The sequence below is a fragment of the Ostrea edulis genome, chromosome 1, assembly GCF_947568905.1.
Source record: "Ostrea edulis chromosome 1, xbOstEdul1.1, whole genome shotgun sequence".
Taxonomy (NCBI): Eukaryota; Metazoa; Mollusca; class Bivalvia; order Ostreida; family Ostreidae; genus Ostrea; species Ostrea edulis.
The window spans coordinates 46,634,431-46,706,519 of NC_079164.1; the positions used below are offsets into that span (position 1 = coordinate 46,634,431).

General features: G+C 35.9%; 1 protein-coding gene across 1 annotated transcript; it reads left to right on the forward strand.

Moving 5' to 3' along the window:
• Nucleotides 1-28,395: 28,395 nt before the first annotated feature.
• Nucleotides 28,396-55,275, forward strand: LOC125648105 (feeding circuit activating peptides-like). The gene is made up of 2 exons (XM_048875061.2): nt 28,396-28,733; nt 53,694-55,275. Exons 1-2 carry the CDS (start codon nt 28,653-28,655, stop codon nt 54,894-54,896), a joined length of 1,284 nt encoding a protein of 427 aa, XP_048731018.2. The 5' UTR covers nt 28,396-28,652; the 3' UTR covers nt 54,897-55,275.
• The last annotated feature ends 16,814 nt before the right edge of the window (nt 55,276-72,089 follow it).

Sequence of the window (72,089 nt, forward strand, 5' to 3'; positions counted from 1 at the left end):
GCGCTTTAGAGTGGTTATTTATAGTCATATAGGGCGCTATATAAATAAATACTATTATTATATTATCATTATTATCATATGATCGTGTTGTATCATGGTATTCTTCGTCGGTAAATTATTCTTTTGAGTTATATAAAATCAATACGTACATGTAAAACACAATGTTATATATCACGTAATCAAAATATACTGATAAAAATAATTTTTTAAAAAAGAAATGCGTAGTAGTGATTTTTCGCTGAATCTTTTCAAGTAATATTTTCATACATGTTATGGTCTAGACTACATCACCTGATCACTCCTTGTTACATCTAATACTTATGTTTACTGGATATATATTCTATAGAATTTGAGGACTATAAAACGTGTTTTCATTTCATATTACATGTACAGTGGAGCCTCGTTAATCCGGACACTTTGGTTCCCAGCAAAATCGTCCGGATAAATGAAGCGTCCGGATAATTGAATCGCATATTTTCTATCTTTACATAAGTAACCAATATGTGCCTACTTTATTGATGCATAGTGAATTAAACACATTCTATCATTGGATTTGACCATTTGCATTAGTAAATAAATTATGATAATGTTAACATTTGCATGTATTTCAAAGCACTAAAATTTAATGTACGTGTTCAGTGTATTTGCCTGTGCTTACATTGTACATACATATGATCCCTACAAATAAATATACAAAACTGTGTACCGTATGCGCTAAAACAAATAATGAAGCACTTTATGCAACTATAAGTAAATAAATCATTAGTAACTAACATAATCATTTACATTTCAAACATTTCATCACTCTTTTCCTTCTTAAAGAGGCCGGTAATTTCCATCTGTCACAATTCACGGGTTCGGCGGTCTGTTAAAACAATCTTCATCGTCCAAAGTTGATATAAGAATTTCGTGATTATCATGTCAGTTGACAACATTCTTTAATCAAAATTCAATCTGCCAGAGTTTATATTTCTTATTCTATAATTATCCAAGACAATATTTGGAGAACAAAATCATTTAAGCTCGTAATATCAAGACCTACAACTGCTTTGATCTAGTCACATGCACCTATTATTTCCATGATGCGATAATAACGGAACAAAACTCGGGTGAAACTAACATTACTGGTACATACAGAATTTAGTTGTCAGTTTCCTTAAAATGGTAATTTTTTCACTTCTACCCAGAGTTTAAAAATTCAAAGCAATAAAGCTCTACAACATCGTAACAAGAATCAATCGTACATAGGTACATTCTACATGCGTTACATTCTAAACGTTAAAACCTTATACTACATATACATGTGCATGAACATACATGTATATTTCACGCCAATCAACAGTATAAAATCCAGAATCTAGAAGTATAATCTACACTCTTTAGATTTGAATAAGCCGATATCAATTTACGAATCAGCACAACTGATATGTGTAGCAATTAAAAAAAATTATCATTACGGCATGATGTTTAATTTATTAATACTATTAGGGTATTGATCAAGACTATAAAATAATATGCTACAGATTTATTTACAAAATTCAACACTACACGCAATAAAGATCTTATGTGCGAAAATTTTCAATACAATGTCTCGATCGGCACGTGCTATCTAACGGACTTATCATCACACACCACCGAATTGGAGGGAGGTCTTGACAGGGTACAGGTAATCGCTTCAATTAGACAGTTTGGCGTGTTTTCTTTATAATTTATGCCATGCTAAAATTGTCCGACACAGACCTTCCCTAAACAAAATTACCGTCCGGATTAATGGTACAATTTTCAATGCATTATAACGTTTTGTAGTAAAAAGTGACCGTCCGGATCCGGAACGCGAATTTCCGGATTAATGATGCAAAATAATGTATAAAAATTCCGTTCCCTAGAAAAATCGTCCGAAAGGTGAAGCGTCCGGATTAATGGCGTCCGGATTACCGAGGTTCCACTGTACCATACACACCCGTAGCCAGGGGGGGTTCGTACGACCCCCCCCCCCCCTGAAAACTACTAAGCACTATTAAAGTCGGCATTTTGTTTGAATTGTGACTATTAAAGTCGGGATTTTTTATGAAAATCATGAAGATTCATAGTAAAAAAGGCATGATTCCAAAATTCAAATTAAGTGCCAGGAAATTGCTAGATTGCAGGATTTTGCACCAAATACCCCAGACCCCCTGCCGTAGTGGCACCTCGCGGTGCGAGGTGATAGACTCGCGTTGCGAGTCTATGTAACACCCCCCCCCCCCTGAAAAATCCTGCCTACGGGCCTGCCATAACTCCTAAACTCGGTCTTTGTAGAGCAGGTAAATCCTGCGTGACGTCCGCAACACAGGATTGCTTCATCCGATTGCGTCATCTTCATCAACGATTTACAACAGCGTCATCTACAGCATCTGCCATTCCTGGGATTTGCAGGTTTGTGTTCGACTACGGAGACGTCACCATTGCCGGTAAAGGGCTGTAAAATTAGGCCTATGCTCGGCGCTTACGGTCTTTGAGCAGGGAGGGATCTCTATTGTGTCACACCTGCTGTGACACGGGACCTCGGTTTTTGCGATCTCATCCGAAGGACCGGCCCATTTAGTCGCCCCTTACGACAAGCAAGGGGTACTGAGGACCTATTCTAACCCGGATCCCCACGGGACTGGACTGTTTTTTTTAAATCAATAAATCAATTGATAAGTATTTCTCATGTCTTAAAGTTAAAATGAAATGGTACTATGTGTTTTTTAAATCAGTATATTACTTACTTACTTACTTATGCCTGTGGTACATAGGCCACTAACAACACTCCTCCATCTGGTTCTGTTTTATGCCAGTCTGGCCAGGTCTTGCCACCTATATCCCTGACTCCATTTCTGCATGGACATTTCGTCTCCAGGTGTTTCTTGGCCTTCCTACTTTCCTTTTTCCCTGAGGGTTCCACTGTAACGCTTGTCTGGTGATAGAGTTAGCTGGCTTTCGTAAAGTGTGGCCTATCCAGCTCCATTTCCGTTTTTTTAAGCTCCGACTCTATGGGCTGCTGTTTGGCCTTCTCCCATAGATCCACGTTGGTTATCTTTTCAGGCCATCTAATCTTCAGTATTTGTCTAAGGCATTTGTTGATAAAGACTTGTAGCTTGTTAATGAGGTGTTTGGTGGTTTTCCAAGTCTCGCAGCCGTCCAATAGGATCGTCTTGACAATGGAGTTGAATAACCTGATTTTGGTGTTCAAAGTAATATTGCCTGCTCTCCAGATAGTTATCATCATTCTGAAGGCTGTTCTTGCTTTTCATATTCGGCTTTTGATGTCTTGTTCCGAGCCTCCCTGACCGTCCATGATACTGCCAAGATATATTACAAAATCTAAATATCCCTACATAAAATGTGGATTCTTACTTCTGAAGAATCACAATCTTTACCATTCATTTTTTTTTTCATAAAAAAATTATTTTTTTTAAAAATGTGTAAATAAATTTTGACCAAGATAATCGTTTTGTTTTAAAAATGTTTCTTTAGTCTAATATACTCTATAATATAGCTCTAAAACTTCATTGTTATTTCGGATTTCAAACATTTCGGTTGAACATCACTGAAGAGACATAATTTGTCGAAATGCGCATCTGGTGCATCAAAATTGGTACCGTACAAGTTTTACATACTGAAGTTTCATCCAAATTTCATTGGTGTCAATTTCGTGTATTTTGGCAAAAGGAATGGCAGTTTCCTCGATACTAAATTCTGCTTCCTTCCTGTTTTAAAATTTCTCGGTTTGTAACAATGGGAATTTAACGTAAAATGATGATACCACCGTGGTATATGCCAATAGCAGATTACGAACAGATGTATTTCCGGATTATTTCAACTTAGTGTGCAGTAATTCTAAACTGTAATTGATAAACAGCATGTCTTCAAATGGATGTGGTTTTTTCCCCATTATCTACACAGGTTTCGTGCAACTCTATAAATTTTCTGATTCCCAATACTACAGTACCATTCTCAAATCAAAAATTATAAAACAGATTATCAAAAAGATGCGAATTTGAGGTCAATGGAACACGAGTATTCTCGGGGGATAGAGCGTTATTGAAATGCATAGAAAGTCCATTTGGAGGATCATTTGAGAAGTTTTCCAAGTGTTATTTTTGTGCAGTGTCATATCTACAACACCTGACTAACATAGCAAATAATTATAAATAAATGTTTAATATGAAATACAATATAACTGGAAGCTTATATAAATGGTTGAGTTCATAAAAATGCCAGCATGCGATATACTGTTCTACGAGGAATATGTTATCCATAACGTGACAGGGAAAAGATATGAATATTTTATAACATTTAAAATCAGCTTGAATTTATGTCGAAATATTTACATTTTTAATGTTTTTTACCTTTGATATCCCTATAGATTGTAATGATAGTCATTTCCTCATGAATGCGTTGCAGTTGTAAACAATGTGCGTATGGTTCTTGATAAATATAGTACGTCGTCTGTTTTGAAGACTGGAAATTCCGATAAAAATATCAATGAAAGTTGAAATAAATTTCATCTCTGAAAATACATGAGGGCATGAAGCGCGTCATAATTCATTCATAACGGCTACGTCGTTATGCAAAAATTATTATGTTTTCCATTGAAGTTAATCACCTCACATACCCGACAAACTAGACAGAAACTCTTAAAATAAACCCCTCTGACTCAGTTTATATAAGTGGCAAGCTACCCAAACCGGACTGTTTCGTGTTTTAGATACTAGGTCATGAAGATGTTCAATTACAGCTCACACCAAAAACGGGAGTCACGTGGGGATCCGTATTAGAATAGGTCCTCAGTACCCCTTAATTGTCGTAAGAGGCGACTAAATGGGACGACCCATCAGATGAGACCACAAAAACCGAGGCCCTGTGTCACAGCTGGTGTGGCACGATAAAGATCCCTTCCTGCTCAAAGGCCGTAAGCATCGAACATAGGCCTAAAGAAGGTGTTACACGTCTCATGTTAATTTCCCTAAAGGTGTTGCATGAAAGATCAATAAAATTAAGTTATTCAAATATATGATAAAACCAATTTGAACATTTTTGAAAATAAGTCTAAAAGACGTGTATTGACAAAAATTAGCCAAAATAAATCGAGTTTAAATCAAGCAACGTGCTCTTGTTTTCAGAATAATCTGCATTCTTTTAAATTGAAAATAAGTTCATAGCAATTACAAATAAATTCGTATTGAGTTTATGACCATAAATGGGTATGTAAGATAAAAGTTCTGTAATTAAGTTGTTTCACTTTAAAATGATGTTAATTTCATAATTATTTACCATACTGAAACTGGAACGGCGTTGTTCCTCGTTCATATTTGAAAATGACCACTGAAAGAACTAACTTAAATAAAGCGCGCATTCGGTATTTCGATAGACCGCGCTTCACTCGGAACTCTCTGATCAAGCTGGAAGGCTAGTTGTATTCGGCGCGCCTGCGCGTCACAATTTTTCTTTCGGGCTCAATATTTCACCAAAAGTCGCACGTGGTGAGGTCACAATAGGGGTAGTTTTAATATGTACACAGGCTTTTGAGGCGTGATGGATCATGCAACACCCCCTCCCCTTATTTTCTACACACCTTTTAAACTTATGAAATGTAAATCTACATTAAATATCATCTAAAAATGTAATGAATCACGTTTTCAGCGATTATGAGAAAAAATATCACTGATAACGAGGTTTTTACTAACACATAACAGAGATTCGATAATCTTTAATGTATATTTACAAAACAAGTATAAAAAGAAAATAAATGTGTTGATCCAAGATCAGAAAACAATAAGGGGGGGGTGTGTGTGTGCATAATCCATGTCCGAAGGCCTGTGGTTTAACAATGATCTAGTCTAAAAAAAAAAAAAAAAAAAAAAAAAAAAAACCCTGTGCGTCAATATTTAAATTAAATCCATTCGCATATATAGCAAATATACTGGCCAGTTTATCTGAAATTTTATCACTCCCAGCCAAGTATATCAAGTACCAGTTAGGGTCTTATATGCGTGGTTTCGGTTGAATATATAAATATAAACAATTTAGGGCAAACTATATATCGATAGCTAAAAGACACTAAGCCACGATATTATTCCTTTGATTGGGCTCGATATTTGCGTAAGCTATTTATGTATAAAAAAAAAAAAAAAAAAAAAAAAAACCCAAGCGATAACGCTAAAAAGTATTGTATTGTTTATTTCTAAAAGCAGTACTGCTTATAGGTTGCAAATACATGTAACATATATTACAATAATAGCACAAGTGAAAAAGACCTTAATAAGTTATGATGAAAAAATTTTAAGCACAAAATAGAGCATGTGTCTCAAATACAAAGGACATCTTTGTTGATATGTTGAGGATAAACCTCTTTATGTTGTGATCTCTGATTTCAGTTTACAAGCTTTATGCCTCCTCCTTACCAAAATACAAGAAAATTCCAATGTTTTTGAAAGTGTATGTATTGATCAAATACCTTTGATCAACAATTCAACATGTATAATAGAGACAAAATTAGCAGATCACGTGACTACAAATTCAACATGTATAATAGAGACAAAATATAGCAGATCACATGACTACAAAAAATGCCACTAACTAATACCAAGTGTACTTTGTTCAACAATGCAATGGCAGGCCTGTCTCATCATAAAAAATACACCTTCATATTTTACCGGTATTAAGAGAACAAAGGTAACACGTATGTGAATAGCCAATAAGAATATCAACAAAATAATGTGCAAAGGTGGGTCATCGCCCACAAGTTGAGAAGATCAAGGATCTTTGAAACGACCCCACTCCACCAAAGCCTATGCCTGCACATCATCCTTAGCAGCAAGCAATACATCATACAAGCTACATAATCAGTAGTTATATCCATGCTATCTACATACCAAATGTAGTGTATTACCGGCCCCAGCAGGTAATACTGAACCAAGCTACATATCAAGCAATTATATACAAACGTCTAGTGCATTACAAGCCCCAAAAGGTAATACTGAATCGTTAATATAAAAGACCAAGTATAAATGAGGTCACGTTTGATTCCCTTTTGCCTTACGTCAACAGAGAAGTAGGTCCATATCATATTCGTACAAAACTTTACTCTGTTCCATTGAGTGTTTTACACACGTTATTTGAAGAAGCTATGGCTAGTCTATACTTGGATTTTTCAACACTTGAATATAGACTGAACTCTATGATTATGGGTGTTGCCTACAACAGGCTCTTTAAACCAGCACGGGTCATGGATGATATTCCTTCCAAATCATGCCGCCAGTTCCTTAAGCTCAAATTTACAAACAAAGGAATAGATGCCGTCATATATCCCAGTCAATGGGTTGAATGAATATGAGTTACCGTACCTATACTGGATTCCTAAACTACATAAAAACCCTTACAAACAAAGATACATTGCTGGATCCAGTAAGTGCTCTACTAAGCCCCTATCTTTGCTCCTCACGAAAATATCAACAGCTGTGAAGGAGAAACTTCAAACTTACTGTGCGACTGCATATGCCAGAAGTGGTGTTAATCAAATGTGGATTCTAAAAAATTCTAAAGAACTTTTAGTAAACTTGAAATTGCAGAATTTTCCCCAAATCAATAACATTAAAACCTATGAGTTTTCAACACTATACACGACCATTCCTCACGATAAATTAACGACTAGTAGACTTTTTGACATCATAGACAGTTGCTTCTTCAACAAAAACGGAAAAAGGAAATATTCATATCTAGTGATCAGTCATTCAAAAACTTACTTTGTTAAACACCACTCTGATTCCACGCACAAGTTCTCTGAAGTTGAAATAAAAAATATGCTAGAGTTCCTCATTGACAATATTTTCGTGGTCTTTGGTGATAAGGTCTTCCAACAATCTATTTGAATTCCCATGGGCACGAATTGTGCTCCTTTGTTAATTGACCTGTTTCTATATTCATATGAAGCAGAATTTATTCAAAAACTTCTACGTGAGAAGAAAAAATCTCTCGATGTGGCCTTCAATTCGACATTTAAATATATTGATGACGTTTTGTCTATTAACAATAATGACTTTCATTCATATGTCGATTTAATATATCCCTGTGAGTTCGAAATAAAGAACACCACATAGTCGTCCACTTCTGCTTCATACTTAGATATTCTATTGAAAGTAGTAGGGATGATTTCAGCTTCTCCATTGTCAACTTTCCATATTTATGTTAGCAATATTCCATTATCACCTGCATATGGTGTTTATATATCTCAACTGATTCGATATGCAAGAGCTTGTTCTGCGTATAATTAGTTTTTAAATCGAGGTAAGCTACTGACAAACAAGTTGATGGTAATGGGGTTTCAACAGTCTTGATTGAAGTCAGCAATTCGCAAATTCTACGATCTAGTTCGTCAATACAACGTATCATTGGATCAGATGCTGTCTGACGTGTTACTGATTGGTAAGCCATTCTTGACACACTGATTTTGACTGCGGATAACTCCGTTTACCTGATCAAGATATAAGGCTCACGGCGGGTGTGACCGGTCAACAGGGGATGCTTACTCCTCCTAGGCACCTGATCCCACCTCTGGTGTGTCCAGGGGTCCGTGTTTGCCCAACTATATATTTTGTATTGCTTATAGGAGTCATGAGATTGATCACTGTTCGTTATCTTCACCTTGCACTGAAACAAGCTACATATCAAGCAATTATATACAAACGTCTAGTGTATTACAGGCCCCAGCAGGTAATACTAAAACAGGCTACATATCAGGCAATTATATACAAACGTATAGTGTATTACCGGCCCCAGCAGGTAATACTGAATACAAGCTAAATATCAGGCAATTATATAAAAACTGTCCGAAAACAAAATTCATGTGTATCACTAGCCCCAGCAGTTAATATGACAGGAGATTATCAAATGCGGCTACTGGCCCTAACCAGAAACATGGCTAGTCACAAACAATACTAAAACTTTTCTTTATATGGCTACCGGCCCCAGCAGGTAACCACAGATCTGGGCCAAGCAAGGGAAGTAACAAGTGACTAACATTTACTAGCATTAGGGATGATATATGTTTGAAAAGCATTTGATTGCCAGCGACCTGATTTGTGCATCTGCGAGACCCTTCTGGGCAACAAGAGTTGCAGCACCTATCCTAAAGCTATGCCTTTTGTATCTTGAACAATCCAAACCGCAGACCAGCAAGCACTTCTGCAGGATCTTATTAAATGCAGCCTTAGTGAAAGTTAAACCATGATTTAAAATGAACAAGGGACCCTCATTGTTTTTTCTGACCTGTAAATACTGTACAAGGGCCTCTACAGCAGACATTTGGCAGTCTCCATGCGAAAATGAAATGTATTTGGGTTGACCAAGAGAGTTATGTTTAAAATTTCTAAAGCAGACATTAACCTGATATAATTTTCCATCCTTACGGTTAAAACTGATATCTGAGAGTTGAATGACATCTGCTGTATGTCCCTCTGAACTAACTAACTCCCGAATTCGCCTTTATATAAAATGTTTCCAAAATTACACATAACACTTGTATTTGTATTGGAGTTCAGTTGTAATAATTTATACATTGACGGGTTTTCATAATAATATTTATCAATATATAATTTTCTTAGTTTCTCATATAAAGGACAAATAAATATAAAGTGATATCCGTCTTCAATATCTCTATTTGTACATAATTTACACGTTTTGTTACACTCAGGTATATCAAAATATCTCCCTAAAGTAAAGAAAATCAAGTTCATTTGAGTGTTTACTACTGCGGCAAATTCTACTGAAAAAATTGACCGCGATTAACGCGCGCGCACACCGAATACAACTAGCCAGCTCGAACGGTCGATATCGTTTCAGATATGTAATTCAACATCCGTAATTGGTAGAGCGAATTCTGAAAATCTGAGTAAAATTAATAGAGCGGAAGTAAATATGGTTATGAGTAATCTTATTGTATTTTTGAATTGAACACGTCTCACATTTCGACGGATAAGTGGCGAATTTATCAGTTTCATAGTGATTTACTCTCGTGGGGCACGGAAAGAAACTGGATAATTGCAAGCCTTGTTTCTTTTCAGCAGGAAAAGATTAATATAACGAACAGTGATCTATCTCATAACTCCTATAAGGAATACAAAATAAAGAGTTTGGCAAACATGGACCCCTGCATATACCAAAGGTAAAATATGGTGCCTAGGAGTAGTAAGCATCCCCTGCCGACCAGTCACATCCGTCGTCAGCCCCGTATCTTAATAAGATAAACGGAGTAATCCGTAGTCAGAATCAGCGTGCAAAGAACGGCCTAACAATTAATAGGAAACACATCAGACAGCATTTGTCCCAATAACAGGTTCTAATGGCAAAATCAATCGTTATAACGACCATAGAATTTGTGAAATGCGGCCTTTAAACTAAAATGTTGAAATACCTTTAACATCAATTAACTTGTTTGTCAGTAGCCTGCCTCGATTTTATACTGATCATACGCAGAACAAGCTCTTGCGTATCTCATCCGTTGAGAGATATAAACAGCATATGCAGGTGTTAATAGAATATTGCTACATAGATCTGGGAAGTTGACGATGGAGAAGCTTAAATCATCCTGTATGTCATAAAGTTGAATTGTTACTTTGCCGTTGTTATCTATTTTCAATAAAATATCTCAGTACGAAGCAGAACTTGAGGACTGTAGTGTTTTTTATTACGAGTTTTCTGAGATGTATCGAATTGACATACATGTACATGTATGAATGAAAATGATTATTGTCGTCGATACATGTATATCTAAATGTAGAAGGCCATCTGAAGAGATTTTATCTTCTCATGTAGAAGCTTTTAAATAAATTTTGCCTCAAAAGAACAAACAAGAGATGTTTGTAAAACATATATGCCCCCCGGTGCAAAATTAAAAAGGGTTATACACATGCATCATTTAATGAATAGTAGTATCACCAATTCTAAATATTGAGCAGACAATATCTTCTATGTCAGGAGTGGATTGACCATGTTACCGAAAAATCAACAGGGATCGTCTACTCCTTATGCTACACCAGATTGGTGTCAATCAAGCAAATACTTCTTAAAATATATGAGACCTTTGACCATGTGACCTCAAAATCAATAGGGGTCATCTTTACCTGAGGATGCACCAGTGTACCAAATTTGATGTCTGTCAAGCAAAGGGTTCTCAAGATATTGAGCGGACAGTATATTCCTATATCCAGTTTGACCCTTGAACTTTGACCATGTGACCTAAAAATCAATAGGGGCCTGAAGATGTAGCAGTGTACCAAGTGTGATGTCTGTCAAGCAAAGGGTTCTCAAGATATTGAGCGGACAGTATATTCCTATGTCAAGTTTGACCCTTGACCATGTAGCCTCAAAATCGATAGGGGTCATCGTCTTTTGAAGATGTACCAGTCTATTAACTTTGATGTCTGTCAAGCAAAGGGTTCTCAAGAGATTGAGCAGACAGTATATTCCCATGTCCAGTTTGACCGTTGACAATGTGACCTGAACATCAATAGGGGCCATCTTCCCCTGAAGATGTACCAGTGTATTAACTTTGATGTCTGTCAAGCAAAGCATTCTCTAGACATTGAGCGGACAGTATATTCCTATGTCCAGTTTGACTCTTGACATTTGAACACGTGACCTCAAAATCAATTGGGGCCATCTACTCCATGGGATGTACCAGTTACCTAAGTCTGATGTCTGAGTAAATTGACCCTTGACGTTTTGACCCGAAAAACAATAGGGATCCTCTTCTACTCATAACCAACCCACATATGAAATATCATTACGATCAAGTGAATGGTTCTCAAGATATTGAGCGGACAACATGTGGTTTACCAACCGACCGACCGACCGATGGAAAGCAATATACCCCTCTTCTTTGAAGGAGGGCTTAAAAAGGTTCAGCAAACAAAGGAGTACAATTCGTGCCAATAGGAATTGCAACAAAATGTTGGAAGACCTGATCACCAAAGACTACGAAGATATGTCAATTTTCAAACATTTATGACATTAATGTTTTTTCAGCATAGTAGTATATATTACGCAAAAAAGAAAACTAAAAATCCATATCATGGAGTGGATATAAACCGTCACGATCATATTTCGAAATTCCTCTATAGTCTTTATTTACATTATCCATGACCCGAGTGCTTATGATGTTAAACGTACCCGCGTAATATTCCTGATATTCCATTAATTAGTAGGTTTTTTGAAATATTCTTTTGATATTCTGTTGATCACTTTTATTTCTTGAATCTGTGTAATTTGTTAATTATCGTTTCTTTTATACATATAGCTAACCTAGTACATGAAACTGCGAAGTCTGATCAAAGTTAAGAGTTATGTAAATAACCGGCCTCTTACGTAAGTTCAGACATATTTGAGTCGGAGCGTAAACCGTCACCAGTTTCATGGAGGTTTACGAAGAATACAACTGTATGGTAAATGCTTGACGTACAACTTCATGATGAATGTGTGATTATTTGTTTGTTTTGCGTCCCATCGAGAAGTTTTCACTCATGCTGAGACGTCCCTTGCTGTAGGTGAAGTACCACAAAGTTAAACCCATGCTTAGCGCTCAGGGCCGTAGCAATGAGGGTTCTTTAACGTGCCAACGCCTGTCACGAAACGGAACCTCCGTTTTTAAGGTTATATTCGAAAGATCCTTGATTCTCACTTCAAATGTCGAGTGTTTGGCGAAGGAGCTATCACTTCCTAAAGCTCAAACTCACGACCTCCCGGTTACGAAGCGAATGATCTGCCACTGAGCTACCGCGACCGGTAAATGTACAACTGTATGATGAATCAGGGACGTACAACTAAATGGTGCATATTTGCAATAACACTGCACTTCTCTATGTATATTTACAATATGTGATTTAAAATGAAGGTTTTTTATACCACAGACAAGGGTATCGACATTTCACCATGGTAGTATGGATTATACACATCAGTAACTTACAAGAATGAAGTCATTTAAAGAATAAAGCGCTTCATGAAGTATGCTGGCATCGCAGTTCATATCTTCATAGATTGGCGATCATGAAATTTATTTTATTTTCGCATTCTTTCATTTCTGTGGAAATCCCCAGATGTTAAAATGACCTACTATATTTATCAAGATTCATACGCGCATTGTTCATAACGTGTTCATGAGGAAATAGATATCATTAAAATTTGTTGAAATATGAAAAGCAAACACATTGGTAAAGTAATTTACTAGTATTGTTATTTGTACAGGAAAGTGTCATTTTTCTACGAGCGTCATCTCTGGCAACAGTTTGCAGTTTTCCTATCATTTTCATCTTTTAAAAGTAATATTCAGCATGCTCACGTTCATGTACAATGTATATTGCACTTAGTAAATATAATTTATCGAAATATTTAAGGAATGAAGCTAATTTTGACCTATGTTATACGATATAATGTAACTTGGTGCAGTTCACAGGCACCTGAAGTATGGAAATTACTAAACCACCCCCCCCCCCCGTTTTGTTTTGATAAATTGTTTTTGGTGGCACTAATTTCTCTGAAATTTGTGAATTCCCAGTCTATCTCATCCCTCTTTCGATTCATGTAATCGTTTCACGCTTTTTGTAAGCTTTGAAGATTGGCCTTCTACCGGTATTTTATTAATTAGTGCCACCAAAAAACATTTATCCAAAAAAAGGGGGGGGGGTAGGGGTAGTAATATCCATACTTCAGGTGCCTGTGGTGCAGTTTACGCTTTATAATCCGCGAAGCAGATTATAAAAACTTAAACTTCACCAAGTTACATCACAGGCACCTGAAGCGTGGATAGCTTGTATAAATCTTATGTACACACCCCTTCTAAAAAGAAATTATTTTTATACAAAACCAATAATTTATCCAAAATATGTTATTTCCCCACTGATCACCCTCATAAGTCGTTCTGAATAGTCCGTTTCAACCTTCTCTAAGCTTTAGAGATGACCACTTGTGAGATACTAATATATGTAAAGGTGTTCCAACAAATCAAGGGGGCTACCTGCTTCGAGACCGATTCACGGGGTATAAACCAACTTTATCGAAGGAATTTCTGCAAATATATTGTCAGGTTAATGGTATTCTACTCATATGTCTTTCATCTAAATCCCATGCCATCCGTTTTATTTGTCGTATTCTGCCATTTATTTCATCGTACCCGAGCTTTTACGTCCATTGACAGCCTTAAAGAAGGTTGTGACATCACTTTGCATCTCGCGTTATCTGATTGGCTTGCACTTGTGTCATCTTTCTAAAACATACTTCGGATAAGCATTTCAGCTTTATTAATTTCGATTGATTATCATCTCCATATAATAAATTCTATAAAGTTATGTATCAAAACTAGCTTACCATGAAATAATCTGAGTTGATATTTCTATCAGTCATTTTCGTTTTTAAAACCATGCGCATTTGACAAATTTAAAATAGCTCTTTCGTATATTTTCGTTCATTGCTAAGAAAAATACCGAGGTGGTCGGAAGATTGTAGAGACAAGTAAAATTAAATTATATATAATTAACATTAGTCGAAAAATTCTTATGGTATTTTAAGACCACGTTTTCAATGAAATTCTTATAATAAAAATGTAGCTTCTTTACACCATGATACACGAGCTATTATTAGAATACCTATTCTTTTAAGATGCCTACTGTTGCACCCCACGCATATTCGAATTTGTTCGGACTTTAAAACTCTGTCCTAGTCAAGTGCATGATCCTGTTTCTTTATTAAGGTAATTGATAATTCAAGTCTTCAATATATGGGGCTTACTTAGAGGATTTAAAGTTGACATGCTTTTGAAATGCTGTTATACCAGCTTTGTTTCCTAACAGCTGCCTATCCCTAAACCTCTACACAATAATCAAGTTAGCTATCACGGATCTAAAAGAAAACACAAGTACGAAAGCCCACTGTATTGATGAGCAGTAATGTTATCAGGAGATAGCGTAAATCAATTTTACTGGAGATTGGACACAGCCAGATTCACTTTTTAGTAACACACGCAGAAGATTCCATAGGTCTGAGACCAGGGAAGAGCCGGCTTTGGTGACGGCTGAGGAGGAGGGTGAAATCCCTCGAGGACCGAGTGATTTACTGCTAGGTAGCAATTTTTATTTAGAAAATTGTCTTTCTATTTGAGTATTTCAACAGCAAATTTATGGACCACAAAACTAATTGGGAGTACCTCCTCATAGAAAAATATATGTCGTATACTTTAGATTCGAACGCTTCATAAGTATCTCATACCGACGGCCAATGCATTTACCCGGATGCCTCATTTACATCTCACACTGACGGTCAGTGCATTTATCCGGACGCCTCATTTGCATCTCACACTGACGGTCAATGTATTTATCCGGACGCCTTATTTGCATCTCACACTGACGGTCAATGCATTTATCCGGACGCCTTATTTGCATCTCACACCGACGGCCAATGCATTTTTCCGGACACCTCATTCATATTTAGTATCATGTACTGAGGGTCAATGTATTTATCCGGACGCCGCATTTGCATCTCACACTGAGGGTCAATGCATACTGACGGTCAATACATTCATTCGGACGCCTCTGTATATCGCACTGATGGTCAATCCGGTGTATAAGTTGTATAGTATGTCATATTTCATATTAGTATGTCGACAGGGGATGCTTACTCCTCCTAGGCACCTGATCCCACCGCTGGTGTGTCCAGGGGTCCGTGTTTACCCAACTATCTATTTTGTATTGCCTATAGGAGTTATGAGATTGATCGCCGTTATCTTCACCTTTCATTTACGGCTTTTTCTTCCTGCATCTCTTATATTTTGGGAAACTGCTGCAGTCCTATAAAAAACGACAATGTCACGCGTTAGAAAAAAGTTGAACTCACACGACATGCTTAATTAAGCTTATTCTTTCGAATTATTTTTCTATAAACCGTAGCTCTGTTCTATATTCAAAAGAGTTTTCAAATATATTTCCTCATATTTACATTTCAAATGTTTTTGCCTTTGATATCTTTACTAATTAAAATGATAGCCATTTCCTCATGAATGTGAACAACGTGCGTATGAATCTTGCTAAATGTAGACTAAGTACAACTATTATAATGGCTAGAAATTCCAAAAGAAATGAAAATGAAATGTAAATATAAAAAATAAATTTTATTTTGAAAAATACCTAAGGATATGAACTGCCACTCTTCATGCCAGCATACTGTTGATGAAGCGGTAACGCGTTGGGTGAAGTATGCTGGCGTAAAGCGTTCACATCCTCGTGTATTTTGAAAAATGGAATTTATTTCTTAATACGTTTCAACTCCACTGGGTTCCAAATACTTGTAATGAAGAAAATATAACCCAAGAATGTACACTAAATCATAAAAGAAAATTTATTTCTCCATGTAGAACGCGTATAATTTCTAAATAAAGATGTTTGGCTTTTCTTTAATTTGAACTTAGTACTTAAACGTCATAGATGATTTTTTTATGTAATTACTTTTTCTCTCTCTCAGTATTTATCATCTTTGTTTCATAGACTCCACAGGAAAAAGAGTTTTTAAAAAAATTAATAACGATAAAATCGATGTGCAAAGGAATCGTATCCCGATTATCGATTCCCCGATTAAACTGTGACGTAATGAGAGATCACAATCACGTGCGATTTATTCGCAACTGGAGGAGTACTTGAGTTTTTTTTAACAAGGATATGACTTTGAACCGATAATTAATGCAAATGCCAGCCACACTGATGAGTTTTCATTGGAAAATGAAGAAGATCTTATAATTCTACATTTCAATCCAAATTTATTCAAATAATACTGACTAGTTAATGATAAATATATGATTATTTTCAGAGTACATTCTCCAATGGTAGTAAGAGATATTACCTGCAATATTTCTAACCCCAGGCCCGCAGCATCGTTTTTTTCAAAAGGGGGGGGGGGTCAAGTTGGAGGTTGACTGACAAAGGTGGGCAGCCTCCCCTCCTGGTTCTACGAGACTAAACCCCACCCCGTCTCGGAATATTTTATAGCCAGATCAGAATTTCCCTTGCACACATCTCGAACACCGTAATTTGAATTTTTCTTTAGAATTTTTACATGTATCGTGTGCAGCTAGTTAGTACAACAGGTTAATATAATTATAATAAACATAAAAGGTTTCTTAACATTCTGTTTCAATAAAATTTGCGATATAAGGGCCTATACGAAGGAGAACTTACTATCACTTTACCTAACCCAGTAAGGAATCCGACGTGCAAATTTGTGTGCCCTCCAACTCTTGCATGACCATAAAAATTGGTATATTTCACTTAATATATAAACTTGTAATTTCACTATCGCTCCACTATTTTCTTTGGACATTCTTCTTCAAAATGAAAAGGGGAAGGAGGTCTGATAATGCAACTTCAACATACCGTATAGCGGGTTTTTTTCCGCAGGGTTATAAATTTGGCTTATTTTAGCGGCTAGGTAGCTTTCCGCAAAATGTCACTTGCCAAATATGTAACCACTTGCGACTTCAGTATTTGTAAGAGAGACAAATATTCCCTATCCGCCAAATTTATTCCACTAAATTTATTAGCATACCTTTCAGCCAGAAAATCGCCAAATTTTAGACCCGCGGAATAAACCCGCTATACGGTATAGCGTTAGATCTATTTATAAAAGTGTATTTACTTATATATTTAGACAAAAAGGTTTTGGTCAGAAGAGCTTCATATGATTATTTGATACAGGGTTAATCATCATAAACATCTGTACCAGCAGTCTGAATTTTGGAGGATTTTCCCGTCTTCGATGTGCATGCAGTTGGTCCGTAGTCAAAAATAGTTGAAACTGCAACCCATTATTTGCTGTCAAAGTATAGGGTGTATATGAAACTTACCCCCTCATCTCCCGTAAAATGATTGTCACAAAACTTCGAGTTCTATATGACTTTGAAATGATCTCGATCATCGATGTATATCTTTCTAAACGTTGGATCCTTTGGACATAAGTACATTGAAACACCCTTCTGACTTCGTATACTGCAGTTTAATGCAAGCACATTGAATCATTTGATGGCTAAAACCACAGTTATTAAGTATAAACCAATACACGTTTTCGTCAAGCTGGTCCCTCTTGACGTCATCAAGCAAGGGAGATAAATCATCTTAGTACTACATTGATACTTCATACCACGGCTACATTTGACGACCTGTAGCGTCTGTTACCTTAGGAATTTTTATTTCTGAATGACTGATTTTTATATATTAAGTATGAAAGAAGAACACATTTTCGTGCAAAATAATTTTGATTTTGAAAATCATACCCTTTGATCTTAAAATCTAATAACTAAAAGATGCTTGTATATCTTTTTACGATTCAATACCTTGATATTTCTCCAGAGAAGATTTCTGATTGCTTTGAATCTTTAAAACACTATTTCCTCCTGTTCTACTTCCGGGATTATGATTTGAAAAACGTATACAATGCTTGAATAGTAATTTCACATGGTCATTTTTCTATTCATTCCTACATATACGACAAGATGAATCTTTGAATTTCTATCTTGTGTCAATCATGGCTTCTTGCAAATTGTGAAAATATATTTTCCCCGAAGAGACTATCGATGCTTATCGTAATAAATTTCAGTTTAAAATCACGAACTAGAACCCATGTTTTTACGTTGTTGTCACCATGAAAGACGTTATTTCAATTTTATATAGACTTTGTCCGAGGATTCCATTGCATTGTTGTTTCTGTAAGTATAGTTATAATTATAGTTTTACAGAACGTTTGTGTTGTCGTTCGTATGAGTAATATATTACATGGAACCTTTGAAATGCCGTTCCTTTGAAGAAGATGATACACAACTTCAGTTGTCGTTCCTGTGAGGAATATTACTAACATAGAACTTCTGAGTTGTCGTTCCTGTGAGGAATATTACTACATGTAACATAAAACATCTGAGTTGTCGTTCCTGTAAGGAATATTACTAACATAAAACTTTTGAGGTGTCGTTCATATGAGGAATATTACATATACAATAGAACTTTTGAGGTGCTCTTTCTTTGACGAAGATTATATAGAACATTTGAGGTGTCGCTTCAATGAGTTGTTATGATTATGTATATTGAGGGTTTATAAATGACAAATTATTAATTATCAATCTATTTCCATATATTTGTTCTCTTAATTTTTGGTCTTGTTTGACATCTGTAATTGAAGTTTAATTATTTCATTTGATGTTTAGAAAGGGCATTTTTGCACATGTTAGCAATTTCTAATCCTTGACATCTCTTTCCTGTCTCAAGATATCAATGTCATTTAATTACTCATACTTGTTATCAACTTTATGGTTAGATCTTAGGATTGTGTTCTTTGAATTTGTTATGCTTAGCTCTACCTAATTTCAGTATTGTAAATTAATGTCATACGGCTTTTCCCTGTTCTTGCAACTTTATTATCCTTAAGTTAATTGGCTGGTCAGTACGAATGTGGGCGGAGTTGTCAAAGATTAGATGTGTGTGAGTTTGTATGTGAGTCAATCTTCGAAATTTCTTTGTTAAATTCAGTTTGTTTCTAAAATGTATTTGTGAATTAATATTTTTGGACTTATAATAAATTCTGAACTTTTTAAAACCGTTTTATCATTTGCAACAATATTACATGGTGGAGAATCTAAATTATTTTTCTTTGGATTATTAATTACTTCAACATGGATAATAACAGTGAATATTTTGGTTTTTGTTCACCCAATCAGACTGTTCTTGAAATGCCCAGTGAACCAAAATCGTTTAATTCACCTTCAGCAATATCCGCCAAAATAGAACTTACGAAATTCCACGGATACACTAGTGAAATGCACGAAAATTTCTAGAGGAATTTGAATCTTTCTGTACTTTACAAAATTTAATGGAGAACAGTAGGATTATAGCTGCTTTTCATCTTCATCTAAAAGGACCGGCACTTATATGGTTTAGTGCTTTGGATATTTCAGATAAACTCTCTTGGTCGGTTTTGAAAGAAGTTTTTCAGGCCCAGTACATCAGCAAGAATATTTTTGATCCAGCAATTATTGCGGAGTCTGCCATTTTTGACGCCTTGACCCTCCAGCCTGGAGCACCGATAGAAGGGTTCCACAGTCAAGTCTTAGAAAAAGGATCGAGGCTCGACAAGCCAGAAAGGGATCTGATATCTAAATTTATCAACGGACTTCCGCAACAACTTGCATTCTTCGTCCGAGCGGCCAATCCAAAAAGTCTTCAAGCCGCATTCCAGCAGGCCAAGCTAGGGGAGGCATATGGCTACCGACAGTCCATGGCCCCAATTTCCACCGCTGCCATTTCACCTAGGGAACCCCCTGCAACTGCTACGAAGATGGAGACGCTTCTGACGCAGCTGGTTGACCGGATGGACCGACTAGAGACCAGGAGAGGAGGCCCACACACCGTCAAAGACCAACAACAACCCGCCCGGGAAAGAACACCAGTTTCGCGTGTTATATATGTAATGGTCACAAACATCGGCAGGCAGATTGCAATTGGAATAAAAAGGGAACTCCTGAGCCGTCCGTCGTATGCCAATATTGTTGCAAATGATAAAACGGTTTTAAAAAGTTCAGAATTTATTATAAGTCCATAAATATTAATTCACAAATACATTTTAGAAACAAACTGAATTTAACAAAGAAATTTCGAAGATTGACTCACATACAAACTCACACACATCTAATCTTTGACAACTCCGCCCACATTCGTACTGACCAGCCAATTAGCTTAAGGATAATAAAGTTGCAAGAACAGGGAAAAGCCGTATGACATTAATTTACAATACTGAAATTAGGTAGAGCTAAGCATAACAAATTCAAAGAACACAATCCTAAGATCTAACCATAAAGTTGATAACAAGTATGAGTAAATGACATTGATATCTTGAGACAGGAAAGAGATGTCAAGGATTAGAAATTGCTAACATGTGCAAAAATGCCCTTTTTAAACATCAAATGAAATAATTAAACTTCAATTACAGATGTCAAACAAGACCAAAAATTAAGAGAACAAATATATGGAAATAGATTGATAATTAATAATTTGTCATTTATAAACCCTCAATATACATAATGGGGAAGTTTTTATAAAACTTTTGAGGTATTGTGTAAGTTTATATAAAACATTTGAGAGGTTTTTTTCCCAATGAGTAAGATTATATAAAACTTTTGAGGTGATGTGTCAGTTGGGAAAGTTTATGTAAAACTTTTGAGGTGTTTTTTTTTTCATTGAGAAATATTACAGAGAACTTGTTCCAATAAATAAGACTATATAGAACTTTTCAGGCGTTGTTTTAGTGAGGAAGTTTATACAAAACCTTTGAGGAAAATTATACATGTCTTGACTTAAATTATTCTTTGGTTTGGTAATTGTGATTTGAAGAAACTTGAGACTCCACTGTGTTTGGTGCCAGTAATGACTGCATGCTTTGCTTCCGTTGCTCCTGATCTTATGTTTTAAAAATACATTATCTATGAAAATACTGCTAATTCCCCTCCGTTGCTCAGTTTCGGGGGCTTTTATACAGATTATATTGTGATGTACCACATAATAATCCGCACTCACAACTTCCACAAAATAAAATTTCAATATCGCCTATGAATGAAATATCATTTTGTAAATATTTGCATACCAATCCTTTGCAGCATACGTCATTGTATTTTTATTCCGGGTACTTCTAAAAAAAAAAAGTGAAATTGTTTAGAATTAAAGGATCTTAAAGTGTGTAAATTCTTTTCGTGTCAGAAATTACAACTTCCGCAATGTTCTTAGAACACTCGTAACGTTTTCGATAAAACGTGCTGATTTTAGGGAGAAATTCTGACGTAAAATATACCATTGTTATCAACAAGTTCTCTCGCGAAACGCAAACACTAAAATAGGAGTTAATCTTTTTATCACAAACCCTCTTCATCAGTAATATAAAAAATATGGGTTTTCTGTAATAGGATCATAAACTCGAAAGTTTGAAGGACTCTTAACATTTAAAATCAAGAGAAAAAAGTTAATAAATCAATTCCCAATTATTTTTGATCCCCTCACGCTGTCTACAGTTTTAATGGTGGACCATTACCGTGGCTCAGCCAACATCGATCAATCCCTGCCACTCATCTGTGTATTACGTCTCTATCATCCTTTGTCGGCTAGAACTGTGGCCAAAAGGGTAAACATTACCCATGTTTAAGGAATTAATTTATAAAGATTGTGGGAAACAGGATATATTGCTTGACGGATTTGGACCACGGTCGATTAACGGTAAACAAGCGCAGTGTTTTCCGGTACGCATCACGTACCAAAGCGGCGGATTAGCAGGTGATTTGGTTGGGGGAGTGGCTCTTCTAGAGGTTGTGGAGTCGATTAACAGACGAAAGACGGTTGGAAATTCTTAAATAAACATGAATTTATAACAAAGAGAAAGTACATGATGAAATTTGATCTTTTATTTGGTACTTGTATCGTGAAGATTCACTGAGAAGGAATAATATTTCTTCAATCATAGATTTGGGTAAACGACATCGTAAATGTGGATAATTTCACGATCTGACAATTCATTCATTTATAAATACAGAAATACAATCAAAAACATTCAAGACTGAGGTGACGTATTGTTTTCAGATTTCAGAATGTTTTACTTATTACATTTCTATAAATGAAGTGCAGAAAATCGATCAGCTTATACTGATTTATGCGCGAAGATTGGCTGCATGTTGTGTATTTCATCATTAAACGGACCATTGTACAATGAAATTAGATATAACTCCGATATATGATATATATATATATATACCCTTGTAAATAATCATTTGTCTTGCTAGATTCAGTGTCTTATCGGGAATTATCGACGATCGATCGTCATCCCATCCCTATAATATCATTTTTAAACTTTTAAGACTTCTGAATGTAAAATATTTGCGAAGTACAGTAGAGATACTAGCATCTTTTATAGAAATACCAGGCTTTGTAGTAGTGGGCATGTAAAGAACGAAAAGCGATGTGGCTCACTTCAGCGGCCATTGTAATTCTGTACATGACTACCTGCGTTTTGTTCTCATGTTGCTTTGATAAACTGTAGTTCATTTGTCTCTATTTGATATAAACGTGGGAACGAATCCAAATCTTTGAAGGTATTTCATTTTATCTAAAATTCATTTTATAACTTTCGACAAGCAAGGTCAATCAATTATCGAATGATAACGTCATTTCATCAAACTGTAGAGTTGTTTATCATACTTTTACAGGGAACAGCGTTTTGAAGAATTGTTGCCTTGTTGTTCTTGAGAAGAATGTTTTAGTTCCCAACTCCATTCTCATCTTGAACCCCCAGGTACCATGATTTTTATGTACACGAATTTATTTTCTTTTATACAAACTCTCCCTGTTGCTGAGAGGATTTACAACATTTTCACTATACCATTACTTCCTATGCGGTATATATATACATATATATATATATATATGTATTGTAACTTTTTATGTAGTTGTTACATCCCATTCGAGATACAAAGCCCGCGGTGACAAGAGGGACACTTCTAATGTCGTATGCTTATTGACAGATCAATCGCTACCAAATTTGGTCACCACTACCCCCTCCCCCACCTCCGGGCAAACATCCTACATCTGCACATTTGTATTTTGGCAAAATTATCCATCGATCCTTATACTGTTCTTGCAGACAATAATTTTATAGAACTTCCTTTATGTTTTCTAATATCGGAAAATTCAGACTTTTGTATGTTCCATCCTGATCTGGCCATAGATTGAATGTTACGTTAAAATTGATAAGTAAATCCTCTGATTTTGATATAAAAGCAGTGGACGAAAGTACGAGGACGGTTAAACATTCTATTATATTTTTCATTGCACATTATGGCTTATTTTCTCTAGATTGTCGCTTCAAGTCATTATTCTTCAAATATTTATACAAGTATACGTCATACAATAAACGTAGGAAATGTTTTTAGTTTCTTAACGTAATTTTGAAACAGTCCCCCACATTACCAATGAAGACATCTAATGGTTTGAATACATACAGTTTTATTTGTTAACCAGTATCTTTGTATACCTAGAAATAAATATGTTGTCTGATGTTTATATCATAATCTGAAGATAGTGTTCTTGAAATAGTTGAAGATGAAAAGGTGGGGTTAACGAAGAGTGATCAATCTTACAATTCCTATAAAGAATACAAAATAAAGAAAAGAGCAAATACGGATCCTTGGACACTCCATAGGTGGGATTAGGTGCTTAGGAGTAGTAAGCATCCCCTGCCGATTGGTCACACCCGCTGTGAATCCAACAGTGTATTTCTCGATGGGGTAAATGGAGTAATCCGTAGTCCAAATCATTGTGTAAACAACGGCCTCAATTGATATGAAACATGTCAGACAGCAACTACCAAAGACAGTTAGTTGAAGATTAATGCAGTGAACGGTCTGTGTTGTCGAAGGCCTATCTAGTTGAAGGTCTATGTAGTTGAAGATCTATATTGTTGAAGGTCTATGTAGTTGAAGGTGTATGTAGTTGAGGTATTCATAATTGAAGGTCTATGCAGCTGAATGTAGTTGAAAGTATATGTATATATTGTTGACTACGTACAGTGTAGTTGAAGGTCTATTTAGTTGAAGGTTTATATAGTTAAATATCTTTGTATTTGATGGTCTATATAGTTGAATCTTTATATACATGTAGTTGAAGGTCTGTATAGTTGAAGTTCTATGTAGTTGAAGGTCTATGTATTTGAATATTGGGTTTATACAGTATATTTTGTAAGTTACGGTTCTCAATAAGCCACGCTCAGCAGGCATCATATCATTGTTAATCTAGAAGAAAAAACCCGACCAACTCGCGTTTTAAAAATCTTAATGTAGTATGGTACATGTACAATACTGAAATCAGGTTCTGGGGCCACAGAACTTCGACGAGCTTACTTTTGATTGTAAGTCTCACTCTAGCACTATGTTCATTCTATAAAAGTGAGATTTGGATAAAAAGTTAGCTGATATAATTTTCATGGCCCCGCAGCCAGGAGATCGCATCCTACGTGATTTGTATCTCAGGTTAGGTGTAGTCACGTTGTATGGACACTGAAAAAAATAATTGAATTATTCATATAAAAACATACATTTCTTCCTAAATTCACAATCCGACCTGACGTGGTACATGATGCTAACATTGTTATATGTTGGTTTCCATTTGATTGGCTGATTTCAGTGTCAATGACCATATAATACAGGTCCTGTGTTATACAGAATGCCCAGGGTGTAGTCCACTGTTGAACATACAATGTCAGACATAGCAATCCATATCTCACTCAAACTGGATTCAGCAATAGGCCTTTCAATACTTTATCATCAAAATAAAGCCACATCATTTCACCTTTCGTCTCCTAGCAATGACTTGTGAGAAGCGATCAAAGTGTTAAGTAATTCTTTATTTATGAAGAAAGGTATGGTACATATCAGTTACCATTAATGCAAATCAATGGATATGGACATCGGTATAAAACGTCCGTAAAATCCTACCAATAAAAACATATTGCTGTTAATGTAAGGAATAATCCTATTTAGGAGAAAGAAGCACATGATATTACCATATTGTTATATGAGGAATAGGAAACGAAATAAGACATACATAAATTCTTCTCCTTAGATTCATTTTTGTCTGAAATGACATTTCAGTTCCCCAGTTTTTATTCAGTCAGTCTTTAGTATGATTGTTATAGATCTGGCATGTGATTACTGTAAGCATTTCCTCTTATTGTACATATGTAGTTACAATATTAGTCCCAAAACAGCAACCCGACATAGAACGAGACCCCAAACAGCAACCCGACATAGAACGAGACCCCAAACAGCAATCCGACATAAAACGAGACCCAAAGCAGCAACCCGACAGAGAACGAGACCCAAAACAGCAACTCGACATAGAACGAGACCCAAAACAGCAACCCGACATAGAACGAGACCCAAAACAGCAACCCGAAATAGAACGAGACCCAAAACAGCAACCCGACATAGAATGAGACCCAACACAGCAATCCGTCATAGAACGAGACCCAAAACAGCAACCCGACATAAAACGAGATCCAAAAAAGCAACCCGACATAGAACAAGGCCCAAAACAGCACTATTAGGTCGCTATCCGGCACAGAACGAGGCCAAACAAGAGGTAATGTGAGCAATACTCACCAAGAATACCCCCGCTTACCCCAATCTCCCAAAGGGTGTTGTTAATAGGTATAAATTACCTCTTTCCTGAGTGTAAAAATATGGTATGCCTTTGTAGAAGAAAATGGAAAATATAGTCCGAACACAAATCCATGGCATAAACCTATAATTTTGACCTAGAGATCAAAGGTCAAGGTCATAAAAAGGTCATGAAACATAGTCTCATGGTGATACACCCATGTCTTATGGTATGACTATGTCAAAACCCTATAATCAATTTTGACCTTGAGGTCAAAGTTCAAGGTCATATAGAGGTCATGAAGGTACCCGACACATCGTCTCGTGGTGATACACTCATGTGTCGAATATGATATGCCTATGTCAAAGAACAAAGAAGTCATGGCCCTAACACGAATCCATTGTAAAAACCTTTAATTTTGACCTTGAGGTCAAGGTCATATGGAGGTCATGAAGGTACATGACACATTATCTCATGGTGTTACACTCATGTGTCAAATATGGTATGCCTATGTCAAAGAACAAAGAAGTTATGGCCCGGACACGAATCCATTGTAAAAAAAACTTTAATTTTGACATTGAGGTCAAGGGTCAAGGTCATATAGAGGTCATGAAGGTACTCGACACATTGTCTCATGGTGATCCACCTGTGTGCCAAATATGGTATGCCTAAGTCAAAGAACAAAGAAGTTATGGCCCGGACACGAATCTGCACAGACAGACAGACGGACGGACAGACAGAGTGATTCCTATATACCCCCCAGAACTTCATTCGGGGGGTATAAAAACAACAACAAACCAGCAATTTACCCAGTCACAACCTAGCATAGAATGCGATCCCAAAACCAGCAATATGCAGTCACGATAGGGCACAAAACGAGATACCTAAACAACGACACCCAGTTATGATTCGACATAGAGGGGAACACCAAAACAGCAACACCAAGTCACAACCCGGAACAGACGGAGAAAAATGAACAACCTATTATGGAAGTTTAGCCTGAGCTGAGAGTAAGACAAACTCAATGTTAAACCAAAGAGTATCACAAGCTTCTGTAACTCTGGTGGCTTTCATAGTGCGACTTTCCAACCACCGAGTATAAATGTACGTTAAATTAGAGAGTATATGTAACGGTAAAAAGAAAACTATTAAAAAGTCTGTGTATTAACTTTCCGAGCGAAATATTTCTATACTTTGATTGAAAGACAACTGAGATGGCAGTACCAGACGTGAACGTGAGATGAAGAGTTTACATAAGATTTCACTACTGCTCTATGTAACTTCTTGCACTCATATATCACTTATAACGGCTTGAAAAGTCGCAATTCATAACCTCATGTATTTTCAAAAATGAAATTTATTTCTTAGTTACATGTATATATCACAAAAATTCGTATAATGAAACCCAGCGTTCTTCATATTAGAGTAATTTTCATAACAATAATTTCATATCATTTTCAATTGAATTATCCGAAAAATTATGACTATAGCAATAAGTCTCTAAAGGCATTTAACCATTTGTTTGATTATATTAAAGCCCTATAGGGATCACGACTGGTGTGAGCGGTCAACATGGGATATTAACTCCTCCTAGGCACCTGATCCCACCCCTGGTAAGTCCATGGGTTCGTATTTTCCCTTCTTTTAACGAACGGTGTATCTTTAATTAGATTTATGAGATTGATCCCTGTTCGTTATCTTCACTTATTCATAAACTAATTCTATGATTATCATCCCTTTAAATCCAGGAAGATATCTGTCATTATTTTGTTTTATTTTGATCATTACTGTAACAGCAGCGGTGATTTGGTGAAATGGGGTGTACAAGGACATAACTCAGAATTGATTTCAATCCCTGTCACTATTGTGAAAAGGTTCGTTAGACTTGCAATTCCTAAACTTTATACAGTAATAAGACCAAAATTCGTTCTGAAAATGATCACGAAAATAACTGTAATATCCCATAATCATTGATTTATAAAATAGCTGTTTGGACATTGGTATCGAAGTTAATTTAACAAGACATGCCTCAGTTCCCAGTCTAAACGTATTAATAACATATTGAATCTACCACAAGTTCTATCAAATATAGCTGTTCACGTGTAATAGCCCGCCTCTACTTCGATGCTTACGTCACTGTGAAAGGGGGATGATGGGAAGTATAATAAGCTATCAGCGACTGGATTCAGTTACTACCAAAGGAAAGAGCATCCACTTCCACAACAAGCATTAACTCTGCCAACTACCTCTAATAAAAGCTGTGCTGCACGGTTATATCGAACCTAGACGAGCTGATAGTCGGACCGGTGCTAAGGTCTGTCCGTGATTTCAAACCTAAACACAGTCAAAGACGCAACCAATTGCAGGCATTCAGGCGCTACTCAGTGTGAAAGATCTGCCGGCGACACTGCTGTGACTATGAAGACTATTCTCTGGGTTTCAGTTCTATGTGTCTGTCTACTTGTCAGTTTATCAAACTCAACGACAACAGATGAGGAGGTAAGGCTTCAATCATACAGACTTACGATGTCTTTTGATCAGATTTTGTTTTCCAAAAAAATATATATGTATAACAACTGATTTTATTTTAAACGAAATGAGTAAAAATTCTTATCTTTCACTTAGTTGAAGGGGTTAATGTTTTTTCTCCATCTCAAGTGGCCGGCTGAGAGCACGCTGGTCAGTAAACCTCGTTAATGCTTTAAATTGCTTACTTAAAATCTCAAACTTTATTTCTATTCAAACCAGCAAAAGAAAAAAAAACCACTGCCCCGCATATTCAGTATAATAAAATTGTGTTACAAAACTCAAGATAATAGAGTTCTAAATAATACAATTGATGCTTTCAAGAATTAAGACGGATATGTGTTAAGAAATATATACCAGGTATCCTATGCATTGTTTTTTTTTTTTTAAATCAACCAATATAAGTTTATCTGCCCTATGATAACACTGATGATAAATTTTAGATTCTGAGACTGACCGAAGATTTGACTAATAAGCAGGATTAATTACATTTCATTTAACCCTGATTACGTGCGTTTCCATTAAACATCAAAGTCGGATGTCACCTGGGAATTTTCTGTGCATTATACGGATTGAGTTGGACTGTATGTTATAATTAAACCAAAGATTTAGTTTTTATAGGCATTTCTGTTCTGTTTGGAACGATCTTTGGAATTGTAAGGTAATACACTAATCCCCTCTTCTAAATGAACTTGGAGCAAAATTTGTCAAAATTCATGAACCTCATTCCAATTAATGATCAATACTTTAGCCGTTTATCATGCGAATTATTTCACTAAGAAGACACTTGTCCTGTTTCAATTGATTTATAGAATATTCAGTAATTCTATAATTTGTTAAAAAGCGATAAAATTTCCATGATATTTACTCGCCGGTTACAGTAAATAAAAAAGAAGAGAGAGAGAGAGAGAGAGAGAGAGAGAGAGAAAGAAGATGAAAAGATTTGTACAGGTCTACGGCCTCTACATATTTAATTCAAACCAGGTTTTAAAGCATTGCCCTATGTTTCTGTAAGCGTATCGCCTTCAAAGCCAGTGAAAGAAACAACTTTTTACGCAGATAAAGTTAATATGTCATTTGTGGCTACTTGCTCCCCGTTGTAGGAGATATAGTGACCGATCTTCAAGATAATCACTACGTACAAGTATACCCACACATTTCTCATATACAATGTATATATATACATGTATTATGTATAAACGCATTATACACATATAGATACATGCATATATATATGTGTGTGTGTGTGTGTTGTTATTGTTGTTGGAATGTAGTGCTTATATATATATATACACACACACACATACATATCTATAATGTACACGTATATGAAAATAATGAAGTAAGATAACTTGAATGGGAAAGAAAGATACAGTTACATATTTCTAAAAGTGTTTAAAACTTCTTAAAAAACAATATTTGTTTTCTTAAATATTTCAAAAGTTCCCTTTCCTTTTTATACATTGGAAAACGAGGAAATGATTTTTGCTTATGAAATATGGCAAAAATACAGCTATGCAAACATTTCAGTTCAGTGAAGTAGTACATTGCATGAACCTGCTTTAAGTTTTCCCAATATTCTTTGTGGAGTTGTATAGCGTATGATAACAATATTTCACAGTATAATGTCTCAATCTGAAATGAATGTTAAGCTTTCGACGTCAAATTATTTTATAATTATAAAAAAAACCGCATACTTGTAAATCAAAGTTAATTGTCAATTTGGATAAGATTTACATAAAAGATAATTAACGTACATAGTCATATGTTGAGATTGCCTTAGCTTAGAAAGAGTCAACAAAGCAATTAGTTCTGCCATTTCTGTTAAACATAAACTGATATTGGGTCAAATTAAACAAAACATTCATATGATCAATGCATGAATCGTGTTTACTCCGAAGGTCTATTGACGGATCAAGCTGTGCACTGGATGAGTAGTCAACGCGCTTCTTTCAAGGTTCACTTCGGTGAAATTCATAATTCGTTGAAAAATGTTTTATCAGATTTACTTTTTTTTCTTTTAGAAAGTTTGCATACATCATGTACTTCATTTAGTAAAATGTTAGTGAAGACTAATTTCAAAATTAGTAAAAAGAACCTTATTTCGTATTTGACTCAGCGAAGGAGATAATGGGGTCATGGCTATCATCAATTCCATTTTGTTTGTTGCGTAAGTTCCTATGTCATTCGATTTTGCGAAACTCCCATGGAACGAAGTGAACGCGCACAATACGTGATACATGTATATATGTAGGACAGTGCTCACTTTGCTAATCAGACATCGAATTCAAGTCTTCTTCATAGTCCTCAGTTAACTAATGAAACATCGAATTCAAGTCTTCTTCATAGTCCTCAGTTAACTAATGAAACATCGAATTCAAGTCTTCTTCATAGTCCTCAGTTAACTAATGAAACATCGAAGTCTTCTTCATCCTAGTCCTCAGTTAACTAATGAAACATCAAATTCAAGTCTTCATCACAATTCTGTTAATTAATGAATCATCGAATTCAAGTCTTCATCATAGTTCTCAGTTATCTAATGAAACATCGAATTCAAGTCTTCTTCATCATAGTTCTCAGTTAACTAACGAAATACTAATATCGAATTCAAGTCTTCATCATCATAGTCCTCAGTTACCTAATGAATCATCGAATTCTAGTCTTCTTCATCATAGTTCTCAGTTAACTAATGATATATCGAAATCAAATGTTCTTTATCACAATGCTCTGTTTGCAAATGAGATATCGAATTCAAGCCTACACGTATCAACATTTCCAGTTCATTAATGAAACATCGAATTTAAGTCTCCTCGATCTCATTTTGAAAATGATATATCGAACATAAGTCTCCTTTATTGACGTGCTCAGTTGAAGTAAATTTAAGTTTCATATATATTGAGTGTAGTACTCAAATCATTTACGATACATTGAATTTAAGTTTTTTTTTATCCTAGTTCTCGGGTCGTTTATGAGACATCGAATATAAGTATCCTTCACCACAGTGTCCACCTCGCTAATGAAACATTCTTTATCACCGTGCTGACTTTACTAATGAGACATTCTTTATCATTGTGCTCACTTCGCTAATGAGAAAAATTCATAACCCGCGTAAGCGTGTTAGGCAGTTTTTTCTGCAATGACTGCTACCTTCCTCTCCCGATTAAATAACAAAGAAAAATATTTTATTTATATATTTATATTTCAATATATTTTTTAAAAATATACACTAGATACTAAAATACTCACATATTTAACCCATTCGTCACGTTAAACGGAACAGTCAAAGGACGATCCATATTTTGGTAATGATTACGCCGACAGGTGGTACTAAAAACCGGATCGAAGTAGTTTGCAACAAACATGCATTCCTTGTCGTAGATGAAAGCAATGACAATTTCAAAAAATTAAGGATTATCTCCCTCATGCATAGCTCTATCCTTGGATGAATTTGGCTCCAGTTTTTGGCACTCTAGTTTTCCTTTTAGCTCTCACAAGTTTATTGTTATTTAGAACTTCCAAAATTTCGGCTTGAGCATTACTGAAGAGACATTATTGATGGAAATGCGCATCTGGTGCATCACAATGGGTACCGTACAAGTTTTACATAAGAGAAAATATTCAGTGAATGTAAATGCGTGATATCGGTATCACGGTGTTCAGTTTGCTGATGAGACATCGAATTCAAGTCTTCTTTGTTTCTTTATTTCACTTCCCTTCAAGACTTTTTTCACTCATATTGAGACGTCACAGTTGTAGGGGAAGTACCACATATTTAGAGATACATGTATGCTTAACGCTCAGTGAGGGTTATTTAACGTGCTAACGCCTATCGTGACAAGTTCATATCCAAAAAAACCCGCGATTCTCACTTCTAAATACGGGGCGTTTGGCGAAGGAGTAATCACTACCTATGCTTACGTCTAATGTTTGACGCGGCCATGGTACGAGCGGGTCTTGAACTCGTGAATTCCCGATTACGAAGCGAACACTCTACCACTGAGCTACAGCAATCGCTCAGTACCCGCTTTGCTAACGAGACATCGAATTCAAGTATTCGTTATCAAAGTACTCAGTCCACTAACGCAACATCAATCTCAAGTCACCTTTATCATTGTTCTCAGTTCCTTAGTAAGATATCAAATTAAGCTTAATTTATCACAGTGCTCAGATTGGTTATGATAGCTCAGTTGGTAGAGCATCTAACTAGAGACTCAGGGGGCCCTGGTTCCAATCCCGGTCTGGTCTGTCGCATTTTCTCCCTTCCTGTTACATTTGGTGCCGTAGACCAGCCCCAGGAACTAACAAGTGAAAATGCCTGCCAGGGGATTAAGATCCTGGGTTGATGTCTTCAAGTGTGAAGACATTTAAGGAGGGAGGAATGTAGCGGTCACCCGGGTTCGATCGGTGGTAGTCAGATAGCTCAGTTGGTAGAGCAACTGACCACAGATTCAAAATGCCCGGGTTCGAATTTCGGTTTGGTCCGTTGCATTTTCTCCATTCATGTTACAATACAGTGAATTCACGTCGTCCTTGTATGTTAGTACCCAACCATTTCGCAAACAATACATGGTACCGCCTAGCCTCTCCTTTATAACATGCTTTATCATGGTGCTTTGCTGAATTTGAGTCACTGTATTACACGTTCCCTCACAGTTAACAGAAGTAAAGTCTTCACACGTTCTTGCAGTGTTCTGTACTTCATTGACATCTCCTCAATCACACGTTTCTTCGTGACTCATTGAATTCAAGTCTCTTTTTATCACCCGTTTTTTCGTGGTACTCTGAATTTAAGTCATCATTACCGAATGTCCGTCGTGGAATTCAAGTTTTTGTCACCACTTATGTCTTGGTACACTGAATGATACCTAATCATCTCTTCTGTTTTGGAACTAAATTGAATTTAAACATCCTTTGTCAATTTATCTTTCTCTTTATTACAAAAAGACTGCATTTGTTTTTATGCCCCCGAGATCGAAGATGGGGGGGGGGGGGGGGGGGTATTGTTTTTTTTGCTATCTGTCATTCTGTCAGAAACTTTCACCTTGCTAATAACTTTTGAACAGTAAGTGCTAGAGCTTGATATTTCACATGAGTATTCCTTGTGACAAGACCTTTCCGTGGGTACCAACATTTTTTACTCTGTGACCTTAATCTTGGAGTTTGACCTACTTTTTAAAAATTTGACATTGGTCATAACTTCTAAATGATAAGTATTAGAGCTTTCATATTGGACTGAGAATTTCTTGTGACAGGAACTTTCTACTGATACCAAGATATTTGTCCTTGTGACCTTGGCCATCTTTTAAATTGGCCATTATCGGGGGCATTTGTGTATTACAGACACATCTTGTTTTAATTAACATGACTAGATTCAAGTTTTGTTAACCCAATCTTTTTTAAGATACATCATATTCAAACAATCACCCCGTGGGGGGCCGGGTTAGAGTAGGTCCTCAGTGTTCCTTGCTTATCGTAAGAGGCGACTAAATGGGGCGGTCCTTCGGATGAGACCGCAAAAAACCGAGGTCCCGTAGCACAGCAGGTGTGGCACGATAAAGACACCTCCCTGCTCAAAGGCCATAAGCGCCGAGCATAGGCCTAAATTTTGCAGCCCTTCACCGGCAATGGTGACATCTCCATATGAGTGAAAGATTCTCAATCTTGAGGGGAGTTAATCAGCATACAATCAATCAACCATACTCAATGAATTCAAGAATTTCTAATCGCCCATTTTCATGGAATTCAAGTACATAACATTTATCTCTAATCACCCATTTTCATGGAATTCAAGTACATGTATCTCTAATCACCCATTCACATGGAATTCAAGTATATCTAATCACCCATTCACATGGAATTCAAGTATATCTAATCACCCATTCACATGGAATTCAAGTATCTCTATGTATCTGCTGTCATGGAATTAAAGTATTTCTAATGACCATTAAATTCAAGCCTGGACAATCACCCGTTCTAGTGAGATTTGATTCAAGTACATGTATCTCTAATCACCCATTCACATGGAATTCAAGTATATCTAATCACCCATTCACATGGAATTCAAGTATATCTAATCACCCATTCACATGGAATTCAAGTATCTTTATCTATCTGCTGTCATGGAATTAAAGTATTTCTAATGACCATTAAATTCAAGCCTGGACAATCACCCGTTCTAGTGAGATTTGATTCTCCCTAATTCCCTGTTCTCAAGGAAATCAAGTATTCCCGATTCATCAGTTCTTCTTTCTCTACTCATCAGCTCCCATATCATTCAAGTCTCCTTACTCATTGCTCCTATTCGGATTTAAGTTTGGAATGCAAATAACCTTAATCACCTATTTTAATTAGATACACCTGTACTCGTGAAATTAACTTCTTCCTAATCGCCCTATCTATTGAGATTCAAGTCTTTCTAATCTATGATTGGTTCTAGGAAAATTCTAGTGAAATTCAAGTCACCCTATCTAATCATCGGTTCTAGTGGAATTCAAGTCTCCCTAATCACTTGTCCATTCAAGTGTTCCTTTCAGTCGTTCCCAGGATACCTTCGCCTTATTTTCCAAGTCTGAAATATTTTCTACCAGGGACCGTAAATCAAAGCTTCTTTTGCTGATTTCATTAAGAGGGGCTTTTTATTTATTAAAGTGGATAAAACGTTCAAGGAAGCAAACCATAATTATTAATAAATGTCTGTGCGTCTTAGATAATATTAACTATTTATAAATTGCGATGGTCAATGTGCTTCCTGTTGGATTAATTTCGTACGTTTGACAAATCAATATGTCGTTTTTCTAAGTAAGCATTTTGCACGATTTCGCGATACTTAATTAATCAAGAGACACGTAGCACAAAAACAGTAATTCTTTCCCTCACACACTTCGTAGAATATGTGAAGAGTGATGTGCTATTTCTCGTCAATTTCGTCATCATTTTACAATTTTTTATTTTTACATTAGATCTGCGCGACATTTCTTCGTCCTTAATTTATTGTAGTTTAATTCCACAGAGTCTAATTTTCAATCGTGACAGGGTTGATTTATATCTATATGGTACAATTACTCTCTGGAATCTTTCTTTAATCAGCAGAGAATTGTATATTCCTAACCATCACATAACATTATATTCATTCTGCGAAGTTAATTTCATTCTTTGTACTACACAAAGAACACCGCCTCCGTGGTTTAACTATAAGACTCCAACAAAAGGCGACACTCCAGTTTACGACTTGTTACATGTATACATTAATTTCATTACCATAAAGTGACCACGTCTACAGTGTGTCCTTTGTGTGGAATCAGGATTTGGGGAAGAGATAGAACTTTGAGGGAAAGTGGAAAGGGAAGAGCACCAATTAACAGAGGCTGATTACAGTGACGGTCATTTCTCATATATCTGAACTGTCTTTCAGTAGAGAATTAGAACCGGAAGTTTTCGCCAACATCACTGCGACTTTTATCGTGGACTGACTGGAGCTTTTAGACAAGAATAAAGATGACTTTATAAATTAATCAAGATCAATCAATCGACCTCCTTATGTTGGTGCGTAAAAATTCAGACAGTCCATAGATAACGTGCTTATCAGATTTTGGGCCGAGAAACAAGGCGTATGTACGGTGGCCGTGACAAGGCTATAGTTTTGATTTAGATCTGGTAACTTACATGTACATGTTTCAAGTCTGTTTTGTACATGGATGCATGTTACATAAACTTATTATACCTCAGCTAAGTTTTCACTATATAGAAGTAAATCGATATATTTTGCAGATTTCCTAATGACTGATTTGCTTGTAAAAAGGTACGCCGGTTGGATTAACTGATACATACCGACTCAAGCTATTCGGAACAATTAACAAATTCTTTCTATCTTATGAACATTTCTGACAGATTTGGAATGGAATCATGAATATTCATTATAAAAAGAAATTGCATCTCAAGTTAACTGGTCCCTGTATACTTGGAACATCAATTAATAAGAACCAGTTTACCGTAGCCAAAGACAACAATCATGACTTTGCCTCAGGAAGTAGGCTTGCTCTCGGAGATATAGAATCTTGTTGACTCCATCAACGATATACTTTAACTGTGTACTAACGGACTGTCATTTCGAGTCTTAGAATTCCATCAAATACATTCCTCACTTCAAGTAAACTGAGCTGAAAGATGTTACTTTTTTATGTGCGTTCATAAATTCATATACAGTATGCTGTACATACGTGTATTAGTTATAATTACAAGTATTGAAGCAGACTTAGATTAATATCGCACAATCAAAATCGGTTTCTCGAGAAAATCTTTCCTTCAGGTGCCATCTATGTAAAATTAGCGTTTGGGGATCCGGGTTAGAATAGGTCCTCCTTATCCCTTGCTTGTCGTAAGAGGCGACTAAATGGGGTGGTCCTTCGGATGAGACCGCAAAAACTGAGGTCCCGTGTCACAGCAGGTGTGGCACGATAAAGACCCCTCCCTGCTCAAAGGCCGCAAGCGCCGTGCATAGGCCTAAATTCTGCAGCCCTTTACCGGCAGTGGTGACGTCTCCATATGAGAAATATTCTCGAGAGAGACGTTAAACAATATACAATCAATCTATGTAAAACGTGATTTACTAAAAGTGTTAGTATATGATGTCCGGATCCTAAAGTTTCAAGCAGATAGCTCAGTTTTTCTACCGAACAAATAAACAATAATTCGTATATACATGTAAAACGACCTGTTTTTGTTCAACATCACTTATGACAATGGACTCAATTGTAGCATTTTTTTAAAAAAATAATGAATGGTGCTCAACAACATGTACAATAATGTTCAGCTACATGTACAATCATGTTCAATTATATGTACACTGAAATTCAACTACACATTAAAGTAATAATTGAAAAGTCAAATGAAGAGGATGATGATTTGCCAAATCGTTGTATATTGTCAAATGCTTATGACATAAGTGGATATTCGGAATTTACAACGATGTTACGTTTCCGGTTCTAAAGTTCTATATTAGTATTTGTATGTACACGCTCTCCGCCGTGTTTCCAATTTGTTAGCAAGTAGAGCTGTCAATGACTAAAATAAAAGATCATATAGAATTCGAAACTTTTGAATTTTGCTCTAAATAGTATTTCTCGCTTCAAAGTATGTATTACTTTAATGCATTAGCTTATAATCTGAAAATGGAACTTGTAATTTCAGAAAATTCTGTTGGTGTTGAAACTGACCGTAATTTTTCTTTCGTGCGTATTTAGGAGGAGGTTATGTATTGTCGATTTATGGCTGTCAATAATATTTTCTGTTTTAGTCACAATAAAATGAGGGGAAAATGCATATAACAATTAATTCCTATTGTTACCAATAGGATGTTTTTCGCGTGAATAAAGATGGATGTTTTGTTAGAATTATGGCATTTGAAATATATCAGGAAAGCAATAAACCGAATATTGCATGAGCGATAATTTGATTTTGTACATTAAATGATGGCTATTCAATGCGTAGAAAATAGATCGCGTGCCATCTGCAGTATCTTATCAATGAAAAAATATATGCACAGTGTAGACAGCTCTTGTGCATTAAAGCGATAAAAGTAGCGAAGAATCCCCTTATAGGCTAGTAATGAAAATATAATTACCAATGTATAATAAGGTTACTTGAATGAGAGAGCGGGGGTATATGATAGCGTTTTAAAAAGAAATCAAATTTCGCTCTACTCTTTTCATTGAAATTTACATGCTTTCCATGTTTCTGGTATTAAAGTAACAATAAAACACCCTAATGGAGTGGATAGGATATGTCAAAATTTTATGTGAGTTGGAGTTCCATTTCCTCAGTTTAGCCCCCTTTTCTCCAACACTGCTCATTCATATAATGGTCAGTTAACAGATTGACTTAGCATTTTCTGCGTAAAATAATCAGTTGTTCGGAGAACGTGTCCTTTGGGGAATCAAATATCAAAACCGAGCGTGTGATACGGAGTATTCGGTTTAGAAATGGCTATGTACACTGTTTTGTTTATAGTTCTTCAAACTGTTGCAATGTTTTAAAATTTGTCTGAATAGTTTGAAGTTATTCCAGTGGCATGGAATTGTGTACTTATAACAAAGATAACGATGAATGAGATTAAAGTTTCTAAAGTAACCCAGATTTAAGTCATACAGATTATCCAACCAGTGGTTGCATTGGAAAACAATAAATCTTCATAGAATATGATTGTTAATGAATGTATCCGTGTAGCAATAAATACATTTCTAACAGAGTGTGAAGAGCTTAATTAATTTAATTTAAATACATTTCTAACAAAGTGTGAAGAACTTAATTTAATTTTTGAATGGAGAATGGTTCCAAGGGGAGTACTACATATAATGATAGAAATAATGAAGGATATATATCAGACTGAAATAAACCTCCCAGAAAACTACCAGCATATTACTTTTAAATCATTACGTTGTATATTGGAAAATTATTCACAAGCCTTTTATATGAACGCCTTAATAATAATTCTGCTGATGAAATGGAATTGTATTTCAAACCAAAAGAGTAAGGGTAATTACACTGTCGACAATATATATTATTGGTTTTTGGAGCTAATTTGCTTTGAATAAGATAAAGAAACTGCACTCGGCAATCTGTGGGAATAGGTCTTGTGAACAAAAGTTTTAAAGTCTGACATCAATAGCGAAAATCCCCCAAACTCATAAAGAACACAGTTTTGAAGGTACAGTTCACTCAGTTATGGAAGGAAATGGTTTGATGTGAATTAAACACAATGAAAATTGAATTATTTTCCTATGGTTTTACTAAAGCATTGTAAAACAATTAGACAAGGGAAAGTTTTTTTAAGAGAGAGAGAGAGAGAGAGAGAAGCACTAGTATTTTTATGTACAGTAAATGCGGATATAATTTTTCTACAATTGTTCTGTAAATATTTCAGTAGTTCACGTCCGCATGCAATTTCTATGACGTCATCAAATTTGAATTGGTATTCACTTGCTCCATCACCTTTACATTGAAGTAAAGTTTGTTCTAATTACAGGAAAAGTCATGGCCCGTATTCAAAGCCGTCTGTGCATATATTCTAATACCCTGATGATAAGGGGAACTTGGACATCTACTTTTAGTATTCAAGTTTACTACTGTAGTAGCCCTTTGTGAAGAATGAAAACTTTGAGTACGATGTTTTTACAGTCATGTTATATATATTCTTCTTTGTTCAGAAAGTTAGGAATACATTAAAAACATAAACTATTTGTCTAGTCAAATGATAAAAAGTTATTTAAGGAATAATATTTATGTTTTTTCCTTTGGCAATTATACAAATTACTTCCACGCTTTCGTTACAGTTGCATCCCTCGTTTTACAAACGGCCAACATATAGCATGTCGGTGCTTTATCGAGAAATATAGTAACAGTTATTATCACGAACACAATACTATATGTAGATACAAGTGTATTATAATTTGGCGTTATAGAATTTGATCGATTTCAATTTTGTGATGAAAAAAGACTCCTTTATGTATAATGTTATCGAATACAAAGTACATACCTGCCAAGATTTAGCTCAGGTTTTCATGTTTTAATAAGTAAAAATTACCCCCATTCTTATAGAAAAACAGCGTGGATATACTTTCATTTTCCAGTCTGACATTTGGGAATGGAATGTGTTATGCTTAAGCAATTATTTAATTTCCTGCTCTGATAATACAGTGATATTGTCAGAATCGACTGATAATTTATAAATTTCTAAGCATCATGAATGAATTTTCTAATTTTTCTCTAAGCAATGGAGACTTCATATTAATACTTCTGGTACATACGACTCTATATTTTCCAAAGGTCATATATATTGTATAAAAAAGAGAAAGTCATGAAATGTTTGATAAATCTGTCATCTAATCGTTATAAAGCAAAGAAACATCTATCAGAGCAAGCATTGACGGCTTTGTATGGATCAATAGATTGTACGATAAAGTTGCCACTCTACGATAAAGTTGCCATACTGGGGCATGTATCATTGTGCGCAGGCCGAGTCGGGAAGACGGAAATAATCTCACAATTATAACCCCAAAACTAATACTCCAAACGCTGTTGTTTGTGGGGAATCGTGTCCCCATTGTCAACAATTGCTTAAGTTTGCTTACTGGGCCAAAAATTTAACAATTAAAACACCAAACTAATCAAAATATTCTGTCGTTTAATCTATACATTTTTTTTTATGAAATGTCATTCCATCAAGCACCCGGGTCTTGAATCGTCAGGATTATCATACACAGTACTTAAACAATCACACAATTTTATCACATAAAATGGACGAAGCCGTACTTGAAAGAAACGCCTGAAAACTTAAGTATTCAATAATGGCATAACAATGATGAGAAATCCTCACATAGTAATTCTTAGTACTAACAATATCATATCGCACTTCATGAAACGTATGCTGGTGTGAAAACGTTGCTGTTCATACCCTCATGTACTTTCAAAAATTGTATTTATTTCTTAAGTGTACCTTTTTAAAAATAAAGGTATAGATAAAGAATTTCCCCGTATAAATAAATTTTGTATAGACATTGTTCAAGGCCAAAGGATATAAATTTCAATGAGCTATACATTAAAATGTCTTCAACAATACGTTAAAGAACGCATGATCTGCAACTCTCACCCCAAATACCGAGTGTTTAAACGATCTCACGTCATAGGTTTGTACGCGACAAAGGCAACAGCGGGACTCGAGCCCACGACCTCCCGGTCACGGAGCGAACCATCCAACCACTTCGCCATCGAGGCGGGTTCCTAAGTAGAAGTGTACTTATTTCAAATGATTTTACAAATTAGCCCCGTGCAATAACTAATAAGGAATATCTATTTTTCAAATTCTCTTAATGGCCAGTTCATGCAACGTTTACTTGAATATCTATTACCTCTGTATCTGATTTACTCAATAAAACCCATCACACGTGATTTCCTCACCGTTTGACAAATTTCTTTAATTTTCATGGTTATATTTTATTGAAATTACAATGTAGCAGTCCCGATTTGTGCGTAATCAACTCATCAGAGACTACTTTTGCAATTAACGCAAAGGAAACGCGTGTAAACTGCTAATTGAGGACAAATATATAAAGTCAGAAGTCTCTGAGAATCCCGCTTATCCTGATTACCAAGTATAAGGAGAGAGAGAGAGACACACACACACACAGAGTGAGAGAGAAAGAGAGAGAATGACCTCTTTGTAAATACCTTTAGAAGATATGTACATGTAATGCTGGATGTTCAAATGTAATTTATGATTTACGTATGGAATGACCTCATTCAAACGAAAGTAGGATATGGTGTGTTACTTTTTGCAGCCCTTCACCGGTCTTGGTGACGTCTCCATATGAGTGTAAAATTCTCGAGAGAGACGTTAAACAATATACGTCAATCAATCAATCATAGATAAATTGTGTCCACTCTTTATAGTTTAATACATGTATTACTATTTACTAAAAATTACCGTTACATTTCAACGCTATCATTTCCTTAAGTTTTCCACGATTCCAACGTTCTCTCTCCCATTTATATCTGTCTTGTTGGTTTTTTCACCTTTTATGTTTACAAAATTTATATCGTCTGCTTACAAGCAGAAAAAAAATCTGAAGTATTCCGAATGAAAACTACAGAGGCGCTTCAGAAAGGTACGACAAGGGGTGAAATAAAGAGTGCTGATACAGGGTGAGTGATAAAGGGTGCGTACCTGTGTTCATATCAGAATGCAGAAATCCTGTATTATACATATATAGTAAATGTAGATATTTACCAAACTTTCACAAAGAAAATTAAATATATGGGTTTAGAATATAATGCATATTTAGACTGTATCGGTTTCATCGATAACTGATAATTTAATTTCATTATCACAAAAATCAATCAATTTATGTTACAGATTTATGAATTACTGATGAATATTTGACATTCAACAAAACATCAACCGTCTGCGTTCTGACATCGATACATGTAAATAAACTTGGCGATGCACCTACAAGTTGACCCTCTTCCACTTGTATATAGTTTTGTTGCACTGTGCATGGGAAATCGGCATTCAAATACATCGCATTCATATAACCCATCAACATCAAACTAAATACGTGAAAAATAGAAAATCACATTTTTTGTCAGCAAAAATCGTGTATTCCGTTTTGGAAGCTGTCAGGGCGGAATATTTACATTTCCAATGTTTTTGTCTTCGATATCTTTAGTTCTGCCATTTCCTTATGAATGCAGTGCAGTTGTAAACAATGCGCGTATGAATACAGATATAAGTAGCACATACATGTACGTATATTTTAACGACAGAAATAAAAGTAGAATGTAAATATAAGAAATAAACTTAATTTTTTAAAATACATGAGGGTATGAACTGCAACGCTTCACACCAGCATACTGTAAGGTATAATTGGTGCAGATTATCACAAAGTATTATCTGTATCACATTACGTTATAACGTAATCAAATACCAGCAATTAAATTCATTCTTTGTCATTCATATATCGCTTTCTAAATACGTCTGCACGTGTGCTTTTAAAATGAATTTGAAACAAAAAACATGAGGCGTTAATGACGACACAAACCTGTGATATTGAAAAATGAAATATATGTCCATCCACTCTAATCGTGTTACACCCGAAATTCAAATTATACCATCATTCATGTTCAATTTTCTATCATACATGTTCATTTCATCCTGAACGTTTTAGAATTTTGGAAAAAAAAAAAATCCTCATTTCCATATCACACATGATATATGTACTTCGCTCAAACGGTCATTCCATAGTGCATTTACATTTAGAAGACATGTGCTTTCTTTAAGTTAGTTGAAAAATTAATCTTGTTACAATAGACACTTTAAATGATGGTGGTAAAAATATTTTTTCCATGTAAGAATCAAAGTCCGAAAAATCTCACTTAAGTAGTTCTCTGTTATTCAATATGTTAGTTGAAATTACCCATAAAGAATTTGCTTCGCTAGTATCAATGGTGCAAAAATTGTGACTTGATGACCATGCTAATTACTTTGCATCATTCCCGGAAAGGATATCTGGTTTTTGTTCTACAATTATACCTCGATCCATTCTCCTTACCAAAAAATTTATGTTCAGGATCGTAAGAATAGTGCCTCTGTTGCTCAAAATTAGCCATGGAAAATACCAATAAAACGAAGCTTATTTCGTATTTGTTTCGTTTATAAATCCTGTATATCTTCTACTCGTATTTTGGAGCATATGGCGTACAGTTTGTTGTAGACAAATTGTTCTTTATCGCCGTTTCACTGTAGTCCGTTTGAAGAGTAACTTGGGATGGCGTTTTCAACCACACTCAAGTTGTCCTTAATTGTGTCATTCAATACCGACAATGACGCAGTAACGAGTAATACATTACATAAGTCACTCTCATAGCTGCAACAGAGAACAATTTATTAGTAACATGAAGTAAAGTAACAATAATTAACTCAGTCGTAAAACAAAAAAGCGTAATCAAAATTCGAACTGAAAGAGTGCCTCTGTTAGACTTCTCGGTGAAGGTTCCTGGTAGCTAATCCAACATCTGCTATTAATTTGATCAAGAAAACAAAGCAAACACGACTCGCTCGATGAATTGGTAGGAGTATCCTTTACTAGCCACAAATTCAACAGTTTTCTAATTAGTTAGGTCTCAACTTAATTAATCAATGTTGGTATCTGTGCACAATGGTATTTTACCGAAGGCGCTAGTACAGATTTTTTCCCCTGAGATTGTTTGTATCGGGTTACCGTACACGGGGCATTTAAATTTAGTACCTCATTTCCGCCATTCAGTCTATTTTATTCGTAAGCACGTTCATCATCTTCTATCAATGAGACATTATAATCAGAAAGTTATCTTCATCAAGTATTCCATAGCAACAAACTTAACCCATATGAATGAATAACCGGGTGGGTGAACACCTTTGTCACCAATGAATGCTATATATTTTCCTTCTTTTACTTTCAAAAATAAAGATTTAACAATGCACTGCAGCTTTAATTTCCTCAAGTTCGAACTTCACCCACTTTTGACGTCTCAGCAAAATAAAATATGTATCACAAAAGACCAATATAGGGATATCTCGGTATTAACTATCTATTTAACTTAACTCAACACATAAGTACAGAGCATGTACGCTGAAGGTCGTGCAAATTTATTCAGACTTATACACAATACTGTTCTGTATAAATATTCTAGTACATGTACATCATAACATATATAATATATTCTATGCCATTGCTCCATGATGCAGGGAAAATGTGACAGACCTCACACTGGATCGCTAGATAAAGACTGAAAATTTAAATGTACAATACGTAAATACATCATTTTCCCGCTTTTACAAGCGAACCACGGGAAAATAACAATTATTTGCACCACCTCGTGGAATTCACGATCTACCGGAAATCAGTAAAAGAAAAAAAAAGTCAAAACAAAAAATAGAATTCAAAATTATACACGGCAGTTTTATTCTAAAAAGCCATGTTATACATAACTGGATCAAATAAAATTTTCAAAGATTTGTTAGAATTATAAAATGCAGTCCATCCTTATAATGTTTTATGAAAGTTGTTTACAAAAAAAAAATCAATAGCATGTTTAACTTAAAGAAATAATTCCGAGGATAGTGAACGAATCCTTTAAACGTTTCAGCGACTTGCAGGGTTATAAAAGACATCAGCCGTTTCACTTTAGATTGGTTTTAACAACATAAAAAAGAGATACATGAATTAATGAAAAAGGTAGAGAATATAATTCAGTATATCCATTAACGATTATATTGTCATGGGATCACGTTTACTTTTAAAGTGTCTTTGTTTATGATATAACATTACGAAATAGGCATTGCGTCTATGTTCAAACCAGGGATCGCACACTTTTAACATGTGGGGATATGGGCGTGAAAAAATTTAAATAGATGCAGGAGATGAATCAGCCTAGTCCAGAATTGTTTTTGTTTTGTTACATACAAATATGGTTTTTTTTAATGATTTATAGTTTACCTGTACTTACATAATGAATTTACCAATTTGAAATGTAAATACCTATGTGTGTCCGTTTTATTCACAGGTACCACAAACTAAAATACATATATGTGTCAATGACGTATACACATGCCATTTGGGGCGTTGGGCGGGGCTTGCATGCCCACAATTCTTATATCTATGATAAAACGATACTATTTCGAATCATATTTAAAAAATAATCATTCATACGGATATATAAATCAGTAAAGCAATAAATGTCTGCTTTTTATGGTGCATGATACAAATACAACTGTTAAGTCCATTTGAACACGGAAGTAATTTTATGCATAAACGCCAAGTTTGCAAATTATCAAGTGATCAATTCGACCCGCTAGCATAAAAAAAAACCTAAAGCTAGACATGTATTCCTCATTTATCAGCAGTTCCAATCTGTACAGAATGATATAGATTTGACTGAATGCAACAACGGAACCCATTCTCATCTAGAAAGCAAAGCATTTAAAAAAAAAAATCTTGTATATTTTTTGTACAGTAAAGAAATCAGCGTGCAATTAATTTTGAGATGTCGTAATTATACACAATTAGCATTTTTGAGGGTTTTTGTTTCTGTTCACTGGTCTCGTGATTCAAGAGTCATAACTCGTTATACACACGTATATTATCTACTAGAGTTATCCCGCTTACCATCGGCCTGCTGTGAAAGTAAAAATTGATTTTTTTTTATTTTTTTTTTTGGAGTCGCAGTGGAGACCTCTTCTGTTCTACAAATACATACATGTGTTTCAAGATGAATTATTTATTGATTGCTCTTTTAACACTACATTTTATAATCACCCCAATATGTTATGGTTTTTATACTTAGTGTTTTTTGTTTTGTTTTTTAAAATTTGGTTTTGCTTAATTTTCTAAAAGAGGTAGATGTAGCGCCTTTCCCCCTAATATCGCCAACTCATGTATTAATAAAAAAAATAGAATGTACCGGCACCTGTTCCTATAAACAGATTTATCTGGCACATTGAAATCAAAGGTCAGGTGTGTGTAATATTTCGTTTATCATAGGCATTTCTAAAATATGGGGAAAATGCAGAATACGCGAATTTATTGTTCAAATGAACATGTTATCATATTTCAAAATGTGATTTTTAATTATATGAACAAGAAACAACTTGTAAAATCTATATAACCGGTAGTCGGTATCATATAATCATGTTGATTATAATTTCGCAACTAGATCCTTTAAACTGCATGCTTATATCAATATGATGATGATTAGTTCTCATCCAATCTGTCATATCGTGAAGATCGTCATCACTGTACGTGCTCTTCAAGACCGTCAAAGCTAAGATTGGGTTTTGATGAAGCTACACATTTGTGTACATTGTTCAATAACGGTAAAAATTGTGGTGCATAAAGTGTAGCATTTTTATTTGTGTCTTGTCTAAACCTGTCGTAGCATTTTAACAGCCATGAGCCTTTTACAGCACATTGCACAAAGGTGTAGCTGCCTATACACCAGCACGCCATGGCGTGCACATCGTTCTGTCAAGAAAGAAAAAAAAATGAAATAAAATTGATATGAAGCAACCATAAAGTAAGCAGTTTGTGTCGAAATTTACTAAATACTTAAATTATCGCATGATTAAATTACTTTATTCAAATTCATACCAGCATTTGTCGAGTCTATAAAGTGTAGATTTGTCCACAGAAAACGCTAAAATGTAAGAGCTTTCGGGGAATTCGACCCCTGGGTCCCCACCAGGACTTTGACCTGGACCCACTGGGCGCCTTACGGCGGCTCCAGACCCCCTGCTTTTTTTCGCGTGTACATCATTTTGTTTTAGCTACGCCCTTATTTGTACCTCCACTAACCATTACCCCTTGATTAACAGTACCAGTGCCCCAATGCAGAAAAGTGGTTTATTTCGGACTTTACATACAACGCATGCATTGTGTGAATTACCGATTTTCATGCAAAATATCATCATGCATGTATACTGTAGTACATGTACACATACTGTTATTGTGAGCCCCCTAATTGTATGTTTCAGTTATTAAAAAAAAATAATTCTACTGTAAATTTCTAAATAAACGCGAGGAATTTATCATCCCGTAATTTCGCGAGAAGTATCACTCGTGAATTAATATTATTCGCTTTTATTTTTAAATTGCTAAAATACTTATAAAAAATCTAGATCAACAGAGCACTCGCGAATTTGTTCTCGCGATTTGATGTGTATGACCATTTCGCGATATTAAGTATACGCGTAAAAACCGAGGCCCCGTGCCATAGCAAGTGAGCAGGTGTGGCACGATAAAGACCGTAAGCGCCGAGCAAAGGCCTAACTTTTTGCAGCCCTTCACCGGCAATGGTGACGTTTCTATATCAGTGAAAGATTCTCGAGAGGGAACAATATTCAATCAATCTTTCTTGGCCCAATTTCACCTGCCTCCCACATACCGGTACCATACATTTGGGTCGCCTCATCTAAATTGTCTTGCTGTTTTCTTTTAGTATTTTGGTAACTAAGTATATAGGTCGAAAATGTCGGAACACATCGATGTAAACAAACTCTTACTGTGACCTCTGAATAAAACCCGGAAATATTTCAAAGCGTGACTGGAAAATAGAATCCTTTGAAATTATGTTTATTATAGAACATATACACAAAGAAAAAAGATGAAACAAACAAATCATATAGACAAAAATATGTCTCAAACGCGGAATCACAAAGAGTTGCAACTGAGTTGGACCATCGCTCTAACTACTAAGCAACGAAGACATTGATAGGAAAAAAAACCCATTTCAATTTTCGAGTAAATACGAGATTGAAGATTGGTCGCATACTTTAATCACTTTCAACCTTCTGAAGGCCACCTTTAACCAACATTTATGCAATTGGTTCTGGCCTGAATTTCTCAAAATAAATCTTGAACTTAAGTTTTCTTTTATTTGAGCAAAATCTCAAAAGTCCAAGTTTCGATTTACGTCTCTCCTCCCCCTTCCCCCGAAATCCCGGCCAGTGTGATGTCGAATGTAAATACTGACAAAGGCTCAATTCAGGCCAACAAAAGAAAAGACTTACACAGGAGAACAATTTTCCGGAAAAAAAAGTCACATTGTCATATCAAGTTTCTTTAGTTATTTTCTGTCGTACATATATTTGAATTTTTCATAATTTTATTTCGAAGCTAATAATTCCAAGCACAAATACTATCCGTGTAAATATGAACCTGGTTGATAATCTACAATCTCAACAACAATTCACAATAGTATTGTTTAGTGGTACCCATGAATTGGGGGTCGAAATTCACGAAAAACCGACAACAAATTTGGGGATCTGTTTTTGAAAACCTGGTTCATATTTACATGGGTAGTATATTTGTGCTTAGAATAGCACAGTCAGCTAAACCATTGTCATTGTATGCAAAGGTTCCTTTTTTATCATGGTTCGAATCCAGTTCGCAAAATAATTTAACATATTTCTTTCAATTTTGCCATTTCAACACTTTTTTTTATAGTTTGCATAAAAATTTGTATATTTTTCTTCAAATCTAATTAAGATGCATGTTCATTCTATATATACATGTAAGACATTAAGGAGGTATGTTACACCAGAGAAATTTGATATGGATGAAAAGTGGAGGATATCTATAACAATATTTTGAAATTGAAAACTTTCAAATTTACTTTATTTAGTCAAAATATGCAGTTTTAGAAGAAAGCAATTTGAAAAAAATTCAAAAGCCCTGCATGCTGGACTCGAACACGCGATATACAGTTCAGCAGTCGGTGTGCTACTCATCTAGGCAATGCGTTTTGAAATGAATAGACAGATATTGCTGATCTTTATATTTTCATCCATGTTTTAAAAGGAAGTCAGCCATTATGACGATGTAGAGTACTTCCTTAATGTGAATGCAAATTCCCTGCACACAAAAGCAATCAAGTGGAAGTCAGCCATTATAACGATGTAGTATATTTCCTTAATATCATGAATCAGTGACGTATTTCATACTGTTGCACGAAACAATATACATGTAACTAAGTAAGCAATTTGCCCCAGAGTGATTAAGACTAAATATTACTAGAACAAAAATATGAAATATGATTTGAAATAATGCAAACAATACATGTATCATGCTACATGTACATCATAGTAAGATTCCTCCTACACCCACATACTAAATTAAGGCATTGCAATGTCTGAAAAACAACTTATTGCATTTGTTTGGCCTAAAGTCATAAATTAGAATGAAAAAAGGTGAGCTTTTTGTAAAGACTAAAACTAAATCCGACATAATAGCTTTTTTCTTTGTTTCCCTGAATTGAGCCTTTCACCTGCATGTAAAACAGGCACCAGTGACTGCAACTAAATCCCATAAATGCAATATGTTCTAGTTAATGTTCGTTTTACACTGTATCTACAAAAGCTCGTCTGGTACATGTATCAAGAGCTTACACAAGACTTACCCAAACCTGATTAATAGATTGAAAAAATTCAAATGAATCTTACTTAATACGATTTCATGAGTTGCTAGTAAGAATCGATCGTCGCAAATTGCGTAAGGAAAATTTAGTATCTCGGAGTACATCTAAATTATCCAAGTCTTTCATAAGGATCCCATCATGCTATACATAGAAATGAAAGAAGAAAAAAGATATTTCCAAATATACCCCATTCGTCATGAACTTTCTTGTTTGCTTTTCAAGCATCAGACTATTTGAACTTTCTTGTTTGCTTTTCAAGTATCAGACTATTTGAACTTTCTTGTTTGCTTTTCAAGCATCAGACTATTCAAAGACATCACTTTTCGTCCAGATGTATGTCTGTGATGTATACATTTGATATTTATTATACATGCATAATGGTTTCAAACACGAATTCAAAATTTACGTTTGACTTATTCAAGACCAGCATTATAGATTATCTAAAGTTTTCTATACATCTCTTTTTAAGTAACAGAAATGTTAAACCTTCGGTATCATATCCTAACTTTCTGTTTGTCATATTGTGGTGTTTTACATAGTCAATATAGTAATCAAAATGTCGGCCTCCGATTTACTCTGACTGAAGTTGATGCGGTGTAAATCATCAAACGATAGACAGCAGGGGTACATGTAAACACAACTACCAATTCTTCACTTAATCAGAACACCATCCATCTTTAAAATGTTCCGGATTTTTAAAAAACATGTACCGTTATACGTATTTACACATGCTAGCCTCCAACTTGTCAACCCTATTATATTCCAGATCTCTTAAAGTGGTTGATGAAGAAACATCAACCCAATCCTTTCATCTGGGATGAATTTGAAATAGTTTACGTTGCCGAAGTTATTATGTAACGCTATCATACATGCATGTACATTAAACATGATAGTTTGGAGACCCCAAAAACTTATCCCGTGGGGATCCGGGTTAGATTAGATCCTCAGCACCCCTTGCTTGTCGTAAGAGGCGACTAAATAGGGCGGTCCTTCGGATGAGAGCGCAATAACCGAGGTCCCGTGTCACAGCAGGTGCGGCACGATAAAGATTCCTCCCTGCTCAAAGGTCGTAAGCGCCGATCATAGTCTTAAATTCTGCTGCCCTTTTCCGGCAATGGTGGCGTCTCCATATGAGTGAAAGATTCTTGAGAGGAATGTTAAACGATATACAATCAACCCAAAAATAACTATTGGAGATAAAAACAATAATTATTTTTTACTTCGTATATATACATATATTTGTTTCTATATAGCTTATATGATGAGAGTTGGAAAACAATGAGGAAAGTGGGTGATTTGAATGATAAGCTAAATGTATGTGTCAAAAGGTAAATCATGGTTTTATCAAGAAATGAAATACATTTCAACAGCTAGAGACAGCATTGCGAAATCCCTATGATGTGATGGGACTTTGCAATTGACAAGTGAACATGTACATAAGAAAATTATTATTGAAATAAAGTAATATTGAAATTAACAATTGCTGACATTTTTAGAAATGAGATTTAGAATGAAATGTGTCGTTACACACTAATTATTATCAAACAAAATGGAGTTTTGTAAATAGAAATTCATTTTCAGCTTGTATTTTCAAAAGATCTAATTTTGTATCTGATAACGTCTAACGTTACACTTCCCTATTGATTGCGTCCAGTGTGCATCATTTTAGGGTTTTAAAAAGGAATATATAGGAAAAAATGAAATGAGATGATCTGAAGAGCGCCAAAGGTACACCTTTGTCAAATCCATATGAAAGCACCCTCAAGTGATTTCTAATATCAGTCATACCATTTGAACGACACTTAAATTTCACACAGAATGAATTGGATTTTGTTTTAAATCTTCCTCTCTGCCATACCATTTGCAAGTATTGGTTGTTTCAGTTTGTTCAAACCATGACCCTGGGGTAGAGCGAGTCACAACAGGGTTCAGTGTACTAACCGCATGACAAATTCTTCATCTCCGTATGAGCAAAATGACATGAGAGCGCGCGAATCTTGTAGTTCAACAGACATGACAAAATATGATTTTTCTTTTGGTAGGCAGCTCTAGATACAACTACATATACTAAGAATGATTGACCCTCATATATTTGTTATCTTGGTCGAAAGTATCTTCAAATTAATTTATTGAAACTGGTTGATGGAAATTGTATTATACATTTTTGTGGTAAGTAAGGGTTTTTGTAATATTAAACCATTTACAAGTAGTTTTACAAAATTATATAAGTAATTTGGGTATTCTACATTCATGTTCTTAAAAAAATCCAATCCTGTCCAAGACCTTGGAATTGTAACAGTTTGCTTAACAGATATTGAAATCAATGGTGTGTATCAATAAAAATGGATGATTTATTTATCAGTTGATTACGTTTTCCCCATAAAAGGGCGATTGTCCCTACTCTAGATCCGATTTTATGAAGCCAAATCTATATTTTCACACAGATAAATTATGCAGGAGGGCCAATTAGTGAGATCCTAACTTTGAGCCAGTGGTCTCCTCTCAGTACAAATGTTTCCCATAATAGACTTATAATTCAATCGTGACCTCTTGATAATTTGATTATAAAGAAATAGTTGGATAGTGTCAGTTATAAAACAACAAACGAACCCGTCCTTTGAAATTGATTTGCTTTTAAGATTCAATTTCTAGAACATCTTCACTGACATTCATGAGCGTATGAAAGTAACTAAGGTGTGAAAGATTGTAGAAATATCTGAATGTTATCTATAAAAATGGAAGCCCTTAACTTCTTTACGTAATACGTGCGAATCAGTATCATTATACATTAGAAATGTACAATCTTGGATTTCACCACTAAAGTCTTATTTCAATAATGCAATTACCCAATTCCTGAAACATACAGAATTTATATCCACCTAAAGACTCTTGTATGTTAAACATCTGCCCATTTACATGCAACTAAAAGGGTCAAAATACAAGAGTATTGGCTAACACAAAGGGTCCTTAATTAGTCGTCAGTTACTGAAGGATCGCCTTGTTGGGAGTACATGCAATGTCAATAATTCATTTATATCTAGATTGAAGTAATCCAATAGCCTATGGGACAACTTTACGATAGACTTGGCAAATTCCGCCACTCTCTGCTAATTACAAAACCCATGATAAATTCTATCCTCTTCCGGCCAGCCATGAAATGAAAAAACAAGTTGTTTACCAAAGCATTAGAACTGGAAATCCATAATTTCTACTTTTGTTTTCGTTGATATGGCAAGCTAATGTAATTAAGAAATCCTTGTACAAAGGCAAGGCTGATTTACACGTACAACATTTGCAGAAGGCAACTTAATAAAAAAAATGCATTATGATTTGAATTTTTGGTCATTCTTAAAATCATGTAAAAAAAAATGTAGCAAGATCGCTGTAAGAATTTCGTGATGTTCATTTTATACATTTCCGCCTCTCTTTCAGACACAGGGGTATGACCCGACCGAATACAGTCGTCTGTTAGAGCTGTTGATGGGATGGACACTCACAACACCATCTCCGCCACTTTCCATGACAACATTACCTCCCCTGGACAACCTAGGGGGTACAATCGTGCATAAAGGTTACAGGGAATCGGGAGACAATAAAGAAGAGCTATTTGAACCGGAAACTGACGGAATGGACAACAAAAGCCCATCAGACAGTGAGAATGACGTTGTGACTGGTTTTGTTGAAAATTCACCATCCGAAAATCAGATAGACGAAGTGCTTGACCGTATTCATGATGATAGTTCTTCAGTTGAAACTGACAAGAGAGGACTGAGTAGTTTGGGTGGATTTTCTCTACATGGATATAAACGAGGACTTAATTCTCTCGGAGGTCTAAATCTGCATAATTTCGTAAAGCGTGGACTAAACTCCTTGGGGGGTATGTCAATCCACAATTTCAAACGTGGATTGAGTAATCTCGGTGGAATGTCTTTACACAGTTATTACAAGAGAGGATTAGATTCTTTGGGCGGGTTCGGACTCCATAATTATAAAAGAGCCCTCAGTTCCCTTGGTGGGTTCTCACTTCACGGTTATAAGCGAGCGTTGAGTTCTCTTGGAGGAATGTCATTACACGGAGGCCTCAATAAACGACCACTCAGCAATCTCGGCGGGATGTCTCTCCATGGCGGATACTCAAAACGAGGGCTTAGTTCCCTTGGTGGTATGTCTCTTCATGGGGGATTTTCAAAACGCGGTCTAAGTTCTCTCGGTGGTATGTCGCTTCACGGTGGATACTCAAAACGAGGCCTAAGTTCCCTTGGTGGTATGTCGCTTCATGGTGGATACTCAAAACGAGGCCTCAGTTCTCTCGGTGGCATGTCGCTTCACGGCGGATATTCAAAACGAGGCTTAAGTTCTCTTGGTGGTATGTCACTTCATGGCGGATTTTCGAAACGAGGCTTAAGTTCTTTGGGCGGTTTCAGTTTACATGGGTACAAGAGAGGCCTCAGTACCCTAGGTGGAATGAGCCTTTACAACTACAAAAGAGCTATCAGTAATTTAGGTGGTTACAATCTTCCGGGACTACCTTACGTTAAAAGGGACTCGGCGATATCCGAAAGTGGCGAAACATCCAAACATAAGCGATCAGTTACAGATGATTTAGATTCAAATAGCCAACATGGACATTTGTGAAATTTTCCAATTTTGTTATAGAGATTGGGTTTTTAGTTCTACATATCAAGTAATATGAATCCAAGGTCATAAGCAAGTAAATGTGACTTTAATTGATTTAAAGGCGCATATTTTCTGTTTTCCGTCCCAATTTGGTATTTCCATTGTTTTATTTCGAGAAAAAAATGGGCTTCTTCCGATATTGTTCACATCAATAACGCTGTGTTTTATGCTTCTGTTCGAAATATGACACATGCTATTGACATTGTAGTTGTACAGACGTCACTGGAAGTCGCTGGACAGATCAACGTTAATCAGACTTTTAATAAATTCATATTTCAACACTTTGATTTGTTTCTTTGTATTGCTAGATTACAAATAATAAATTCCTTTTTCATTACGGGGTTTTGCATGGTTTCTTTTTAATGAATAATGTTCTTTATAAAATGTATGTACACAGAATATAACACTCTATCGGATTTTAAAACAAAAGAGTAATTGCATTGTAAGGATATTCACCTCCTCCGTCGAGTGTTCACTTTCAACCTGCAGAACCAAATAATCTAGAACTCTGTGACCGCGAGTTCGAGCACCCAGCCAGCTAGGCTAGCATAGAGCTCGTTATGATGATGAAATTCTCACCTTGCTGCCACACACTATATGGTCATCGGAAGAGGAAGTGAGATATCAATATTGTGTCGTTAATATAAGAGGATCGAATATCTATGAAGCAGATACCCCAGTATATTGCAATGGTAACTTTTAAAAATATCCCAAACTACACGTACATGTATAAAGATACTAATACTAATTTCGACGCGACCGGTCGGATTCGAATGCCTTTTCTTTCTCTTAAGTTTTTTTTAAAGCTATATACATATACTAACTATTTACCGACTTGCACGGGTGTTGGCAGGATTGTATCTTGTTTAACGTCCCTCTCAAGAATATTTTACTCATATGGAGACGTCACCATTGGCGCTCGGTGTTCATTTTGTGTGAGGAAAGCTGATTAAGTACCCTGGAGGAAACTCACGTGTCCGATCGGCCAACCACACTCTCAGATACAATCCTGCTGGATAACGGAGATCGAACTCGGATCGCAGCGGTGAGAAAAGCGAGTACATTATCCAGTACGCTATTCCGGACTTACATGGTCACTTAATGGCATATCATTACATACAACTGTATCTCATTTCTCTTCAGTTACTGTGTCCCATGTGAAGAGGTAACGACTGACCTTAGGAATGCCCCTCAAACGTTCTGGGATTTCTTTTAAATTGGAGTCTTATATTCTCGGCAATCAAAATTGAAACACGAATACATGTAACTATTGAAGGAATTAATGAATAAATAAATGGCGTCGCCCATATGGATCACGAAAGTTTCAGTGAACGTATGTAGAGATGATCTTTTTTCTTTTGCTGATTTTGACGTTTTTCTTTTACATACGTGTTACTTTTAGAGCCGTCTATGAGAAAGGTCAACTCATCCGTGGACAGTCAGTTGATACCTAACAAGTGATTTATTTTCTCAACAACCATTATATGTGATAAGTCAACACATTCACAAGAACTGGTATTGAATGTATAGACGATTGTTAACAATAAATAATGAAAGGTGAATATAACGAACAGTGATCAATCGCATAACTCCTATAAGCAATATAAAATAGAGAGTTGGGCAAACATGGACCTCTGGATATACCAGAGGTGGGAACAGGTGCCTAGGAGGAATAAGCATCCCCTGTCGACCGGTCACATCCGCCGTGAGCCCTATATCTTGATCAGGTAAACGTTATCCGTAGTCAAAATCAGTGTGCCAAGAACGGCCTAACAATCGGTATAAATCACGTCAGACAGCATTTGACCCATTGATAGGTTGCATTGGCAAACTAGATTGTTATAACGACCATAGAATTTGCGAAATGCTGACTTAAATCGAGACTGTTGGAACCCCTGCACCATCAACTTGTCAGTAGCCTGCTTCGATTTAAAAATAAGCAGCACAAACTCTTGCGTATCAAATCCGTTGAGAGATATAAACACCATATGCAAGTGATAATTGAACATTCCTACATGAATAAAGGAAGTTGACGATGGAGAAGCAGAAATCATCCCGTTTGTCATAAAGTTAAGTTGTTAGTTTACCGTTAATATCTACTTTCAATAAAACATCAAAGTATGAAGCAGAAGTGGACGACTCTGTGGTGTTTTTATTTCGAGTTCACTGGGATATATCGAATCGACACACGAATGAAAATTATTATTGTTAATAGATAAGGTATCGTCGATATATCTAAATGTCGAATTGACGTCTCCATATGAGTGAAAATTTTTCGAGAGAGACGTTAAACAGGATACAATCGAATTGAAGGCCACAGCAAGAGATTTTTTCTTCTCAACTAGAAGTTTTTTTTAATAAATTTTGCTTCATAGGAATATAAAAACAGGTCAGCTAACAAAGGAGCACAATTCGTGCCCATGGGGATTCCAATAGACTGTTGGAAGACCTGATCACCAAAGACCACGAAGATATTGTCAATGAGGAACTCCAGCATATGTTTTATTTCAACCTCAGAGTACTTGTGCGTGGAATCAGAGTGGCGTTTAACAAAGTATTTTTTGGATGACTATATAACTAGATAGGAATATTTGGGTTTTCCATTTTTGTTGAAGAAGCAACTGTCTATGATGTCAAAAAGTCTAGTCTTTAATTTATCATGAGGAATGGTTGTGTAAAGAGTTGAAAAGTCATAGGTTTTGATGTTGTTGATTTGAGAAGTTTTGTGATTTCAAGTTTACTAAAAGTTCTTTAGAATTATTTAGAATCCACATTTGATTTACACCACTTCTGACATATGTAGGTGCACAGTACGTTTGAAGTTTATCCTTCACAGCTATTAATATTTTCGTGAGGAGGAAAGATAGGGGCATGGTAGAACACTTACTGGATCTAGCAATGAATATTTGTCTGTAAGGGTTTTTATGAAGTTTAGGAATCCAGTATAGGTACGATAACTCATATTCATCCGACCCATTGACTGGGATATTAAATTTGTCCAAAACTGAAGCATGGTTTTGAAGAATTTCGTCTTTTGAAAGGGCAATTGGAGTATGGGTACGATTACCAATTGTGGAAGTAATGCCAAGTTCGTTTAAAATACATTTGTAATAATGAGCCTTACAAACAAAGACAATGTTGTTACAAGCTTTGTCAGCTGGAACCAAAACATACATGTATTCCTCATGTAACCTATCGAATTCTTTTATCACTTCTTGTTTACTAAACACAGAAGGATAGATGGTACGTACTTTTGTTTTAATATGTCTAATGCGGGATTTTAATATTCCTGTTATACTTTTAATCCATTCTGGCAATGTATCAAGTATTTTCTTTTTCATATTTAGCCCATCGTCTGGCATAATCCTCGATATAATTCATATTAAAGACGAAGTTCTGTCGCCAATTGAAAGACCGAGGTTCTGTGTATTTAAGACCTTTTAGAATAAGTGATTTGAGGTCATTTTCAACTATATCAACATCACCAGTAATGACATGTCCAGCTGGACTATAGTTGAAAGAAGATGAGGAACAAGAACACGTAGGTGGATTAAGTATAAGATGGTCTATATCTACGCACTGCAAAGTTTGTTTATAATTAAAAACTTTGGATACAATAGTAGAAGTATATTTGTAGGAAATGCTGGGTGTAGACTTGAACTTGAAATAAGTTGAAATAATACATTAAAAAGATTGAATTCAACATTACATGTGTTTAATTAATACCCACTCCCCAGTATTTGTGTCTACAACCATTCTAAACATTGAAATTTCAACATTTCAGAGGAAATTGAAGAATAGCAAGGTGCACGCCAGTGTCCAATATACGCGATATAAAGAGTGGTGATCCCCCTTCCTCATTCTGCAGATGAAAACAGCCTTGAAACTGTAAACATGTGATAAATGTTTTACTGCCAGTGCACGAGTACTCTTTCACGATATCAAATTTTCTGTTGAAAAGAGATGACTCCAGCAAATTAAGTTTTAGCGCGATCCATCGCTGAGCTACGTTTCGTGAATCCGTTTTGTTGTTTATTATAAAAGTTAGTGATCCAACATTTTGTCCAATATTACACAGTCAGTATTTCTTTAAAATCTGCATTATCGCCTATTCCTGCCAAGTAGTCTTTAAAAATCCTTACTGCATCTTAGTTCACTTTCTATTATGATGTATATAATATATGGTATGACCGTTGGACCGAGCGAAGTACTTCTGGTCATTGGCGTGTCCCAAGTGATAATCATAATTCGGTTAAGTACGGTAAATTAGAATTCTCTTAAAAATATATATTATTTATGTATTTCCCTGCGCTGAACCCAGTAACATCTAAATATTAAAAGAAGGGAATATATTAGGGTAACTACAGGATAAGCCTATTCAATATATCGCCAGCCGATAAAAGTGTTGAAAAGTCACAAGTTTGATAGTGCTCAGATCTGAGGAACAGAATAAGACGCATTGCTAGGATTGTAATTATGAGGTAATGTTTTACATAACATCTCTACAAGTTAGGTTGGTGTATATCCATTTATGATGTTATAGAAGTGAACAAGCCTATGATCTCTTCTTCTGCTGTCCAAAGATTTCCATCCCAATTCAGTATTTCACTACACATTTTACTTCTTGAAGACTCTTATCTCATTTTTGTAATTATTCTTTCCGCTTTAATTTGTACATCCTCTAGTAATTTTGAATTTTGTAAGCTACATCCATCCCATACAACAGCAACGTGTTCAAGTACTGGTCGAACGAAAGAAAAAACAAATTTGAATAGGAGAATCTGTACTTATTGTGCATGCTTGTTGGTAAATATCTTGAATATGAGATTAGACTAAAATTGGAGAATTTCAAAATAATATCGCATATCCAAGCTGGTCTTCGATATGCGCATTTATCTCCGTAACTGTATCCTTGTCAGTTTTTACTAAAAGGTAAGGGGGGGGAGGCTTGTTCTTATTTATTCCGGGAAATTTAATTCTGCAATTGACACGTACACATCACTTCCTTTCTGGAACATTTTTCCAAACGGCGTGGCCATTGAAATTGGCGCAGCGTAAATTGTTATACATATCACTTTAAAATATGCCGAAGACCAAATCAAAAAGGGAGCATCCAGATCCACGACGTCGGACCAGTCTCAGCATGCTCAGGCAGTACAGACAGGCCGTAATCGTAGGACACAGAGGAGCAATGATGCTGACCCCAGTGTAGCACATGGCGGAGTCCAGCCACAGATACCTGTGGTCCAGCCCAACGACCACCTTCAACCCCCACAGCGGGTGCAGCCTGGGGTAGATTTAACGCCGAGTACAGGTAATGATATTTTGCACAATGAATTTAATCAGGGCCCACAACCGTTACCTACGTTTGATCAATTCAAACCAGGCCCCATTGGCATTTATGTTGGTAACCACACTAAACATAAAATAGTCAACGGTGAATTTGTTAATTTAGCCGCTTTGCGTGTACGTGGCAGCAGTAATTCTCAGATAGCAACCTATCATTGGGTCAAATGCTGTCTGACGTGTTTCATACCGATTGTTAAGCCGTTCTTGGCACATTGATTTTGACTACGAATAACTTCGTTTACCTGATCAGGATAATAGGGCTCACAGCGGGTGTGACCGGTCAACAGGGGATGCTTACTCCTCCTGGGCACCTGATCCCACCTCTGGTGTGTCCAGGAGTCCGTATTTGCCCAACTATTTATTTGTATTGCTTATAGGAGTTATGCGATTGATCACTGTTCGTTATCTTCACCTTGCATAGCATCTATTCTCTCAGTCAACAAATTTAGCCAAATCATTGCACATCCTAAGCAATCAAACAAAATCACTAATATTGAACGCTGGACAAATGCGTTCCTCATATTTACTAGCATATATATTGTTGCTCATCCAGATAAAACCGGTCCTACTAAACAGAGTACGATAGAGTACGCTGGAAAAATTTCACAGTTTAATGCAATTTAACCGCTGTTCGTAGATGTTTATACTTTATTTTAACCTAATAAATGTATATCTGGAATATATTGTGTTTGTTTTCATTAGTTTAGGGATTATTTCAAGTTAGTTTACCGTTTAATCACGATCCCGATCAAATTTAAATACATATTACTAGGGTATTACATCTAAATTTCCCAGATTACGCCTTTTTCTTATTTTTGAAGTATTAAGTCTTTTTAAGACTTCCTTGAAAATAAATCATTGGTATTTGGGTTTAATACTGGTGCAATATGTCACATTGCTCAAATACTTTCTCCAAACAAAATACTAATAATCGGGATCGATATGTCGTATATCTTCAATAAATTTAATGTTTTCTGGTCAAAATATCGCTAAAAAGCAAGTACTTGTGACTAATATTGCAATATTATTTTATAATCATGCTTATTTAAGCGGTATACATACAGATAAACACTTAAATTGCATTAGATTTGGAAATTTTACCAGCGTACTCTAAAGTACTCCGTTTAGTAGTACCCAGATAAAACACAGCAATTATTGAAGTACGTCCACGACGTTAGACTGGGAGCAGAAAAGTCACAGCATAATTATGACGAGCAGTTTTGCTTGCACATGGCAACTAATCCGTCTATGGACTGGGTCAGGGTTGACGCAGAGCTTTGGCTCATTTACATGACTCCTTCAAACACTGGGCTTGCATATGAATGGCAGTTTTTATATTACAAGTGTTTACCTTTTGGTTGCGCTATTTCATGCAAAATTTTTGAAATGTTCTCATTTCTGAATGGTTGGTCATAGAAAAATCAGGGATTGAAACGGTTCATCATTACTTCATGATTTTATTTTTGCAGGCAGTGCGCATACAAGCCATTGTCATGTCCTTATGCATACATTTCAGTCTATGTGTGTCGTGATGGGAATACATTTGGACCAGGATAAATCTGTTCAACCCACTACCTGTTTAATATCAAAGTGCAAATTAGAATACCCCGAGAAAAGGTTGACGAACTCATGTATCTCCTACTCTTCTGGGTCTCGAAAAATAAAATAAAATTATCTACCCTTCAGAGCCTGGTGAGCAAATTAAAAAAAAAATTTTGGCAAAGCAATATCCGGTAGCAGGGCATTCAACCGTAGATTTTACAACGCCACGATTGGTCCCACTAAGCCATCGCATCATATCAGAATCAATCACTCCATGCGTGAAGACATGAATAAGCTCTTTGAGGGAATTTAATGGTGTAGTGTATTTCCCAGAGAGGGAGTGAGCCACCCAGAACACTTTACAACTGTTCACGGACAGTGCTGGTGGATCTAGTTTAGGTTGTGGGTGTTATTTTCAGGGTCAGTTGACCTACCTTCAATGGCCACATAATTGGGCCATTAATTCCATCTTGAAAGGCATAACATTTTTAGAACTTGTGCCCGTTGCGCTAGCCATATCAGTATGGGGCAGTAGGTTGCAAAACAAAAACATACTATTTCATGTGGACAATATGGCCTTAGTACACATTCTTAACTAACAGTCACATCTAAGTCACATCGGGTCATGTCGTTTGTTAGACCACTTATCCTTCAATCATTGCACTTCAATATTCAGTTTAAAACCCAGCATATCCCTGGGAAAACCAATACAATTGCTGATTCTATATCTCGCAAGCAGTGGAACTTGTTCAGGGACCTTGGCACCTACAGCCGACCACAACCCTCAGCTAATCCCAGCTTCTTCACAGAGGCTGCTTTGTCAAGTAAATAAGCCGCCTTTTACACTCATCCTTGTCAGCAAACACCACCCAAGCATATATGGCGGGTGTTCAGGCATTCAACCATTTCCGTAGCATTCAGGGACTACCTAACACATGGCCACCACCGGATGCTCACATCAATACATTTATTGCACATTTATCCATACACGGTTACAAGCAATCCACAGCTAAAGCATATATCTCTGTCATTAGTTTTCATTGCAAACTCTACTGGAATGCGGATCCGACTAAGCATTTTATAGTGCAGGAATCGTTGCAGGGTGTGAAGCGCACAAATTCAATGTCGGATCACGTTTACCTATCACATTGGACACTTTGAAACTAATCCTAAATAAACTACAGGTTGTATGCTCTAGCACGTATGAGACCCTTCTTTTTAAAGCATCATTCTCGCTAGCTTTTAATACCTTGCTTAGGATAGGGGGATTTGCTTTGTCAAAGGGCAATTCTGTGGATCGGGTTTTACATACTGGGACATTTTCCTGCACACTAGCTATTTAACAATTCACATTAGATATTCGAAAATTGACAAATTAGGAAGGGGCACCATATTGACAGTACATAAGATGACCGGAACTACTCGTCCAATACAGGCCATGCACGATTATATGGAGGTTAGGGCACCGAAAGCGGGGCCATTATTTTGTCATTACTCTGGTCAGCCTCTTACTCGTTACCGATTTACCTAAGTTTTGTCACGATCGCTTGACAGCCCACTCGTTTCGCATTGGTGCAGCAACTTCACTCGCACAACAAGGCATGTTAGCCAAAGTTATTCAAGCGGCAGGTCGATGGAGATCTGTTGCATATCAGTCATATATTCGCTAATCTCTTAACGTTCATATGCCTTGGGTAAGTAGCATGCCTAACATTCATCAAGTTTTTCATAGGTCAAATTAAAGTGTGGATTGTTGGGATCCTCCATTATTAAGAGGGCAGCAGTGGCTGCCAGATCCAGGACAGGGGGACCAAACCTTAACGTTACAAACACGACCATTTGGTGGCAAGGTTACAGGGGTATGAATTTATATCAGTTGGTGCCGAAACTTAAAATATTAAAAACAGGTGCAAGATATTCCTGATTGTATCATTGTGGGGCAAACAACATAGGCCGTACCAACCTGTGGTCACTGGTCAGACTTCTTCAGTCAGCTGTACTAGAAATAACCAAACTTTTTCCTAGTGTGAGATTAGTGTGGTCCTCACTTCTACCTAGATTTACTTGGCGTTATTCTACTCGGGTACAGGCAATGGAAAGCGCCAGAGCAAGAATTAACAGGGAAGGTATTAGGTTAATAGCTTCAAAGGGTGGGGCGTTCATCAAACACACACAGTTTGTTTGAAGCTAAGCCCGTTCACCTGTATCATTCTGATGGTGTGCATCTGTCACAGCTCGGTAATGACTTATTTCTGAATAATCTACAAAGTGCCCTTGAAACCTTCATTGGTGGCAGGGTTAATGCATTTCCTTAGACCTGTTTCGATTTGAGGCAATCTGGTTAGCGGTGACCATTTGAGTTGGCGTACTGCCGCCGTCACCACGGTTCTGGGTACTCCCTTGGTGGCGGCTGCAGTCCCACAAGCGCTCCTGTTTCACGGGCGTGTGTAGCTCGTGCAAGTGGCGTTTCGGCGCACCCCAACTCAAATGGAGAAGTGCACCCAGTATTCTGCAGCTTCATGCCATGAACTTGAAAATTTGCAGTATTGATTGATGATTGAATGATTGATTTGTTGTTGACATTGGATTGTCGGACGATTGATTGGTTATCTTAATCCTTGTATTATTGATTGATTGATTGTATTTGCATTTGGTGACGTTGTGCACTTGCGTTTACCCAGTGTACAATTCGCCCATCTGGGGCTGTCACGATTGATTATTGAGGGGGCGCCCCGGCTCTGTGGTAGCCCCCAACCATCACCGCGGCCAAGAGCGCCAAAACAAATAAATACCGTTCATTATTATAGTGGTTGGACAGGAGTCGGTGATAATAGGCGAGTACCAAAATGAATCATTGGGTGAAAGACATATTTTTAAAACTTTTTCTGAGAATGTTAATTTTCCATTGTTTTTAAATGCAAAGTTAGTTAATTTCTCATGCAAAGTAAAATACATCCACTGATTGCCCCATCCCAATTTTCTTTATAGTACTATTGAATTGGAAGATTGTAACCTTGTATTGATATAAACATAAATTATCTAAATCAATAAGCATGTCATTAAATCTATCAAAATCTCGAATGAATATTTGAAGAAAACATATTAATATTAAATTCTTTGAAATTATAACGACCTTAGAATTTGCAAAATGATGACTTTAAAAGTGTTGCTGAAACCCCTGTAACATCAACTATTTGTCAGTAGCCTGTTTCGATTTAAAAGTTGATCATACACAGAATATGCTCTCCGTATCGGAACAGTTGAGAGACATAAACACCATATGCAGGCGATAATGAAATATTGCTACACATATATGAATATTTTGTTTCGCTTTGCCACAGGCGTAATTGAACATCAGTAATAGTTATATAAGTAATGCCTAAAAAATATCTGTGTTTCCTGTATCATCTTCAAAATAAGGTCCGGTAAGTCGGTAATTTGGTTTTTGCAAAAATATATCTGAACTTCCTGAAACATTTCATCTCGCGAACAGTTCCCATGTTCTTTTTCAAAGATGTATGTCAAATTTTGACGGTACTCCAAGCATTTAAGCACGTTTTCATAGTATATGTGCTTAATTACATTTTGCAATTTTGATTGCAAATATCGAGCTAATCGGAGATTTGTCTTACTTTTATCCCCGTTTTTACATTGTGACATGGGAGAGTCGGAGCTTATTCCAGATTGAAGAATGGAAATTCAGCTGGTGTCGCTACTTTTCAACTTTATTTCGCGGATCTTCTTTCCAAGATAAATACTATTATATCGTTTTAACCAGTTTTTGTGAAATTTTGATAATGCTGGTTAAGGAAAATTGCAATATTCTGACGTTGATAACAGGTATATGTGTGCTAATTGATAAAAAAAATTATTAATACCGTAACATACTTATTTTATCAATTTTATTTGTTACGAAGATATATTATTAGAAGAATCAACAATCAAATATAAGATTAAACCTATAATTCTAGAAGGGTGGAACTACCTTAAATTGGATGATTATCATACCGTCTTTCAAACAAATTGGAATATTTGTGTGCTGACGTCGTGCGCAATGAAATCGAATGGCGGGGATGCCACCTAAGTCAACGTTTCATTTGTGGGTATTAAGGCCGTATAAACGACGATAACACCATATTAGTCATGATTAGCTTGTAGAACAATCATCCGAGTACTGAATTCTTACTTGGAAGGTGGACCCGCGAAACAAAGTTGTAAAAGGTAGACAAACGACGACACCAGCTGGTGTCGCTGACATTCCCACTTTTCAATATGGAGTCCGCTTCTGAATCTCTCTCGCATATGTCACATTATACGTTTGATAGTGGTGGTAAGAGTGAGAGGAATCTTGGATTAATATTGAGTTGACGATGGACATGTCGTTTGGTTTAATTTGCACAATTTTTAGCCTCCACATCAAAAAATGATTGCAGTTCAATAAAACCAATGTCGAAAACCCCCGAAATTCTGGGTTTTTTTAATTTTTTGTTCTCCGTCGATCCATGAAAAAAAAAGGGGTCGGGACTCCAAAATAGTTGGTCGGGTTACTGGAAACACGGAATTGTTTAGGCCCACACTGTAGAATACTTCTGAATAATTCAGTTCTAGCATGATTATATTAGTTATATACAAATAAAAACAAGAGGCCCACAGGCCTTATCGGTCACCTGAGTACTAGTGAAAAAGTATCACTACTCCCAAGGGCTATGAAATCTGGAAAAAAATCCTGTTCTGAATATCTGAGCTAAATGCTAATGTTCAGCAATAGTATAAAACAAGATGTGTTCTTAAAACTTCATTGACCTCAAAAGTGCATACACTGATGAAAGGCTTTACATAATGAAAGGTGAAGATAACGAACAATGATCAATCTCATAACTCCTATAAGCAATACAAAATAGATTGATTGTATCTTGCTTAACGTCTCGCTCGAGAATTTTTCATACATATGGAGACGTCACCAAGACCGGTGAAGGGCTTCAAATTTAGACCTATGATCGGCGCTTATGGCCATTGAGCAGTGGGGGTTCTTCAGCGTGCCACACCTACTGTGACACGGGTCATCCGTTTTTAAGGTCATCTCCGAGGACCCGTATCATTCAAACCTGATGCCGAGCGTTTGGCAATGGAACTGTCACTACCTGTTTTGACGACTTAGGTCTGTCGCGGCCGGGATTCGAACCCCGGCCTTCCGCATGCGGGGCGAACGCTAGAACCTCTCGGCCACCGCGGCGGTAATACAAAATAGATAGTTGGGCAAACACGGACCCCTGGACACACCAGAGATAATATACTAGGTGTATTAACATTAAAACATCAAAAGACATGACTTATTTTAGAGTCAAAACCCTGGGTTGTAAGATTCACCATTTTATTGTACATTCTTTTCTGCTATTCCCAAGTATACATTTAGATTTTATACAGTATCAACAAACTGACACATTTTAAATACTATAAACTAAGTTAGGCCCCACCCTGGGGTCAGAACCCCTATCCCGGGGATCATGAAATTTACAATTTTGTTAGAGGCCTTCCTGCTCTACATCACTATTCATTTAGTTTTTCTTAAACATGTGCGGTTCTTGAGAAGACGATTTTTGAAAATTGGTAAATTTTGGACAGTTATTGTCCTACCCCTAATGTCCGAGGGGTGCCTGGGTCCTGCAATTTACAATTTAAGTCCCCCTTGTCTCAAAGATGTGTCATACCAAATTTGAAAAGAATTGGATTAGAAGTTATCAAGAAGTTAAAAATGTTCAGTTGTTAACGGACGATAACCAATTGCAATATATAAGTTACAGTAACTGCCAAACCAAACGAACAAATGGGACTTTCAACAATATTTCTTCTAAATGGACCATACTTCAAAATGCAGTTGTACTTGAGTTTAGAGGGATGTTTAGTCTCTTATTTTCGTAACAGGAATAAGATGGGGGGGTATGCATGGATCTTTCGAATACTGTTTTTATGAAACCGAAAGATGGATTGTTTCTTATTTATATGTTTGAATTGTTCTAATGGATTACTATGTCAGGGACAAAAGAGTTCTTGAATGTCTCAAGTCTACATTCATAAACAGTGTAATCCTTGTGTTTGTTATAATCTGTTATGTTTACGATAATCAGGAATGAAATCTTGATGTATTTTCAACGTAATGATTAGTTTTGCCATCCTACGTCTTTCTGAAAGAGGCTTTTAATCTGTCTCTAGATATGATGAATCTCACGATGGCATTTTGGCCATCTAGTAATAATTATTGCTGCATAAAGTTGAACTTGCTACATAAAGTTGAACCAGACAACCATCCTAAACAATAGAAGAGTATTTAAGTAGTGATCTAATTAAAGTAATGTACTTTGAAATAGTGTATTTCTGTAAATGCTGAATTTTAACATTTTGGAGGAACTTGCCTTTGATAAGCAAAGTCCTAAATGTTTGCGAAACATTAGAAAATCTAATCGCATCGCTGGAATTGAAGAATGGGAAAAATTAGTTTGATCTTATCGTGAAAAATAGTTTTAGTTTTGGAAAGGTTGAATTAAAGCAGCCGTTTGGATGACTATCTAATACATCTACATCGTGGTTTAATTATTGTATAATGAACACTGCAATAAATTATTATCTGCAAACATTCTACACATTGAGCTCATAGTTTCTGCTACATCAGTTACATAAATCAATAAAAAAAAAAAAAGCAAAGGACTAAGGACTATCCCCTGTGACACACCAGCACTTATGATTTTACTAGATGATTAGATATTTGTATACATAACTCTGTCTAAGAACACAGACAATTGTATTTTAAAGGCTTGTTACGAAGACATGTTCACTTATAATGATAACTGGTTAGCTAATATAAAAGAAGAATAGTCTAATCTGGGTTTAACTTACTTGTGGGACCACAATAGGAACCAAAATATTTATAAAATTATCGAACACAAAATGTTAGCTATATACAGACAAAATACAATGTGTAGTTTTGAAAGTTCATCAAAGTGTATGCTATACCCGCACCTTGTTGACAATTTTTGTGTACAGTATTATCTAACAAAACCAATAGACTCGTATAGTAAGCAGCTTATTATCGTTAGAGAACCTCGTCACATTCATTATGCATAGAAACTGGTAGACATAATAATATTCCCAAAAATATGAGGATTTGTAAATACTGTAATTTAAATGATATTGAAGACGAATTCCACTTCATTCTAAGATGCCCTCTTTGTAATGAATTAAGAAAAAAATATATTAAACAATTCTATTATACAAAATCAAGTGTATTCAAATTGCCCAAGCTTCTGGGTGTAAATAACATCAAAGAACTGAGTAATTTAGGTAAATATCTGAAATGTGCTGCGAAACTACGTAATGACACGGTTATCAATTAGTCCATAGAGCATATTTTTTCCCGCATATACCAGATACAGTACATATTATGAATCAGTATAATTGGTTATGAATTCCTGTAATACAAAAAATGTGTATATATATATATATATATATATATATATATATACATACATGTATATATACACACACACACACACACACACACACACACACACACACACACACACTGTGTTTATATATAACTTAAATTTATGCAATGACATTAAGTGTATAACGTTATGTAAGTTTATGCACTCTCCATATACTGTTCCTGTATGTATTATATCTTTATATCTACTGTACTGCCGGTGTATATATATGTGTATCCTATGAGCCATATGGCTCACGGAAATAAAGAAACTGAAACTGAAAGCTGTTATACAAGTAATTTAAAACCAGTCAGCTACCATAGGTTTTTAGATTAAAAATAATCCTTTGCGTCACACCCTGTCAAATGCTTTAGACAGATCACAAAACACCATGCAACAAAATTTTCCATCATCTATACTTTTGAAAATGCCGTGATAAGTTTCAAGTAATTGGTAATCAATTGAATGACCAGGCAATAAAACCTGCTTGAAACTTGTGAAATACGCTATTTTGATGGAAATAAAATGCGCGCGTTTGAATATACTTTGCTAACGCAGCTCAACAAAGATACTGGCCTATACCGGTAATTGGTTGTTACAGAAGGATAATTATCTAATTTCATTGGGTCTAAATGTAACTTTCCTATGTTTATCTAATTCTACGCCTAGAGCTTGGAGATGGATGATTAGGATAAGGAAACAAAAATTATCATACGGTACTCTTAGATAATATTTCAAATTTCGACCTCTTTACCAAGACGCAATAACGTGAGCCATGTTAAAGGTTTAGTTATATGATATGTTAAAAAAATCTAATCATGGTATTGGAATGACCAAAATATTTTCTGTGATTAATTTATATTAGTTAGAGAAAACACAGATTCTTACATGTATGATGTAAAGTGATGATGATGTCAGCATACTTCCAAATGATGAAATATGGTGGATTTTAAATATACATGTATGTCCAACTTTATTACATAGAGTTTCACATAATAATCTCCACTTTTATCATAACAAGCTTATCAAAATCACAATTATGATGTTAAACATGTTCTTCCTGTTTATAAAATTTCAAAATCCACGGGGTTGAAGGGGATGAGAGTCAAGAAATATTATTTAGCCACTGTCTAAGCCACGCATTTCAAATTCTGCGATTATCATAGGTATCGTAAGGTTTTCAATAATATAATCAATTGTATATTTTAAATGATGTTTCAGTATTATTTTAAATGTCTCAGTATTAACCACATAATAGCATACGCTGGTGGAATGATGCATAAAATTTGAAATGGCTATAATTTTTTTTTCTTTATTTCATTCAAGGTATCTATACTATTGAGCCAATGTTAGTTTAATCCACTCACAATATTAATGCATATCAACTAAATCTCAAAATTAGAATATATACATGCTTGCTATTATCTTCCAATCTTATCCCGAATTTTACATGTACCAGTGGGGATACATTGTATGTAAAGGATTGTGGGGGTTGATGGATTAAATCAACCAACCTTGCAAACACTGACTGATTGAATATTGTTTAACGTCCATTGCGATAATATTTCACTCATATGGAGACGTCACCATTACCGATGAAAGGCTGCAAAATTTAGGCCTATACTCGGTACTTATAGCATTTGAGCAGGGAGAGATCTTTATCGTGCCACACCTGCCGTGATACGGGACCTCGGTTTTTGCCGTCTTGTCTGAAGGACCGCCCCATTTAGTCGCCTCTTACGACAAGCAAGGGGTACTGAGGACTTATTCTAACCCAGATCCCCACGGGTTGTTTGCAAGAATATTTTGACCATAATGGTCATTTTGCCGTTAGTATACTTCTGAAAAAGGTACGCGCTTGGGTCGCACCTTCTCCTCTTTTTAATAATTTCTGGATCTGACCCTAAATATGACTTACAAGTAAAGAATTTAAACAAAATAAAAATCTCGAATACATTTATTTACAGCTTATCATTCGTAATCTCAGAATTAAGTGTTTATAATATAATTCATTTGTAACTGATGAATATGACGTGTTCAGACGTTCCCAGCATAGCTTCCTTGAGACACACATTTCCTACATTATACATTGAGTCTAGAACCCTTAATTCAATTAGTTACTTACACTGTTCGGGAATTAATTTTCTGCATATTGTAGTGGTTTGTGTCTCAAGCTCCTTGTCTGAATACGCAATTTGGTCATTAAGTTTCCTATTTCGGACTTTGTCTACCCACTATATGTAGCTGCAGAACTGTAGTTCTATGGGGGAAACAGGCAGACCCAAGAGCAACAGATCAACCAATATTAAGAACCTTCGATTTACAGCTCAGCTTCAATATTGTGCTCGGTTGAGATCTCATATCGCCGTCTGAAACTTAATGTCCAATTTTTTTTAACACACACACGCACGCATTTTATATATATACAGTATATATATATATATATATATATATATATATATATATATATATATATATATTGTATTGCTTGTAGGAGTTATGAGATTGGTCACTGTTCGTTATCTTCACCTTGCATATATATATAAAAAGCACAGAAAATTTCACTTTATTTGGATACCTACTTCCGCCCCTACCCGGGGTTAACTCACGACCTGCGGAATCAAATCTCCTAGCGACATGTAACCAGCGCGCTAGACCGCTCGACTATCAAGGCAAGTCAAAAAATTTGCTTTCGATGACGACGGAATTCTCGCCACGCTGTCACACGCTACACGGTCATTGAGAATGGAAGTGAGATACAGTTATTTAACGTACATTTAAC

Bases quoted from the DNA above. Each gene is read 5' to 3' on its own strand.
- LOC125648105 (XM_048875061.2), top strand. From the start codon at position 28,653: ATGAAGACTATTCTCTGGGTTTCAGTTCTATGTGTCTGTCTACTTGTC. The intron at 28,734-53,693 runs GTAAGGCTTCAA...CCTCTCTTTCAG, and splicing joins CAACGACAACAGATGAGGAG to ACACAGGGGTATGACCCGAC.